This window comes from Aythya fuligula, chromosome 2 (assembly GCF_009819795.1).
Source record: "Aythya fuligula isolate bAytFul2 chromosome 2, bAytFul2.pri, whole genome shotgun sequence".
In the NCBI taxonomy this organism is placed as follows: Eukaryota; Metazoa; Chordata; class Aves; order Anseriformes; family Anatidae; genus Aythya; species Aythya fuligula.
In genome coordinates this window covers 103,938,911-104,010,999 of record NC_045560.1, presented here as the reverse complement: position 1 = coordinate 104,010,999, position 72,089 = coordinate 103,938,911, and the positions used below count along the sequence as shown (strand labels likewise).

Genomic DNA, 72,089 nt, shown 5'->3' with positions numbered 1-72,089 from the left:
GCTGCTGAACATGCTGAACTGGAGCTGATCATGTTGGTGAGTGGAATCACTGGAAATACTCCCAAGAATGGCTAAGGCCTATGAGTTAGATGGCCAACATTCTCCTTATCTATCTGTTTATTTATTTATTTATTTGCTTGTAGGTATCCATATCCAAATCCTTGATCTAGACTGAAAATGTAAAGCCTTTCACACAACTGCTTTCTTTTAGTAATGACAATTATATCTCCGGTCCCAAATAAAGCAAGATAAGCAGCCCTACCATTTCTTGAGTTTGATCACTGCCCCTAAAAGCACTGAAGTCCTCCACTTTGGACAGTGATTCAGGCTTCCAGGTCTCCTAGGCATGTAGATTGGTCAGAAATGGCCACAGCACATATACACATCTCAGTCAGAAATGCAAAGTAAATTCAGCATATCAAATACACATCCGGTAGCCACAGAATGGTCTATTATTTATTGAAAAAAATAATACACGTTTAAATAAATGTTAAATACAAACATTTAAAAACATTTGATATATATATATATAAATTATATACATATATATATATGAAAATAAAATACAATTATCAAAAGCCCTTTGTAAAACTCCCCAAAGTGCTGACATTGAGGTTAGTATAATTCCAGAATGAGTCAAAACTTAGTTGAAAAACATAAAGTGCTAGAAGAAAATTCACCTTATGACAAAGCACAGCCGAAGACAAAATGGTAGGGAAAAAAGAAGCATTATATTCCATATTTCATAAAAGATCAAATACTACAGAATTTCAGGAAAAAAACCAATTATACAAACATGTCTCATCTTAGGCTTCTCACTAAGCAAAATTTGCTGCACTGTATTGTACAGCTTGTAGGAAGCAGTTTATCCAATAGAGACACATGAGAAAATGCTACTGTCAGTCATGAGAAGAACATTTTCTGATTAATATATTTCATTTCACATTGTAATATTTGTACAACTCTAGAGTATATCAACCAGTGCCATAAGATCAAGATTTCTGTGGGAAGCAAAATTTTTTCATAGGTACCAAGTAAAAAACAACTTCCACATACAGAAAAATTATTTCAGTTTTTTGTAACAGTGGTTCTTTTGCTTTCCTCTAAAGGTACTGCACAGTGCCAGAGGATGCACATAAGTCAGATGTAGCATAGTAATTTCTGTATGTAAATATGCGCTGTTTATATCTCTGTCAGGGTTGTTAGAAGTCAGAGTTCACAAGAGGTCTCAGGAAAGTAAGTTTTTAATGTTACTGAAATGCAATGAGTTTGGAGCCCCTTAATTCTCTTACACACCTGAGCTGTCAGCTTTTAGTCTCCTGTGGAAAGAAGCAGATACTACACTCGAACAACTGTATATGTCTTCAATTTTATTTTTATTTTTTTGGCAATTTAATCTCCTTTCACTGTACATGCTGTATTAAAAATTCCTTAACTTTTTCCTCATGGCTTCAATATCTTCTTGCTGCCCAGGCTTTTCACTTCTTGGTCTTTTCCACGCTCTTACCTTCATTTTTCTCTTGTTTCACAGTTAACCTTGGGCTGCTCCCAAGTGACTAAACTCTAAGGCAGTATCTTCCCCCTCACTAATGATAACCTCATGCTTCCTGTTATGCCTGTGAGAATGACACAACTCATCAAGCAGCTTCACACTTCTGAAATCACTGATGATTTGCTGCTTATCTACTTCAAATAGGGACATGCCACTACCACGTGACGTGAATGCCTTGGTTTGAAGTCCTTCATTTCAGTCCTGTCCCTTGAGGCATACGTAAGACACAGAGGCTGTGATTCAGGAGTCTCCAAAAGGGCATCTGATGCAATTTGTGATTCTATGCTTACCAATTTCCACCATAAGATGGCTGTGGTCTCATGTGCTGCTGTGGTGTATCTCCAAGCAGATGTCTTGAGCACAAGAAATTATATTAAATGGTGCTAGCTACTAATGTCAGCACCTGGATCATTCCTGCTGCTAGGGAACTTTTCTAGCCATATAATAAAAATATTCTTTGATTCACACTTTGCTCTGTGGCAGGTGGAGGCAAAATGGTAGTGTGATTACACAAGAACTAGACCAGTGCTTCCTGACTTGAAACAATCTTGATATGAAAAAAGCCCAGCACTGTCTATCTATAACCATTGATAGAATAGATTAGACTATCTGAATCCTTAAGCGGTGCCTTCCTAGGTATCTAAAGGGTCTCTTTGGGTAATAAGTCACAGTTCAAGGAGTCTCATGAAAATGCTAAACCCTGCATTTTTACTCTGTAAAGTTCCTTATTAAACGTGTCAAAATCTGTTCTCATTCTGTTAGATGAGATCCTATATATATCTTGTAGGATCCTATATGTCTTGTATGCAGAATATACCCTACTGTGAGGAGGTGGAAGTAACTGCTGCTTTAAAATTGAAGCACGTTATCCCTGTGTATTTTTTTCAAGACTGGGACCCACAGTCATTTGCCTTCTATCAGTGAGCCAAATTTGCTTTTATTTTTCACAGTTTTTCGGGCTGAGGTTCATAAACCTGCTTGGATTGCTTTGCTCAAGAATAGCTGTTAGACATGAGCAACACAGATTACTGTATTTGTGTTGGATTCAGTAGGTCTATGCCACCAGAAGCATACATACTCTTGTTAACATTTTCAATGCTGTTTTTTTCAGGAAGACTTACTAATGATACAATGACTCCAAATACATTTCAAATTCTGATTTATTTATTTTTATTGTTTATTCATAATTATGTTATTTATTATTTTATTAGATAACAGTCATTTACCCTTCAGTTTTATTTATATGATGCAGCAGGTAGGCCTCCTGTGAAATCTAGGTATCCAGCTCTTCTAAGCTATAGCTCATACACAATATACAGCCAAAATCCAATTCTTATAGGTCAGATTCCTCTACAAGGTACATTTTTTCCTCTGAAAGTCCATATTTCTTCTTCTCTTACTATAGGTATTTTTAAATGACACACCTACTGTATACCATGAATGTCCTCAAGAAGGAACTCCATGTCTCAGGAGTTTTCCTTGTCTCAGAGCCTTTTTTGGTTTGTTCATCATCTTCCTCCTTTCTGTTTCTTCATGGACCTTGGATTAGTTGTTTTTATTTCCCCCAGGTCTTCCTAGGATATTGTCATCCCCGTGCTGGTTGATGTAAGCCTGCCTGTTACAACATTTTTTTTTTTTTTTTTTTTTGTAGGCATTCACAACATTTGGGGTAATGGAGAAAGCTCAAAACCTCTTCTTTGCAAAGGAACTAACCTCTTTGCAAAGGAACTGAACTCAACTCTATTTTTTTTTTATTATTATTATTTTTTTTTTTAATGAAAATCAGTAAGCAGTTCTGCCACAAAAGGTAATGAAGACAATATGGATGCTTCAAAAATTACTGACCATATATTGACCAAATATTGCTCTTGCATGAATTCTGCAATTTATCCTGGTACAAACACACCATTATCAAATAGGAATGTGATAAAACGTATGTTGTTTACCGTTCAAAATATAGCCCTGGAAACCTCTAATTGATAAGATAGGTTGTCTTCAGCAGAATAGTTCATACTGGAAAACCTGTGGATGTGCTTAACCAGATCTGACACACCAGGCTTTAGCTGCTTTTCTTAGAATTACAAAGAAAGACAAGATCATGCCCTCTACTTTTCGAATCTGGTTACCAATGGTATCTGCTTGCTGCTGTATTCACAACCAGCAAGACTAACTGAAAATATAATATAAGCACAGTCATGACATAACCCAGCAATGTGACCTTGCTGCAAAGAAGGTCAGTTGTACTGTTGGCTGCGTTAGCCATAGTGCTGCCAGGAGGTAAAAAGAGGTGATCCTTCCCCTTGATTCAGCACTGCTGAGGCCACACCTAGAGTGCTATATCCAGTTTTTGGCTCACCAGTATGAGAGAGACATAGACTGGAGAGCGCGTAATGAAAGACTTCAGAGATGATGACAGGATCGAGAGGAGGACAGGACAGTAGAAATGCTCATCTCTCCCATGAGAAAAGTCTGAGAGAGATGGGATTGTTTAGCTTGGTAAACAGGAGGCTCATGGAGAATCTCAAATATATCGATAAATACCCCAAGGGAGGTTGCAAAGACTACAGTGCCAGGCTCTTTTCAGTGGTGCCATTTGTGATTTCAGGACAAGAGGCAAAGGACACAAACTTGAAACACGGGTCATTTGCTCTGAACATTAGGAAACACTTGTTTACAGTATGGGTGTTGGAGCACTGGCACAGGTTGCCCAGAGAGGTTGTGGTCTTTCTCCTTGGAGATATTGAAAAGCCTTTTGGACACAGTCTTGGGCAACCTGATTGGGTGACCCTGCTCAAGCAAGGAAGTTAGACCAGATGACCTTCACTATTCCTTCCAAGCTCAACTATTCTGCGATTCTTTGAATCTATTATTTTCACTATGAGCATATTGATCAAATTTAGTTCAGATTTATTTGCTATAATTTCACATAATTGAAATGAACTTGAACGCTGAACATTTATTTATAAAAGGTGAATAGTTTCTTCAGATTTAAATGTGCCACGCTGGTGGCACATTTATATGTTTTGTTTTAGGATTTTCAAAGGAATTTATAACTTGCTTCTTAATCAATATGGAAATATAGCAAAAGAGAAAAAAAATATGTTAAGAAAGATTACACCTCTTCCATACATTTTTAAGTGGCTAATAACTTATTCCACTCCTTCATGTACTCTTTTCAGCATGTTTGGACATTATTCTGCTTCATATTGATTTATTTTTATTTTTTGTATCTTTTGTATCTTTTATTTGGAAGTTGTCTTTACAAAGTTGTAACAATACTACTCTTTTCTATATGTTATAATTTTCTTACCTTATTGATCTTTTAAAATGTATTCTACATGCTTGGCTGACCATTTTTCTGAGCAATCACAGAACATGGGAAGGTTGTTGGACAAAAGGAAACTCAGAGTTTGGACAAGTTTTCATGAAGACCTAAAGCACTGAAATCTAGGACATTTATTTTTCCCCTATGCTAATATGAAATTTGTAATATATATATATATATTAAAAGACTTTCTCAAGAAAAACAGATTTTCTTTAGTTTTTCCTTCTCTTAGAAAAAGTCCTACTCATGAAAGATAGATTATCAGTTGAACATTAATCTAGTATCTAAGCAAACACTGATCTAGAGAACTTTGTTTTAATCCAATTTAATTTTGCATTTTTATTTAGATCCATTGCCAGCCGTTAATTTAGCTCGTATATATTTACATCCTTCAGATCTGAACTCTTTCTAAAATACTTAAAATCAAATTGGTAAGCCAGATTCATGTTCTACTTCCCATCAAATTAAGAAAATAATAGACAACATAAAGGAAAGCTTTTATCCATTGTACTGAATGTGCCTATCTTTCCTTTTTGTTTCTAGATGTTTATCCACTGAATTCAATGAAAACACTGAATTTGGTGTATGTGCTCTTGATTTAAATTAGTGAGAAGGAAGGAGGCAATTTAAAGAAGTACAAAAAAAAACCAAAAACAAACACAACAACAACAACAAAACACAAAGTAATACATGTCATTCAGAAGGAGCTGAAGATTTCATTCCCTGCTTCGAATACTAGATATAGAACTTATGTTTTTCTAAAAAAAAAGAAAGCTTGCTCCATGAAGATCTCAAAGATGCTAAGATTTATCACTTTCTACTTTCCTCAACATTAGTGCTCTCACTTCTGTTTGATATTCTGACTTCTTTGAGAGGACTGCAGTTATTAAAAGAGAAAAGACAATCAAGTTCAGTTCTGGAGTCTAGTTTCTGAAGTCAAATGAATTCCATAGATTTACCCCAGGCAAGTCTCTAGCCTGTGCTAATTTCCTAGGCTAGTATTAAGATAGTTTGGTATTTTCAAGCAGACTTTAAAATGTGATTAGTTCTCCATACTAAAAAAATTAAAGCTGCATTTAAAACAATCAGTCTGACTCATTTGACTCATGTCTTTTTCAAGGACACTACTATATACCTCCAAATGGACACAATATGAAACATTTATTTGATGGGACTTGTAGTATGAATTTCATTCTTCCAAAGCCTTATCTTCAGTTGTTTATGAACTTTTAAAACGTTTTAAGTCAGAACAAGAAAATACTTTTAAAATGAACATTTTGGTTTGGCAGTCATCAGTGTGTACATGCTTTAGAGCTTGAAACTCAGAAGGGATAGTCTTTTTCCCCTCCCATGGTAATCCATAAGCATTTTCCTGAGCTCTCACAAAAGCCAGTAAGTATACTAGTAAATTAGAATGCCCAGAAAAGTTTCTGGATTTCCAGCATGATCATATATACTGTTGAACAGTGACAATGTTCTATGCTGCACTCATGGCCTATACCATCTACTCCCAAATGAATTGTGAACACAGGCAATAAAAACTGGGATTGTAATTAGATCACATTTTAAGCAGTATAATATTTTTACTGTAACCATATTTGTTTATCAGTTTAAAAACAATTAAGGTGAATGATATTAAAAATACGCACTTAATATATGCTGACTTTTATATATTTTAAACCTTCATTGAATCATTTAAAGGCATATGTACCTTAATCAGAGGAAGAGAAATAACATTGTAAAATGGAGAATGCATAGCCTATCGTTATTTTATTAAGTGTATATCAAAACTGGCTGCTGTTTTAATGTAAACATATTGGTAAATAATCCATTCATGACATAGTCTTTATCTAACTAGTCTCACAATCCCTTTCACTTCTAGTTAGTATGATAATTACCACTGCCTATAGATCAGCCTGGTTATCCATGCACTTAAATATTTTACTTGACAGTAGAAGATAGGCTTTTCAAGGACGCTTTGCATATGACAGTGATAATAAGCATACAGAATATTGGATGGAGGTCAGTCATCTGGAGCAGGTAGATCCATTTCTTTGTTATTGAAGGTAACCTTTTATTTTTTGTCACATACATAGCACCGTCTTAAAGCTGGTTAGGTACTTTCATCCTCACTATGTCTTCTGTAAGGCTGTTGCTGACCTCACTCAGCTCAGAACTGTAAGCTCTGTATAAATACAATTATACAATGACTGGTTTATACTATCTTGCTCCTATAATAGAATTATCCTTAGTGTAAACAACTCTTTCCTGATAATTTTTTTCTGCTGGTTGGAAAAAGCCTCTCATAATCTCCAACCATTATGTTTCTTGTTAATACTCTTTATCTGATGATTTATGTTTGTTTCTCACAAATGAAAAAATGCATTTTTTTTTGTTATTCTTTTCCCCTGAAAATTTTATATTCATTAAGATATGTTAGTATAGTACTATCCATTTAGTTTTTTTAATAGGTAATATGCCCATTTTCTATCTTACGGAAAGGCAGATTCCACTGCCTTTCTTCCACCTAACCATAAGGTCTTTCTCCCACCTAACACTCCTTGTTATGAAGCCCTCCAAGAGATAAACTGTTTCTCCAGTTCTGTAACTGTGTGATGTAGTCTTCCTGGAGAACTTATGCAGAGATGTGACAGGTATGACAACAGAATTTGTCATTCAAACATATTTCACAAATATCTGTTAACTCACAACTTTTCAACAGCCAGAAATTGCAGGTAATACATATAACCTTACGGTGTCCTTTATTGTCCCTGCAAACCTTTCGTTTTCATTTTTTTTGTTGCTATTTTGTATTAAAATTCTTAGCCTGTGCCAAAATCTGGTATCAGCCCTATTCTAATTCAGGTGACATTTCTTTTCTAAATTTGATTGCACACACAAAGAGTAAATTTAGGGAAGGACAGGGATGCTGGTAATGTTGAAAATCATTACTTTCCCTGAAGCTAGCCTATCTTCAGTGTCACTGGGGTCAAATGGAAGCTGTATAATTTCAATTGTATGTACCTGTGATCTCTTTCAAGTGTCAGTTTGTAGTCAAAATTTTGGAAGAGAAAAAAAAAAGTGTTTGTATTGGAAAGGAAGAGAAAAATAAAAGAATACATTTGATTAATTTAATGGAAATAATCCAAATAAATAAATAAATCCAAAGAACAAGATATTAACAAGACAAAGAAGAAAAGTTAAGCAACAGAAAATATTACGAATTCTTTAAAAAAAAAAAAGAAAGAATTGTATTATCTGAGTAGAGACTCAATATTAGTGATTTTTATCCACATGAGATATCTGCTGGATCTATATGGTACCATTAATTTATTTTAAAGCAGTTTTAACTTAAATCATGCTATTGATTTAATTTTAAATCCTTATAATATTCATTTTGACCCCCAAAGAGATTAAATCTCTGCTTCTGGTAAATATATGCTGTGTTCTCCTTGTGTATCACAGTTATACAGAACTTAAATTCAACAGCAAATTTAATGTTACTTCAATCATGAAACTCTGAACAGAGTTAAGCATAAAAAGTTATTTTCCCCCACTTTAGTATTGTTTTAAATATATAGTTTTTATGTATGAGTGAATGCTGTCTTACAAAACACATTATTGCTTTTTACGATTTTATTGTCTTTGAAAGACTTTTAACTGATTTTTATTTTATTATTTTATTTTATTTTATTATTTTATTTTATTTTATTTTATTTTATTTTATTTTATTTTATTTTATTTTATTTTATTTTATTTTATTTTATTTTATTTTATTTTATTTTATTTTATTTTATTTTTTAATTAAGGCTGAAATGTGTTGATTCAGGATGATGTTCTAGTGCAGGAACTGTATTATGGGTAGCTTGTTCTTGACTATGCTTTCTAGTACAGGCTTTTACACTAGGCTAAATTCCATTGTGAATTATTTTGGCCAATAACTTGTAATATTTTGCTTTTCCTCATCAGTGGAGAAGCCTGTTGTCTCTACAGAGATATATTCTGACATGCAAAATGGACAAAAAGAGAAGTTGATTCAAAAGTACCTGAAGTATATTTATGGTATCAATGGAACAATATTTCCCAATGACAATATTTTGGCTTTTGGAATAATTTCCATGGAATAATTTAACTATTATTTGAAGGGAGAGCCTACTGCCTGGGCAATTCTGGCTGATAATTTTCTTTGCCCACAGACAAGGTCAGTTTGGGCTACACTGAAGCCCATTCACAGAATTACAGAATAGTTAAGGTTGAAAGGGACCTCTGGAGATCATCATCTTGTCCAACACCCATGCCAAGCAGTAGTGTACTTTGCACAAGATCACATCCAGGTGGGTTTTGAATATCACCAAAGAAGGAGACTCCATAGCTTCTCTGGGCAACCTGTTCCAGTGCTCTGTCACCCTTTCAATAAATAAATGTTTTCTCTTATTCAGCTGGAACTTCCTGTGTTTCAATTTGTGCCTGTTGCCTCCTGTTGCTGGGCACCACTGAAAAAAGTCTGGCCCCATCCTTTTGACACCTTCCCTTCAGGTATTTGTACACACTGATAAAATCCCTTCTCAGTCTTCTCTTCTCCAAGCTAAACAGGCCCATCTCTCTACACCTCTCCTCATATGAGAGATGCTCCAGTCTTCATAGCCCTCCTCTGGACTTGCTCCAGTAGCTCCATGTCCCTCTAGTATGGGTAGCCCAGAACCAAACACAGTACTCCAGGTGCGGCCTCACCAGGGCTGAGTAGAGGGGGAAGATCATCTCCTTTGACCTGCTGGCAACACTCTTCTGAATGCACCCCAGGATACCTTTGGCCTTCTTGGCCACCAGAGCACATTGCTGGCTCATGGTCAGCCTGCCATCCACCAGGACTCCCAGGCTCTTCTCTGCAGGGCTGCTTTCTAGCAGGTAAGCTCCCAACCTGTACATTCCTCTTCCTTAAGCTCTTTCTTTGTATCAGAATTCCTTCTATTAACCATCAATATAAATATATTCCATATATTTACCATCTCCTCTTGATTTTTATTTCTTACCCATTCAGAGATTTTTACAACTTCCATTTAACTTGACTGGGTTTATAAAATGATTTACATAGAGGCTTCTGATTCAGTTCCCCCATCCTTTAAATTTCCATGGATGTCTTCCTTACCTTTCTTAGTCATTTATACTTGCATGCAAAAAATTATTGTGCTCTCCCTTATCAGTCATCCTTGGGCTGTGTTTATATTTCTCATCATATCTAACATCTTTATCTCTGATTTTGATAAAAGAGAGTACCAAACAGCTCAATTAGCTACTGTACACCCAGCAGTAAATGTTAAAAATATCCAAATAAACCCAATCAGTCTAATAATTTGTTCTGATTGCCATACTCATGTTTTTGCTTGTTTCTTTCATTTGTGAAAATGTCTTCCTAAAATGGAGTATGAAATGGAATATGAGGCAGCCTGCTCTAAAACATGACACTATTCTACTTCAAATATTTTCTCTCCATGACTAGATTGAAATGTGTTTCATCTTTGCAGTATGCTTCTCTTGCTTCTATTGATCTTCTGTACTCTGTCCATTCATAAGTAATTTAAAAGTCTCTGTCCTCTTATGTTAAATGTCAGTCACCCTGTGCTCATCTCTCTGCACTCTCATACACCCTGAAGTGAAAGAAAGCCTTATGAGTATGTTCTCATGACAGGTTTCAAGTGAGCAGGGACAACTTGAAGTGTCAGCAAGACATCTGAATGGGAGCTGAAGGACCTACAAGAGGCTCAGGTGCCAAAGTCCCTCTTCCTGGGACTCTGCACTTGAAAGTCTTCCCTTTCTTCTCTGTTGAGCCTTCAGCTTCTCACTTCTGCTGCACCACTGAAATGCTTCAGTCCTTCTAAAGGTCACCAAGATCTCCCATCACAGAACTCCACTCCTCTCAAACTTTTTCTCCTCCACTATCACAAATGTTCCTTTGGTCATACTTCTGAGATACACCTCTCTGCCCCAATTTGCCAGCATCACTATGTGAATTTAGCTTACCAACAAGAACGCGACTGCTTTTGTCTTCCAATGAATGCTTGAAAGAAGGGTTAGGCAAACCAGGACTGGAAAGCTCTATAACTGTAGAGAGGCCATGTTGGGCAAAAGAGTTGTCTTTCTTATTTATAAATGTTGCTGTATGTTTATAGGCATTTTAAGTTCAACTTTTCAATGTAATAGAAAAAATGTTGAGATATTTTATTAAGCTCAGTGACTGCTTTTATATTTCATGGTTTGGTCTAAGGTTAGTTCCTGTAGTAGTGCCCCACCTCATAGTTTGTTGTATTTTTTTTTTGTTTGTTTGTTTTTAAAGCAAGTATTTCAATAGATATCTTAAAATATGATTAAGGTTACATCATCTTCAGGTGATGTTCAGACTAATTCTAAAAGAATCAAGCATACAGAAAACCTGGCTGCACAGCTATTCCACAGAATTCTTTCAAATATTCAAAGATATCTTTCAGGATTGATAAGCATATAAGTGGTGCTCTTACACCAGGGAACCACATTGCTCATCCCATGTAGACAGAATGCCAAGATAACACGTGGTTTTTAAATCCTTATCAAAAGCAAAAAGACATCCTGAAACAGTGGAAAACACAGCCAAAGTTGTTACCCCCTTTTAGACTGAAAAAATTTCTTTCACTGATACAATGAAATAAAGCAACAGAAACTCTGGGTTTCCAGTGCAAATACATTACAATAGATAAATAAATAAATAAAGGTAAAAAGTGGATCAGCTTTGTCAGATATTTCCAATATACAGTTTAAATTGAGCTGCATTCTGCTGAACCATGAAGTAGATATGAATTTTCAGGAACTTTTGAAAACTACAGTATAAGAATAAGATTTTATTTGTAGTAGATGAAATAATACAAAAATACAATATAAAATTAATTTCATGGAAAAAAAAGCTTGCCTCCTTTAGTTCTTAAACTCTCTTTCTTTTATTTTTTTGTAGTAGTACATTCATTTTCTTTTCATTCTCTGAACTTTTTGTTCCCTTTTCTGCCCAAGATATCATTTCTCATAAATTTACTGATGCCCACAGAGAGTTAGCTTTTATAACAGTTAATATATATATTTTTTTAAAGTACAGAATTATCAGAGTTTGAATGAGTTTGGCTAATTGCAAGATCTTACCATTTTAACTTCAAATTCCCAAACTGATTTATTTTCAAAAAATATATATCAAAGGTATGGGTAACCCAGTCATAATAGTATTTCCTATAATAATAAAAATGAAAGCAAGAAAATTAATTATGCAGAATATTACTAGCATTACTCAAGGGCTTAAAATTGAGCTGATACCTGGAAGGAACTTTAAGTAAAGAATTGTTCTCCATTGCAAATTGTTTCTCTAGACTCCAAGAGTGAACTGTTAATTATTAAACATATTATAACAGATCTAATTGGGAAATAGGTTTTCTGTCCCTGATAATGTTAAAAAAAAAATAAAAAGGGAAAAAGGGGGGGGTGGGGCGGGGGAGGAGAAGGGAGGAGGAGAGTGCTGTTCCAGCTCAAATTTCACAATAGCTATCTTGTATTGCTTTTTTCCCTCCATGGGAAGATATACACACCTATTTTCAAGATGGTTGTCTGAGACATGCATAACAACTATAAAAATTACTGGATACCAACACATGAGGCAAGAAAAAAAAAAAAAAAAAGATGATGTAAAAGAAGATGTAAAAGAAGATGTAAAAAAAAAAGAAGATGTAAAGAAGTCTATAGAAATCGAGCTAAAAATACATAGATGGGATAAATTAAATTTTTGCTTAAAATAAATAAAAATCTCAACATGTGACTAAATAATTATAGAAAAAGATACAGGCTAAACACTAAAATCCAACACAGAACAAATAATGACATATCTCAGCAGTTGGTAGAAACATGAGTAAAGCCCTGTAGTTGATGTATCTCTAATTTCTGCCATCTCAGGTTCTTCCTTGTTTGTACTGAAACATGCTGAAAACTTTTCCTATATACCTAGTTGGTTTTTTTTTGTGTGTGTGTGTTTTTTTTTTTTTCCCCCTTCTTGGAAGATTTTATTACAGGCGTAGGCCTTGTTAATTTCAGAGAGTAATTTTGAATTATAATGGTGTGACAACGGATTGTTTCAAAACATAAATAATTTCACTACAACCTCCACTCTGTCGAGTACCGGCATAATACACATTTATAGTTCACTACCGCCCTCTTGTGGAAATAAATATAAGGAGACGGGCAACGTAAAATCTAAATCAAGAACTTGCTATTTAAAACTCAGTTCTGAAACCTCCGTTCATCTTGTTCCTTAGTTAAAAACCAGTATTTCTGCAGCTGGATCCTCTTCATGAACAACATCAACAACAACAAAAAAGGAGTTACTGTTCTATATTAACATTTTTTGCTCATTATTAAAAGTTACTGTCTTTAATCAATCTCCCATGGCACTTTCCACTGTAATATTTAATTCTCAGACTATCAAGGAATACTTCAACTCTGTACCATAAAGCCAATTTTAAGAGGTATTATATATATCACCACCAATAGATTTTTAAAAAATAAGTTGTGCAGCTGCAATGAAGTTTTCAGCATCTCAAGCAAGGGTTTAGAAATAAAGCTAAGAAAATCAGACATAAAGTTGTCAGAAAAGCCAGGTAACAAATCAAAAAAATTGAGCTAACACAATTAAATATAGTCATATATCTAAACGTGTCACCTTCATATTGCATACCTGTGTTAAGGCACGTTTTGAAAAAGTCATAAAATTTTTCAGACTTCCTTTATAACATTACTTGCTTCTTTAGGAGTATGAAGGGATATTTAAAATCTTAGGTTACGAAAATATTAATCTTCCTTACACTTGCTCTTGCTTTCTTGCTCATACACCACCTCCTGGTAAGGAGCTTTGTAATTAGGATAGATACAGCTGCATATCTAGGACTCAGTCTATTGTGTCTTTTCACATCACATTGAATGCAATAGGAAGCCTTGAAAGTTGGCTATTCTATTAGCCATCTAGGGAGATAGCTAAGAAAAGGTGATGTACCTTGCTGAATGTCTCTTATTCTACTCCTTATCTATGTGAATTTGGCCATTGCACATCAAGATGCCGCCATACACCTAAGTTTTCTTGTTATTTCTCTTTTTGGAAGATGTACTCTTCATGTCTGGAACTGCTACTCTGACAAAGATATATGAGATGTGGTATAGAATATCCCCTTGGTTGGTTTAGGTCAGCTGCCCTGATGACGGCCCCTGATGCCCTGCCTCTTGACCTCTTGCCCACCCTCAACCTTGCGAGAAGGTTGGAGAGAGTCTTCTTTGGGAGAAGTTGGAGAGAGTCTTAATGTTCTGCCAGCACTGCTCAGCAATATACAGAACATGCGTGTGATACCAATGCTGTTCTAGCTACCAGTGCAGAGCACAGCACTATATGAGCCTCTGAAGGGAATGTTAACTACATTCCAGCCAGACCCAGCACAAGTTCATGTCCTGGTCTTTCCTAAATTTTTGTATAGTTTTCTTGGTAATTTATTCACATTGTTCAAAGAAACTGGGTAGAGGAGGGTTTGTGTTTACTTAAGTCCCATCCTCAGCCTTCAAGATAGGGCTTGAATGGTACATAAACTTTGGGATGCCCTTTAGCATGGTATGAATTTGTTCTGTCACTTAATTTCTACTTTCCATGTCACTTAGTTTCTACTTTCCATTACTCATCAAAAGAGGTAATGGAGGGTAAGCGGTTTGTTACTGGGATTTCATGTATCTTCCCTAGCTCCCAGAGTCATCTCCTCTGGAAGTAACATTATGAAGAGGATTTTGGTGCTTATACCAGGTCCCATGGAAATACATTAACTTTGCTACGAACACCCTCTACTTCTGTAGCTGCAGAGTACAGAATGCCTATTAGCCTAGATGGCTAATAGAATAGCCAAAGGACTTTGCTTGTTGCCCCAGGGGTCTAAAGTTCTGGCAGTCAGACCTGCACATGTATCACTGCATCAGATTCAGTCTAGAAGAGAAATTAATGGGCAAAAGAAATGGAAATGTATGTCACTATTTTAGATAGACAGACTAGCCATAGACTGAAATTGGTCTAATATTCCACCTTTTGAAAGTCAGAGAGACTGTCCTTTGTTGAGGTTTAGGCTTGCTGCCATTCAAAGTAATAAATGTCTTTCCTTTGCAAATGTACTGGGTCTGGCTGGAATGTTAACTTTCCCGGCAGCAGCCCATACAGTGCCGTACTCTGTACTTGTAGCTGGAACAGCAGTGTTATCACACCAGTGTTGTGTCTACTGCTGAGCAGCAGTGGCACAGCATTGGGCCTTTCTCTAACCCTCCTAGGGGGTGGGCAAAAAGTGAGGAGAGAAACATCACTAGGGCAGCTGACCTAAACCAATCAAAGGGATATTCCATACCATGTGGTGTCACACTCAGCAATAAAAGGTGGAAACAGGAAGAAGAGGGGAGGGGTGGGCTCTCGTTGAGAAGACGTCGGTCCTCGTCTCGAACACCGGCTGCGTGCGTTGAGGCCTTGCTTCAAGGACGTGGTCAATCATCGCTCATTTGTGGGAAGTAGAGAGTAATTTCTTTCCTCTGCACTTCCATATAGCTTTCATTTATTTTGTTTGTTTGTTTTCCTCCCTTTTCCCCCTTTCCCTTTTATTTCCCCTTAGTTAAATTGTTTAGTTCATGGTAGTCTTTATTTAATTATTATAATTATTTCCCTTTAATTAAATTATCCTTATCTCAACCCGTGAGTTGTTCTTTGCTTTACTTCTCCCCCTCCTCATCTAAAGGAGGGGGAGTGAGAGAGCGGTTGTGGGGTTTAGCTGCCCAGCACGGTAAAACCACCACAGCAAATCAGTTCCTCTATACTGCAGCTTTATGTTATGTCTTCTGTTAATAAAATAAATATTTCAGTAACTGATTTTGATTACAAGTACCCCACTGTCACTCATTATTTCTTATTGATAGAAATGTTCAGAATATACATATATATATATATATATATATTTTTTTTTTTTTCAGGGAAAAATTAATGCAACTTCTTTGAGAACAGACAATTTTTTGATGAAAGATTAATTGGGAGTGCTTGAGAAGAATGAACTGAAGTGCAAAAACCTGCCTTGTGAAAACAGCTGATAAAGCTCAGTCTAAATATACTTAAGAGAATGATAAAACCAGCTTGGCCAATGTCCCCAGGTATCTATATGGGAACAGATTTTATTTGTCAGATAGCTACTTAATGTTGTAATGAAGTTCTAGAGAGAGAAGCTGAAAATAGAGATAAATTCAGTTTAGAATAGAGTTAAATTCAGTTTAGAATAAAGAATAGATTTCTAACAGTTAAAGCAACAGAAGTTAACACTTTATCTTGGGGCACTGTGGACTGTAACATCTAATCTTCCCCAGATGAATCTGACCAGGTGTTTCCATAATATTAATTGAGAATTAGTGGAAGTCTAAGACTTCCACAGAGAATTTTCTGCTTTCTCATCACTTTTGTATACCTCCTCAGTTAGTTTCCTTCTGGAATATTAGGAAAAGAAATACTTTGCTTTGCCTGGTAATCCTCTTTATGTAACATTAATTTTTATTTCAGATTGCTATGTTACTAATACTTAAACACAAAGGTATTACTGTGATGGTTGAACTGACTGTGAGGGATGTCATTGGATGCAGAATTTTCACTGACACATCTCCAGGCCAAATTACCATTACCCATTTTTGCAATGACCAGTGAATATCGGGAGTGCTCTCTGTTGCCTGTTCATTCCTATACTATACATAAGGATAAATAATTATGTTTCTTCCCTCTGGTAGCTCTTACTGAGACCCACTGTTCTCATTCTTGAACAAAGAGTAATTTTCTCCTTATAAATGGTAGCACCGAGTTTATAATTTCCTGATAAGGACTAGCAAGACCGATGAAAACAGCATTTGATGTAGTTTCTAGAATGTCAAGGCTCCAAACTGGTATCTTTGGAGATATATGCAGTCAACTTCCAGGCTGGATGAAACAGCATTTTTGGGTGGGTGATGCAGAACTTAAAGAACATTTCTGGTAAAGCAGAAAGTGAAAACCAACCAACCACTACCACCACAACACAAACAAACAAAAACAAACCACAATTTCATCCCTTATCCTTATTTTGTAACCAAATATTGATGGATGAACATGTATGTATGTAATATTTTGAACAATGATTTTATCAACAGATGAAAAGTCTCTGAGGAAATGTCTTATTACAGTGATACTGTGACTATTCTCAAATAGTCAAAATATAAATCACCACTTGGTGTCACCATTGGTCTGTACCTGTGCATCTATGCAAGAAATCTTTCTGAACATCACAAAAAAATTAAAAGTTCATCTGAAATATTTAGAGAGTTGTCTTAAAAGAATTGCTGTTGAAGTTTTCTTTTTGAAGTTTTGAAGTTTTTTTTTGAAGTAATCACCCTCTATTTGTTGATTCTGTTCTAATACTGGAAGAGCAGGTTCATTGAACTTGAAGCACCATCAAAACCCTATAAGTAGTCATTTAAAAAGGTGCTTTGTATGCATAAAATTACTCTTTTTTAACGAGTAAATTTACAATAACTAACAGTAAATCTGGTCATTACAGTCTGACATAAATATTTATAACATAAAATTGCAAAATGAGTATTAAAGGAAAAAACAAGCAACAGAGAGTGCCTCTGGAAACAAGAAATTAAGACTTATAGGGTTAATAAACATACAAGAAAGCTATTTGTAACATCTCCAGAAAATGTTGGGATTCTGTTTCCCAATTCAGACACAAAGAAAAATATCCTCTTTTCAGATATCCAGGGCTTCTAACAAGCATGATGAGACTGATTTAAGGTAAGTTAATTCTGAACATCCCTTCATTTGGTTAGGAGTTTGAAAAGGAATTCAGCACCTCAGGGTGTGGTGTAATTTTTATGGAATTTTACCTTTTATAAAACCTTTCTTGCCATTATAAAGCTAGTTTTTGTCAGTAGCTTCCGAACTGTGAAACTAAAATTATGTCTAAACTATGTGGAACATATGAACTGTGAAATCCTTAATCTGGACAACATTCTAGGGAATGAGGAAACCATTGTGTACAGAGCACCAGGTATCACTCAGAAGGGTTGAGCTTTCCAGCAGCTTGAAAGCCCAGCATGCAATCTTCATATCTCCTTTTGTGTGAGTTTTACCAGTTCTTTACCGGAACTGGTAATTTTCATGAACTTCTACACTGGTTAATTATTTTAACTATAATCTAAGAATAGTGTCAGGTGCCAAGCATTAGTTGAACCATGTGTTCTGTTAATATAATACATTTTTATTACTCTATTGGGATCCTTATCAGGCTTCACTTTCTCCTCTATACAGTACTGAACATGTTTTCTATGGACCTCTTGATATACTACAGACTTCCTTCCAGTCCATCTTCTATCTGCTAATTTGTCGCAGTCTCTTGTCTTCCATTTCATCATTTGTAAAGTTGCAGTCACCACACTGATATTTTTTCTGATGATCTAGATAGCAATGAGTTTGCTAACACATCAGAAAAATATTTTCCAAGCAATTCTAGCACGGTGTGCCTGCTAAATGTGAGAAATTTGCTCAGAAGTAGCAGGAATTTGGAAGCACCCAGGAATTACCAGTCGTTTTGCATTGTTGAACAAATAAGCTAATGCTGCCTATTTTGAAAGTCTTTCAACATAGTAGTTTCAAAATTGTTGGTCAGAGTTTCTTACTTGGCCCTCATTTCAGTAAAGAGAGTTTAAACAATTGAAATGGACAAGGAACAGTGAGAATAAATGTAACGAGAAGACAAAAATAGAAAAATTAAGTGCAGAGTAAAAAGCAAATTCAGAGAAAATTCAAAAATAGAGTTTATAGAAAAATTAGGGATAAGGTATAAATCCAGTATAATACATACAAATATGATACAATACATGGAACATATACAAACTATCTATCTGGGAAAAAAGTTACGTTTTTTTAGCCCTAAATTAAAATACCATTTGTCAGTACATACATGGGCTTGTCTTTATAAAAGAAATACATGATAATTCTGAAACAAAAAAGGTAAAAGGAATCACTATTTTCATTATATAATTGAATATAATTTATGCATTAAAATAATATTATTACTGTGCTCTAAGTAGCTTCATAAACTCAGAAAAAAAATGAAGTGTTTGAAACCCATCAAGCTCTATACCTTTATGTATTTTCTTTTTCCTGCATTTTTACTTAATAATTTGTTATTATGGTGCAGCATAGCAGAACAAGCTCAGTAATTTACATATATATCTAGAGTTTGGAGAGCAGTACCACAGAGATGTTATATGCTTACTTTTTTAAACATTAATATCCTTTCACTATGTGAAAGACATATATGTATGTATTAAAATGTATATTTTTATAATGTAGGATTACTTGCCTTTAGTGTATGTCTTTCTTTCTTTCTTTCTTTCTTTCTTTCTTTCTTTCTTTCTTTCTTTCTTTCTTTCTTTCTTTCTTTCTTTCTTTTTCTTTATTTCCTTTTTATTTTTTTCTTTTATTTGTAATTTTAATAACAGATCTTTCATTTACTGATAATTCTTTTAGAGCGGTGAGCCACAGAGAAATGTATGTCTTTTTGTCTGTGCAACAAAACTGGAGAGTGGAGAATCTGAACATTTATGACTCTTGAGGAAAATAATTCCTCAGTGAATAGGAAGCACGAAGAACAATATGAGCTTTAAACTAGGATTTTCCATCCTTGTCTGCTTCAGTAAATATGTCATTTTGAATTGGAGACTGGGGTGACCATCCTCAGAAATGGGTGCTTTTCACTGGGGATGAATCCTGTGCCTCATGACAGGTTTGAAAGGGCTCATGCCCCAAGTGTTGGGGGTACTTAACTCTAAAACTGTCACCCCAAAAATCACATACAATATGAATGCAATGCCACTCTATTTGCACTCTGAGTTGGCTGAAAGGTGCATAATGCCCCTCAGGTCCCCCAAGGCCGCACAAATATTAACTCATCTAATATAACAATAGGTAGATAGAAGAGGAGGTAGGGAAATAGTTTGCTTCTTTCAGTATCCTATTACAATACAAAGGTATATATATATGGTAGATTCTGTTTAACGTGGATACTTCAAAATGGATTCAATATTTTCCACTTTCACAGATCTCCTTGAATTTAGTTCCTGCTACAGGGCAAGGTACTGAACCATAATGGAACCATTATCATAGAGATGGACAGCCACTCAGATAACATTTTTTTCTAGCTGTTATTGTATCTATTTTCTAAATGAAAATTCTGATGGAATCATTAAAATTAAGAGTGAAACCAAAAGAATTGCACTACTTATTCTGTTAATCTCATGAATCTCACAGAGAACCTGTTTTGACATGGTAAATATTTATCTGCTTTCTGTGAAGAGTCAAACACACAAAATTTTATTCAATAAATGTTTTGGAAAACGCAGTATTAGTTCCTACATAGGAAAGATAAACTGTTTTCTGGATGATTTCAAAATTTTGAAATCTAATTTCATTCTAGCAGAAAACATGGAATGACCCAGCTCTTCTGTGTGAACCTTCCACTCACCTTTATGTGTTCTTGGAAAGAAATCAAACCACAGAAATGTTTGAATTCATCCTTGTCAGTGACTGCCAAGACAGCATTAAGTTACAGAACACTAAGGATATGCACACAGCATGCCAAAGGCAGAAAGTCCACGTGCCTAAATGCTATCTGTGAGTCCTGAGAAGAAGTAAGTGATGGGATAACCCTGGCAAATCTCAGGCCACATGCCAGCATGAGTGGAATGACTATGGTATGTGATATACGTTGTTCTTCATGGTCCTATTGATTAAACACATGCTACAGGGGTAGTGCTGCTTACTGGAAATACAGATCATTTTGTGAAATGCCAAGTCAAGCAGGCAGAGCATAAAAGATGCAGTTTGTTGCTACAGGTTCAGATTATTTCTTGAAATCCCAAGACAAACAAATGATTTGTTGGCTACAGGCTTGACTGACACAGTGCATCTTACTATGTATTTAATAACAGAATTAGATTGACAACTAATCTGACATAAAATGAAAATGCCAGAGGGCAGGAATTTCAAAAGAAATTCTAGATTCTACTCCCTAGTGAGAAAAGTATAAAATTTTATCCTGAACAAAGCCTATGAATGAACACACAAAGAAACAAATCCATTATTGTCAGTCCATCCCTTTGTTCTTACAAAATATTCTTAGTTCTTCTGGACATATTAGAAAGATCCATAAAAGATGGTTATTAAGAGCAACCCCAATTACCTTGTTCAGAACATTTTACCAGCCCTGTGTGAGCACCTTTAATGTGTATAGGTATGAGAAAGGATATTTGACAGAAGTTGGCTGAAAGCAAGAAAAGACATGATTACCATACAGCTGCCAGTAAGAACACTAATCATAAGTGAAAATGAAAAACTCAGCTTCTGTGGAACCTTGCAACTAAGACATTTTCTATATAGTTCAAAACACAAGTGAAAGCTTTAAATGTTCTGGATAGACTTGATCAATAAATTCAGCCTAAAAAGAATCTGACATCTGATAGTCACGTATTCTGTCAGGAATGCCAACAGCAAAATGAAAAAAACATTGATTTGTTTGTCACCAGGCTTTGCCAGCTAGCAAATTTTTCTGAGCCTTAGATGTGCACAGATGACATTATAAAGGCACCAAATAACTGAAAAGTGCATTTCAGCTGGGGACAATTTCTTTGAACAAGAAATGTCAGAGAATACTCCATGTACAACATGGGACACGATGCCATGTGCCTTTTTGTTTCTATTAAAAATCCATTAGAAAACAAGAGGAATAAAATGATGTAATTCACTTGTGGCTGGATACAGGTGATGAAAATATTTTCACTGATTTTAAGGAGGGTTATATTCAGCCTTTAATAGAGATTTTAATTACTGACAAAGACTGTTCTGTCTTATCAGAACCCCTTTAGATGTACCTTTATATGAGCATCCCCAAGTAAAAATAGTGAGTATCAAAGCAATTTTTCTATTAGGTGGAGATAGTTTTTACTGTGTTAATACTTCATTAGAAAGGACTCTGTGGGTTATAGAATCATAGAATCATTAAAGTTGGAAAAGATCATCTGGTCCAAACATACCCCTAACACCAATGTCACCCACTAAACCATGTCCCTAAGTACCAGGTCCCACCTTTGCTTCAACACCCCCAGGGATGGTGACCCCACCACTTCCCTGGGCAATACATTCCAATGCCTGACTACTCTTTCTGAGAAGAAATATCTCCTAATTTCCAAACTGAACCTCCCCTGGTGAAACTTGAGGCCATTCCCTCTAGTTCTATAGATAGTTCTCTGTGAGAAGAAGCTGATCCCCAGCTCCCCACAACTTTCTTTCGGGTAGTTGTAGAGAGCAATAAGGTCACCCCTGAGCCTCCTCTTCTCCAGGTTAAACAACCCCAGTTCCTTCAGCTGCTCCTCATAACACTTGTGTTCCAGACCCTTCACCAGCTTCATAGCCCTTCTCTGGACATGCTCCAGGGCCTCGATGCCCTTATTGTAGTAAGGGGCACAAAACTGAACACTGAAGGTACGACCTCACCAGAGCAGAGCACACTCAACATTTTAAAGAAAACAGTGCATCGTTATTAGAAGTTCTTAATTTAGATCCCAATTTCTATATTTACAATGCTTTAAATAGTTTTACATTAACCTAAGATAAGTTTTATTTCTCTTTCATGGTATTGCCAAATTTACATTCTTCATAAAGGAGCACTTTATGAGCAATAGTTCTGCATCTAGGATAATCTGAAAGCATGGTTTCCTAATATGCGACTTTTTTTTTTTATGAGTTCAGTCATTCATAACCACACGATGTGTTTATCCGTTCAAGTCAAAGCCAATAAACCTTATTTTCAGAAAACTTTCACAGGTGCATCTGGGATGTCACTGCTTCCCTTACTTCTGAAATTCATCCACCCATTTAACTTTATGTGATCTTGGCCTTGAATCTAACCTCTGCAAAGCAACCTATCAGCAGTACTACTAGCGATATAGAAATCACATAACTGTTCTGGGCAAGTGTTGTTCCTGACTACTCATTAACAAGGACAGTCTTTTTGGTAGCAGAAATGAAAGTCAATAGTGTTAGAGGCTACCTCTGGCATGAGTATGACAAATGATGAAGAAAAGTACTCTGATACTGGCTATTATAGAATGGTTTGGGTTGGAAGGGACCTTTAAGGTCATCTAATTCCAACCCCCTTTCCATGGTCAGGGACACCCTCCATCAGACCGGGTTGCTCCAAGACCCATCCAACCTAGTCTTAAACAATTCCAAGGATGGCACATCACAACTGATCACAACTGATACTGTTCCAGTGCCTCACCACTCTCACAGTAAACAATATTTTCCTAATATCTAATCTAAAACTACCCTTTTTGTTTGTTTGTTTGTTTTTAGTTAAATCCGTTGCCCCTTGTTCTATCACTAAACTCCTTTATAAAGTGTCCCTCTCCAGCTTTCCTGTAGGCCCACTGTAGGTACTGGAAGACAGCCATAAGATCTCCCTGGAGCCTTCTCTTCTCCAGGCTGAACAACCCCAACTCCCTCAGCCTGACATAACAGGAGAGGTGCTCCAGCCCTTTTATTGTCCTTGTGGCCCTTCTCTGGACTCATTCTAATAGGTCCATGTCCTTCTTTTGATGGGGCCCCTAGAGCTGAATGCAGTACTCCAAGTAGAGTCTCACAGCTGCAGAGTAGAGGGGGAGAATCATCTCCCTTTACATTCTAGCCACACTTCTTTTGATGCAGCCCAGCATATATAGTTGGCTTCCAGGGCTGCAAGCACACATTGCTGGCTCATATCAAGCTTCCTGTCAACCAACACCCCAGGTCCTTCTCCTCAGAGCTGCTCTGAACCCATTCTTTGCATGGCCTGTATTTGTGCTGTATTTGTGCCTGTGTCCCATATGTAGGACCTTGCACTTGGCCTTGTTGAACTTCATTCGGTTTGCACAGGCCCACCTCTCAAGCCTGTCAAGGTCTCTCTGGATGGTATCTCTTCTCTCCTGCATATTGACCACACAATGCAGCTTGGTGTCATTGGACAAACTTGCTGAGGGTGCACTCAATCCCACTGTCCATGTCACTGACAAAGATGTTAAACAGAGCTGGTCTCAATACTGACCCCTGAGGAACACCTCTCATCTCCACCAGAAAATTGAGCCTTTGACCGCAACACTTTAAGTATGACCATGCAGCCAATTCCTTACCATCCATCCTGGTCCAGCCATCCCATCCATGTCTCTCCAATTTAGAGACAAGTATATCATGTGGGACAGTGTCAAATACTTTGCACAAATACAGGTAGACAATGTCAGGTGCTCTTTCCTTACCTGTAGGGAAAAGTATGTTAATGCTGTAACCCTGTTGTAGTGGGCCACCAGATTTGTCAGGCTTGATCTGCCCTTAGTGAAGCCATGTTGGCTCTTACCAATCACCTCCTTATCTTCTCTGTGCCTTCGCATAATTCCCAGGAGGATCTGCTCTATGATCTTGCCAGGCACAGAGGTGAGACTGACTGGCCTGCAGTTCCCTGGGTCTTCATTTTTTCTCTTTTTAAAAATGGGGGTTATGTTTCCCCTCTTCCAGTCAGTGGGAACTTTACCAGACTGCCACAACTTCTCAGATATGATGGATGTTGGTTTAGCAACTACATCCACCATTTTCCTCAGGACCTGTGGATGTATCTCATCAGTTCCCATGGACTTGTGCACCTTTAGGTTCCTTAGCGGATCTTGACCCTGGTCTCCTGCAGTGGGGGGTTCATTATTCTCACAGTCCCTGTCTTTGTCTTGTGGGGTCTGGGCTATGTTTGCTGGAGCTCTCTTGGTGAAGACTGAGACAAAAAAGTCATTGAGTACCTCAGCCTTCTCCATATCCCAGGTAACCGGGTCTCCCATTTCCTTCTGGAGAGGGCTCACAGTTTCACCAGTCTTCTTTTTATATACCTACAGAAGCCTTTCTTGTTGCCCTTGATGTCCCAGACCAAATTTAATACTAAAAGGGCTTTGGGTTACCTAATCCAAACCCTGGCTGCTCAGACAGTGTCTTTGTATCCCTCCAAGGCTATCTGTCCTTGCTTCCACCCTCTGCAGGCCTTATTTTTCTGCTTCAATTTGGCCAGGAGCTACTTGTTCATCCACGCATGCCTCCTGCTGTTTTTGCCCAACTTCCTCTTTGTTGGGATGCATTGCTCCTGAACTTGGAGAAGGTGATCCTTGAATATTAACCACCTTTCATGGACCCCTCTTCCTTCCAGGGCTTTGTCCCTTGATAATCTACCAAACAAATCCCTGAAGAGGGCAAAGTCTGCGCTCTCGAAGTCCAAGGTAGAGAACTTGCTGTGCTCCCTCCTCGCTGCCCTCTGGATCCTAAACTTCATGATTTCATGATAACTGCAGCCAAGGGTGCCCTCGAGTTTCACATTCTCCACCAGACCCTCCTTGTTGGTGATAACGAGGTCCAGCATAGAACCTCTCCTCATTGGCTCCTCCATCACTTGGAGAAGGAAGTTATCATCAATTCCTTCCTGGAACCTCCTGGATTGCCTATAACATTCTGTGCTGTCCCTCCAACAGATCTTGTGAACATGCTGCTGCTTCTCTCTGTCCTGTTCTGCTTGCTCTTCTTGATTAAGTGGCCTGTAGCAGACCCCCACTATAATGTCCTGCCTTCCCTTTAATCCTGACTCATCATCTCTCTGTCAGCTCTTCATCCATTCCTAGGCTGCTCCATGCAATCCAGCTGCTCGTTGATAAGGACAATGTGAAGGAACCTTTCTTTCATGGGAATGACAATAGTTCTTGGTATTCCTGTTGCTCTTGATGACCTCTAGCTCTTCCTAGTAGGTCTTTCATTTAGATTTTGCTTAGGCATGAACTATGTAGGAATAAAATATATTTTCATTTGGATCAGACTGCTGTAAGTGTTAGTGAAGGAAAATGCACAAGAGAGAGGACATGACTTTTCTCTCCCTTACAAATAGTAAGTCTTCGGGAGGGGAATCATTTAATATTGTGAACATCAAAGGGTAATGATATTGCAACTGATGATAGGAAAAAAATAATGTTGTGAATAAGAGCAGAGTCTGTAGGAGCACTTATGGTTAAGGAGTTCAGTTTATAACTGTCATAAGTTATAAGCTGCTAATGAACAAGAAGATCAGTCTTCCCTATTGTGTAGCATGGTACATGGTAGGAAAGATATCCTGCATCTCTGTCCTTCTACTTTTTTTTTTTTTTTTTTTTTTTTAATTAACTTCAGAAAAAGTATCCCAGAGGATAAATATGCTTAAAAATTAATTACTGTTTTATAAGTAAATATAGAAAACCCTTTTCTAAGTTAAATATTAATTTTAAAGCATCACGAAACAGACAATGTGGATAGTGAATTTCCCTCCTGATTCATTATATCCAGCTACTTTTGAAGTATTGTAGTATAGTGCTCTCTGAATCTTAATATTGTTTGATTATAATTCTTAACAGCTCTTCTTTATGGAAGTGCTTTTGAAGAAGTTGATTTTTATCAACAGCAGGAGAAACTAGTATATATGCTAAACTTAACTGAGTTACCAAGATCTCAAGTTACTTGAGATACCAAATTGGGTGGAGCTGTTGACTCTGTCAAGTGTGGAGAGGCCTTGCAAAGATATCTACACAAATTAGAGAGCTGGGCAATCACCAACAATATGGAGTTTAACAAGATTAGGCATTGGATTCTGCACCAGGGAAAGGGCAACCCTGGCTATGTACAGACTGGGGGATGAGATGCTGGAGATCAGTCCTGCAGAACTGATGCTGTTTTGGGTGCCACAGTATAAGAAAGACATAATGCTGCTAGAGAGTGTCCAAAGGAGGGCTACAAAGATAGTGAAGGTTCTGGAGGGCAAGATGTATGAGGAATGGCTGAGGTCATTTGTTTTTTTCTGCCTGGAGAAGAGAAGACTGAGGGGAAAACCTCATTGCAGTCTAGAGCTTTCTCATGAAGGAAGAGGAAGGGCAGGCACTGATCTCTTCTCTCTGGTGACCAGCGATAGGACCCAAGGAAATGTCTTGAAGGTTCAGGGGAGGTTCAGGTTGTATATCAGTAAAAGGTTCTTCACCTCCTGACCAGAGGGTGGTCAGGAACAGCAACAGGCTACCCAGGACAGTAGTCATAGAATCGAGTCCACCAGAGTTCAAGAAGCATTTGGACAATACTCTCAGACACATGGTCTGATTTTCTGGGTGGTCCTTTGGGGACCCAGAGGCTGAACTTGATGATCCTTGTGGGTCCCTTCCAACTTGGGATATTCTATGATTCTATGATTCTATACACACGCTAGAATCTCTAACCTAAACGTAAGTCCTTCAAGATCTCATACATAGTACAACTTTTTCTTTTTGTCGAGATAGATAGAATGACAACAGTAGGCTGTGACCATATATCCTATTAATGACCTTATTCATGTACTCTGTATTACATCCATGAAGTATACATAACATGTCCATATGTCCTGTGTTTGATCAACCAAGACTTTGAATTTTGTTTGTATGCCATCACTACAAATCATTAATATCGAACATACACTTATGTAATTATGGAAGCCAGATGCCCAATTTTCATGTGATTGTTATTAAATGCCTCTAGAATTAAACATGAATTTAAAATTTGTTTGTTTCTGTGATCATGAAAACCTGAAATTGATACTTGAAATTCCAATGGAGTATTGAAATTATTTTGTTTTGGTTTTAGTTAAGCAGCATTTTAAAAGTATCTGTTGTATGGTTATTTATGTTAAAATTATGCTCCAAATCCTACACTTTAATTCCTTTTTAAAATCGAGTGTGTTACAGTGATGACATAGAAAAGGATGTGGTTGAGCAACTAACTTTATCCTTCTTCATTGGGTGGAAAAATGAGCGGATAAAGTAGGAATTCTAAAATAAATATAAGAACAGCACTTATTGTATAATTCTTGCAAGAAATGGTATGACACCAAGAGAAGCAATTAGAAAGAGATGATGTAGAAGATGTGTCAAGATGAGTGGACCATGCTCATTTGGAAGAATAAAATATGTTATAGAAAAAAGGAACCCAGCAAAGCACTATAGGAACTTATTAAGGGAAAATTGCCAGAGGGACCTAAATAATGAGGAGAGGTAAAATTCAATACTAGTATAGTGCATGGTCTTGTTACACTTTGTCTTTCAGATTCTTTGGAAACCAGTGATTATATTTTCTGGAAGCAGATCAATCACCCCCAAGGCAACCTATTGTACATGAAGACAACTATTCACTGAGCAGCTGCAGCAGGAATATAGACTACCATTTTCTGTGCTAATCATTTTAATTGGACTATATATTTTCCTCAGTATTGTATTCCCTCTCTTACTTTACATTGCATTTACATTTTATTCATTATTTCTCAAACATCATTAGTGGAAAACATTTTTTTTGACAATGTGATAAGGTGTAACTTCATAGATAAAATGTCCATTTTGTTTTCTTGAGAATTATAAGTGGGTGAGCTCTGTGAACCAGCAATCCTGCTAAAGCAATCTTTGCTATGGCTAAGCTATGTTTTTCTTAGTCTCTGAAATATCCAGATCTCATCTGCATGGACAGGAATGCTGAACAGCAGCTGATGAGTTGGGAATGTTTCACGTTGGTTCATATCTTTTGTATTTCAGCAAGCTGCCCATGAGCAAGTGGATATTGAAATTGAAAAATTCCTTATAATTCCACAGTCAAGGTCATCTTAAGGAAAACAATTGCAGCTCTGAGGTAATTACTGCTGAAAAAATTCAATACATTTTATCTGGGAATTGGGGAAACCCTTTGTCCTCTAGTTTGTAGATGATCGGATTTAGGATCTGGACTTCTAGCCCATAACTTACTACAGTCAAACAACTAAATTTTTGGCTATGTTAAATTCCTGTAATCTTTCATCATAATTGGGTTCTCATTAGAAAATAATGTTATATTTGGTTTAACTGAAAATAATATTTAGATATGGCTGTAGTGATAACAGCAATTCTGTAAAATTTGTCATTCTTATTTAACTGCCTTATGGTTCTGTGCTGTATCATGTAATTCTAAAAGAGTTTAATTGAAAGTCACCCTCCTGCTAGAAGAGATAAAGAAAGAAAAATTCTATCTAAATTTTAAGCAGATTATGCATTTCTTCAGATTCGTTGAAATTCAGATGGAGCCTTCTAATTCACATTAATTGCATCGATTAAATCACTTAGAAGGATCACAAATCATTAGCTACATATACCAGACTACTCAAAATATTTCTAAGTAATGCAGATCAGCACATCTTGTCAAAATGTCAAGAAAAATACTGAAACTGATGTACTGAAAACAATTCTTACAAAAAATCTTACATAATAAATCACTTCTAGTCTACAATAAAATCATTAACCACTGCTTCATTCCTCTGCTCTGAAGTGCAAATCAGTCATAATGCTGACTTATTTTAAGTCAGTTTGCATATAAAGTGGAAAAAAATATTAGTGACAGTCTACTGAGAATGAAAATAAACGCCTATCTATATCATTACTCATTTGAGAGAATGCATATATGTTGCAAGACTACATAAAATGTAAAACCAAGAAGACTAGGAATGACTCCTTATGATGTGCTTCTTATTTCATGTACATACTAAAATATAAGCTTTGCAAACCTCTCTGCTTTAAGATAATCTTGAAAGTATGTGATTCCTTCACTAAGATAAAACATAGCTTTCATTTAGCCTGACAGTGTTGGCTTGGGAATATGGAATATAAGTTTCAGTAAGAATGCACTGGTTTCACTATAAAATAGGGTTTCTTTGTATCAGCCCTGGAGAAACATATTGGTTTCAGCTAAAATGTATTGCCATGCTTTCACTAAAACATACAGACATTATAAAACTGTATATTGGTTTCAGTAAAAATGTATTCTTTCCAATGGATTCACGAGGCTTTCAGCAAGAATGTATTGATTTCATTAAAATGTGCTGCTTGAGATAAACAAAAATTCAGTTAAAATGCATTGGCTTCTGTTAAAGCTCATTGACTGAAGTGAAGAACATTGCACACTGGTTTTGGGCAGCCTTAGGGTATTTTTTATACAGTGGGTAGAGAAGTACATATCAATAATTGTGAAGGTAATTGAAAACAAAGTCTATTTTGTAATATCTAAAGAAGTAAATATGCTAAATAAATTAGATTTTTGTATCTCCATCTTATTTGCATCTGTTGCTAAGTACAGAGATAAATATTCAGACAGAAAAAGTATGACGCTTCACTCTAATGAATACCATTCTAATCATGTGTGGGGTATAGGCTGCAATATTTTTTTAAGAGGTTCGGTAATCATTTATTATCATACAACCAGTGTTTGAACAGTTTGCTTTAAATCAAGTTCAACATTTTCCTGCTTCATTGAAAGCAGACTCTTTCTCCCTTTTCAGCATTGCCAGTAGTGCTAAGAGAGAAGCATTCAATGACAATGGCATTTATATATATTAAGAAGCTCTCCTGCTGCCAGTATACTACATTAGTAACAATATATTTGATAGGTGTGACACATTTTTTAAGATTGGTTGTATTTTCCAGTACTTTTGAGATAAGTTTTCATCTTGCTTCTGCTCATTTTGTACAAAAGTGTATAAAGTGTATCCCATTGGCTTAATGAAACTATGAAATATGCCTGAATATAGCTGAATAACCTTTGTTACATGGAGAAGACTGTGTCCAGCTTTGGAGCATTTCCCTACACTGATGAGAATTTATATGCAAAATGTGTATTTGTATACTTGAAATATAAATGAAATGAATAAAGTTTCAGCTACTCAGAATTACTTCTGTAATTCAACAGAAGAGTGTAGGAATAGGCTATATAGCCAGACAACTAGCCTGTCTTGCCTGAGTCCTGCCTGTAATAGTGGACAGTTACAAATGCTTGGATACTGCTAGTAAAACAGACTTGCACAGTTCACAGACAGGAGACATTCTGATGATGAAGTCCTTATTTATTTATTTATTTAAATAATTATTTATTTATTCAATTCTTTGTGGATTTTCCCCATCATTTTGTGCAAATTCTGCAGTAAAAGCTGCATTCACAGCACCCAGTGGCAAGGATTTCTGCAGCTGATCTCAACATGTACAAATAAAATCTATATTTGATTTATTTATTTATTTATGTTGATGTTAGCTTGAACTCTTTGCTTGTTGTTTTCACGTGGTACTCCTGTGCTCTGTACTGGAAAAAATGACTAATCATCTTTTTTCCTGCTACTCACAGTTTTATAGATCCATGCCACATATTGTCTCAGCTGTCTTTCTTCCAGAAAGAACAAGTCTGTTACATTTAGACATTCCTTATATTATGGAAGCTTCTGGTTCTTTTTGATTCTTATATATCCTTTGGTTCTTATATATCCTTTTTAGTCATGTGAGGATGAGAACTGCACACAGCACCCAAAATGCATTGCCTGTGGGGGACCATTTCCATGTTGGAGCAGTTTTCTCTTGACAGATGGACCCTTCGATACAGAGCCATGTTGGAGCAGTTCTTGAAGAGCTGCTGCCTGTGGGAAGTCCACACAGGATCAGTTTAGGAAGGATGGCATCCCATGGGAGGAACCTCACGCTGGAGCAGGGGCAGAGAGGGACTGTGAAGGAGCAGCGGAGATAAAGTGTTAGGGTTTGACTGCAGCCCCCATTCTCTGCTCCCCTACACTGACTGGGGGAAGGGTGTAGAAGAGGGTGGAAGTGGAGGGAAGTGTTTTTAGTCCGCTTTTAGCTCTCAGTGCTCTAGTCTGTTGGTAGTAGGCAACAAATTATATTAATTTCCCCTCACTAAGTCTGTTTTGTGATCTCCCTGTCCTTATCTCAACCTTTGAGCCCTTTTCCATTGTATTTTCACCCTCTCTCCCTTTGAGGAGGTGGAGCGAAAGAGTGGTTGTAGTAGAGTTTAGCTGCCCATAATGGTGAAACAACCACAGACACCACAGACAGAATTGCAAACATCTAGATTTTAGGTATTTCCTTTAATTTCTCCTCACGGAGCCAGATAAATAAAATCTCATGCTGTGGTGAAAATGTTCCAGCTGTCTATCTCAAAGATAATAGATTCTGTCCTGTTCAAATCTGCTGCATCAGTGTATTGCAACTGATTGTTTCACCTGTTAATTCAGTTTATCAACATTTTTACATATTGCTCTGATGTCAAGGGTCAGTAACTTACTCTGTAAGATAGACTGTTTTTCCAGCCATCTTAAAACAATGAGTCAATATTTGCTGCTTTTAATTTCCAGGATGCTGGTTTGGTACAAAGCTTCTGGAGATTGGGAAGTCTTGTGAGAGGAAAACACTACATACCCAGATGATGCCAGAAGAGATTTCCCTATGTTGGATCATGTAGTATCCATGAAGATGGACTGAATTGACTGAACTGACAATATGAACATTTGTAGTAGTAATGGCTGTAATTTCAGTCTCCATTTCTGACTGTCACAGGACAAATGGCTTGTTATGCCATCAACTATGCAGGGATCATCCGCACGTAAGCTGTTCACATTGCAAGTTTAACAAAAGCTTAATTGCTCTCAGTTTTGACCTGCACAATTCTGTGCTTCAGACTCCTTGTGGTTATTTAATTAATTGTTTTGCTTGATCCAAATAATTGTAATCTAATTACTTGTCTCTAAGTGGCAGGCTACATCTTGGCTCAATACCAAGGCATACCTTCCACTTTGTTAAAGAAAGTTAAAGCTTACACTAGAACCTGCATTTTTTTCCCAGTGAATAAAAGAAGAGCCTTTGGTGCTGTATAGCAATGGAGAACTGAAGTAGAATTAAATCACTGATGTACAGAAATGTGCACAAGATGCTTTTCCCATAAATATTACTTTTGCCAGACCAATTAGATCTCATTCAAAAATCTAAAAATAATATTCAGTCTACTTTGCTGATCAACTCAGAATGCATATTTATTAGGCTACCAGATCTACTTTTCATTTATGAAAGTGTTCCGGTATCTTATTTCAAGTGTATTTACAGTTCTGCTTTGCACTAGGGTACCATTTTACTACCACTTTGCTGTTTTCCTAAGGAGAGCTACATGTCTTTATACATTTTGTACTCTCATGCTTGTTGTGAAAATGTATACGACACCAGGTCAGCATGAGGACCTCCAAAATTTTTGTACAGGTGGTGTTCTTATAATTAGCATAGCAGTGCCAGTGCTTGATACTCTCTTTAGACATCTTTGAAGATAATATTTCTATTTTACTGAGGTGAAGTTACTAGCATCTGTAAAATGATACTCTAAAGCTGGTGGGAACAGTGGTTTCCAAAATAAGTTCAGGTAAAACAAGTTGTAACAAAAGCTACTTTAGCCTTTAATATATTAATATATTAATCTATAATTTAATATATTAATGTATTAATATATTTCCCCTTTATTTGAGTGCATTTTATATTCTTAGCAAAAAGCTATACAACATACATGACTGCATACTCTCAGCATGTCTCTTACTTTTCTAAACTATTTTTATTTTTATTTTTATTTTTATTTTTATTTTTATTTTTATTTTTATTTTTATTTTTATTTTTATTTTTATTTTTATTTTTATTTTTATTTTTTCTCCAACTTCTCTTATTCAGTTATTACATTTGTTTAATTATTTCTTTTTGTTGCAGATTCCTATTTCCTCCATGCTTTTAATGATTATTATTGAATATCCCTATTCCTAAAAGGCCCTTTTGTTGGAGTACTGAAAGCTGAAAGTGTTGTTCAAGGAAAATTTTATAGTTATACATGTATGTCACTTCCTATCCTTTCTTTGTATGTCCTAGTGTATAATTTCTAAAACATCCCACTGAGCTGCTTAACAGCTGTTTTTATTTTCTCATTTTTTTTTATTTATTTTTTCCTCTTGGAGATTACACAACTAATTAAAAACTGTCAAACTAATTTGTTTAGCAGGATTGAATGGGCTTTATATTTTGAGTAGATCCCATGCTTCCACCTATGTAGCATCTATGTGTACTTGTTGAAGGACTTTCTTAAAACGCAGGAGAGGTATCATTTTGGTTGCTAAATTTCAATTTCCAGTCACTTCCTCAGAGAAGGAAGTATTCTCTTCAGATCCTCCTTATCAACAAAGCTAGAGCTATAAAGCTTCTAAGTAATGAAACAATGTACAAATAAGGCAAAAACATGTAATTTATTTTATTTTATTTTATTTTATTTTATTTTATTTTATTTTATTTTATTTTATTTTATTTTATTTTATTTTATTTTATTTTATTTTATTTTATTTTATTTTATTTTAACTGACTCTGGAAAATATACTTAATGAATCACCGTTAATCTTGTCAAGTTCTGTGCCCTGAGACATGATGAAGGAAATAATGTGGCCATCAAGAGAGCAAGTATATCAAATTGCCTTTTACTGTATGATAGGCTACATGAAGGAAGGGCTTCTTGTCCCTTGATCTAGGCACGGCTGAATCACTAGCTAAAGAAGAGGGTTTGATCTTGTGGCACACTCTCGCAATGGGTCAACTGCATAATGTGTGTTTTCTTCTCTCTTACTCTTCTTCTGTATGAAGCTTTCATATGAATGCTGCTGTGCACAAAGATGCTGTGGTAGAAGTTTATAGATGGAGTGTAGTACAGAATTTCCTTATCTTGCTAATTCTTACCAAGGAAAAATAGGAGCACATAAACAAAAAAGCACTTTCTTATTAATTGTTAAAATATTCCCCAGAGGGGGAACTTCTAAGGGCAGCACCTCACAGTGGAGAAGAAACACTAGTCAAACCAAAACCTCACTGGGGCATTAGGTGTCTTCAGCCTTGAAGGAAGCAGGATATCCAATTGTAAAGCACTGAGGAAAGAATCAAGCAACAGCCATGTTGCATAGCAGTAGCACAGTAAGTGGGAAAAATTTGTTTGTCAGATAAGACCTTTGAATGCTAATGGAAGATACTGAAAGATAGTATCTGTAGGAGAGAAATTGAACAATAATGATAGTAATAATACATTTAATAATCATAATCATAAAGTCTACAAGGTCTTAAAAACAAACAAAAAAGCTATGAAGTGTGCTGTAGTGAACAATGATTATGTTTATTGAATGATCAGCATTATTCCTTCCTTCTTTCTTTCTTTCTTTCTTTCTTTCTTTCTTTCTTTCTTTCTTTCTTTCTTTCTTTCTTTCTTTCTTTCTTTCTTTCTCTCCCTCCCTCCCTCCCTCCCTCCCTGCCTGCCTTCCTTCCTTCCTTCCTTCCTTCCTTCCTTCCTTCCTTCCTTCCTTCCTTCCTTCCTTTCCTTCCATTTTTTCTTTTATGTAAAGCATTCTACATTTATTTCTCCCTGTCTGCAATTAAACTTTTCCCTGTCTGGAGTCTTTGGACTGCTTTTATCTAAAAAGTAAAAAATGAATTACCCTTTCCCTGCTAAGGGCATTCCTATGCTGAAATCATTAACCATAATATACTGTTACTCATTTCACATCCGGATGTCTTAAATCAAGAATGAATGAAATCATGTTTCCACATCAACTTCTCCTGATATTTACATTTCAGTGCTGCCAGAGTATGAACACTGAGTATATTTACAGTCTCTGTTATACACTAACTGAATGACATATACTTGCCTCAGAAAAAATACTTTGGATTACAATTCTACACTCTTAAATAACTCTCTTACAAGCCTCTGGACAGTGTTTCAAATTCTAGCAATTCATCTCAAAGAGCAATTGCTTACTTGGATGAACTGTGGTAGACGACTGGTCTCTGTAGTATTAATGTGAAAAGGGCATAAACAGGTTAAGAATGCCAGATAGTATTTATTGGAAAGCTTTTCTTTTAACTGAAAGAGAAGTTGTATGATCCTTTTATTTTTTTTTTTTATTTTTATTTTTAATAATTAGTGATATTATTAATTTAGTGATATTAATAATTTAGTGATTGTTGCTTCTTATGAAATAATAAGCTACAATGTATATGGCATGGTGTTTCATCCAAAACACTACTCACAATCTCATATTAAGAACAGCATATTTAATTAATCTGGAAGTAAGGAATCCACTGCTTACGGATCTTCTTCCTTCAAGCATATGACCATTCAGATTTACAAAAGTCTCTGAAGTCATTTGCAGCCTCATTTATCTTTCTCCAGATACCCATTAATTTTTGGATGTGAATAAACAGAGAGATTTTATCTACATTCCTATGTTTTGAGGAGAGACCAGAGTTGTGAGATGTTGCTAAATATCTTAAAAGGATTTCTTTTTTGTAATACAGAAAACCTACTCCTTGAGTGTCTACCCACATAGGAGTGCTGTGATAGATAGCCAAAAATATTCACTTTTCTATTTAACATCAGAGCAATTTTTTTTGTGCTGCATGGAAAATAATGACTATTTGAGAACTAATAGAATAGGAATGAAAAAAAATGCATAGAGATATTTATTTGATTTTTTTTTTTTAAATTGGTAATAAGGACTTTTCATATATATTTAATTTTGTACTTGGGGAAATTTAAAAAAAAAAAACAGAAAAGAAAAAGGTAAAGGATCGTGGTAAAATGATTTATCTACAACAGCTTTTTATCTACTCCAAAATACTTTATTAACATTTTTCTGATCAGTCCTAAACAAGTCATTCATTTTACACCAAATAATATCTGGTAGGTTTAATGAAATGGAATTTAATGAAATTTGTGGATATTAGAAAGGCTCGGCAATGACATTTATTCTTAGGGCTGTTATATGGCTGCATAAAACTGAGTCTCTCCTCAACTGCTGTTTTTATAGTTAGCGTGGCCATAAAAAAAGGGAACAAGGCTTTAAACAAGGCTGTGCTCTGCACTGTATGCTCTGCACTGACCTGTGTTGATTCCTGTTGTATATTATGCAGCCCTAGCTGTATGATTTGGACCCAGTTTCTCTGATGGCCTTGGGAAACAGGAACTCACATATTTAATGCATTTTGCACCTTGCAACGTGTTCTCATCTATGTACCTCTGTAGATCTCAACCATGTAGAAATCTTCACCAGCAGCCATCTCAGAAGAACGTGTTGGGGCCCATCTGAGTAGCAATAAGTAATTCTGAACTCAAGTATTATGGAAGAACATGTCTAGCATTTTTGAGGCTTGTTGTTTGATTACTTATCAAAAACATTTTATTTTATTAGCTATCAAACAACAAATAAAACCACACCAATGAAAGGGCAAAAAAATCCCATAAAACCCTTGATTGGATCTTACTGCTGATTTTACACTAATTTATACTGACCTTACAGTAACACACAAACTGTATTAAAATATTAGCATGGGATTAGGTGGTACAAATAAGAGGTCATGTTGGGAAAAGAGTTAAAGAGATGATAGGAGATGTCTACAAATTATTTTGCTTAACAGCTATGAATATTAAAAGCCTCAGCTATGAGGTACAGGCATACATGAACAGTCTATTTATCCATTTTTCTCTTAGGCAAGACAATAACCATGGGAATGGTTGAGGGAATCCTTATAATCTACATCTGAGTATTTTACAAGATTTCTCAATGCATTTCTTATGATACAAAAGTAAAATATCCATATTCTTTAATTTAAAATGTAGTGTTTTCTAAGTAAGTAAGGAAATGATGCCCAAATTTTTTTTTCTTTCAAAAAGCTTGGCCACATAGGACATTGTGACTCATTCTACTTGAATTGTACGGATAAAAGAAAGACAAAAGCCTTAGAAATCCAAAGGAGTCATGTCTTTGTTCTGGTGAACTAACACTGTCAAGAAGCTGAAGGCTGAATAGGTAAAATAAGATAATCAACAAATAATCTTCCTTTTTCTGCTTTTATAAGTTGCACTAATGTCTTCTCTGTCAGTGAATTTATTGATAATAATTATCCCAAACCTGTTCAATTACCCATACCTTTCAAAAATCATTCCAACATCTGTTTACTTTCTCAAGCCTCCCCTCCTTCTCAGTGCCATCATGAGAAACTGAACACTGCACTAACCATTTCTTCCTGTCACTCAGATGAAGACCACGTGGAGTAGAAAAGCCCAGACACCAAACTGCAGTGACAATCAGTTTTATATTCCTGCCTCGGCACCCTGGCATGCAGTCGTGTTCACTGATCTGCTGCTGCAATTTTGTTTCTCCTTTGCCTGCCCACGGTACCACCAGCTGGAACTAACACAACCAGCTGCTGTGAGCAGCTCTGCTTTTGAATACATGATGTACTAAGAAAATAAATGAAGTGACACTCTCAACTTTTTCATCTATATAACCCAGAACATGAAACCACAGCCATATTGATACATTTACCTGTTATAACATTCAAGCTCTGCTGCTCTTCATCAGTCTCTGAACAGCCTATTTCCATGACTGTTCAAAAGGTTGGGAACTGGGATGGATTCGGTGGTTTAAAATACTTATTAAGATCTAGGAACTCTATTGAAACTGCCATGCTGCCTAACACCATCCCAGTGTGCTCTATACTCATTTGTATTTTGGTGGTATCCTAAGAAGACTGAACTAGTAATGTAGTCGAAATTCAAATTCAATTAACACCTGTGTCTTTTCCTGCGTGAAGGGTTAGTCCTTAAATCCCACAAAAATACCTTTGTATTTAAAATTGCTTTAATAAATAAGGTTGCCAAAGATCAGCTTTATGAAACTTAGCAAATATAGAATTAGAACTACCTGGATGAGTTTATTTTAGACTGCAAATGCTGACATAGCAATTTCACAGGTATACTGATTTTTGTATAGGACCCTATTTCAGTAGGGAATAAGTGGGGGAGGTAATAGGCAGATTGGTTACATAATCATCTTTAGTGAATGGGCTTTCTTTTTTTGGTGCATTCTGAGATTTTTCTGAGATCTCCATAGCACATGCATTTTGGCTGTCTTCATAGGTGGTTACTTCACTTTCTGTCTGAACGGGTTTGACCTAAAAGTACAGCACATCCCAAGCACCATCCAGGAAAATTGACTACAAAATGGTTTGCTCTACATCTTACCTGATGTACAACACTAAATTTAATGCTCTGTTGTGTCCTGATTTCTCCTACCACTTTTTCCCAAATATTTAATATCCTTGTTATCATTGACACTCTTTTTTATCATTCTGTCACCATTCAATTTTGTATCTTTTGTACCTGTTCTTTTTTTCCCCATTACTTCTGCCCTTTTAAAGTTTTTTTTTTCTTTTTTTTTTTCCTTTTTTTTTTTTTCTTTTTTCTTTTTTTCTTTTCTGTCCATTTCCATTGCCTTTATATCAGCCTTATGATTTTATTTGAGTGTTTTTCACTATGATTTATGTTTAGAGAACAAGGAAGAAAGCAACCCAACAATTCCTTCCTGCATTTGTGTTGCTCCTGGAAGCTGTAGAGGTTCATCTCCTGGAGAAGCTCTGAAGTCTTTGACCCCAGGCAGGATACTCTGAAAGGTTCTGAAGAAACGATAAGTTGGGTTAACCTCTGAGAGCTGTAGGAAGAAATTTATTTAAGGTAAGCAAAATCTTCTAAAAATACAACTTCCAAAGTGGTGAGTTTGTGGTAATTTTTCAGGTAATATTTTTCAGGACAATGTGCATGTCTGAACGGATTCCAGTGCTGGGCTGTCTGAATCTGCAGCCTAAATGTGGATGTACTGGCACTTGTCTCTCTTTATTTTCTTTAATGTGAGTAAAACATATTTTGCTTGTGATTCTTTCTGAGAAATAGCCAAGTTGCTTAAGCCAAAAACCTGCTTTAATCTACTTTCAAAATCAATTAAAAATGTGTCCTCAGGCAAACACATGGCATGGAAAATCTCTGCCTCAAGGAATTAAAGTTTAGCAGAGTTATAATCAATGAGAAAATGCATTCAAAAACAGTGTATCTGAGGGAGTCTTGACAGGAGACATAAAATCATTTCTGTCTATGACATTACAGAACTCTGTCAGAGAGACAAAGTTAGTATTGCTATAAAAGGTCTGATTGCGCTTTCTGTTACCTGCAGTGAATACAGTTCTCTCTTGCTTAATATTTATTTTGTATGTTCAGCCATACATGGAAACCAAACCCAGTGCCCTCTGCAAAGTGTGCCCATATAAACCATGTTGAAAAACTTTTGCACAGTAAGAACTTTAAATGTCAACATTTTACCTTACAGGTTAAAGAGGTGATTGGTGATGCCAACGTAGTTTCACTAAGGACAGATCATGCCTGACACATCTGGTGGCTTCTACAATGGGGTTACAGCATTGGTGGTTAGGGGGAGAGCACCTGACATTGTCTACCTGGACATGTGCAAAGCATTGGACACTGTTCCCCACTGTTCCTGATCTCTAAATTGGAAAGACATGGATTTGATGGATGGACCCATTGGTGGTTACACTCAGAGAGTTGTGGTCAATGGCTCAATGTCCAGGTGGAGATGAGCAATGAATGGTGTTCCTCAGGGGTCAGTATTGGGACCAGCACTGTTTAACATCCAGCATGTCATGCAACATGGACAATGAAATTGAGTGAACCCTCAGCAAGTATGTACAACAACATGAAAGTGCATGGTGAGGTCAACAAACAGATGCCATTCAGAGGGACTTGGACAAGCTTGAGAGGTGAATTGGTTGCCCAGAGCAGCTGTGGGTTCACCATCCTTAGAAGTGTTCGAGTCTAGGTTGCTTTGAGCAACCTGGTCTGGTGGAAAGTGTCACTGCCCATGGAAAGGGGGTTGGAATTAGATGATCTTTAAGGTCCCTTCCAGACCAATCCATTCTATGATTCCATAGATTCTTTATTTCATCCATTTTATGCATACAAATTAAGAATAAGACAGAAAACACTTGGCCAAAGTGCACTTCTCCACACAGTGATGTTGAAAACCACTCTTTCCCACTAATCAGTGTATTACCTCTGAGGTGTGGACTGTGATTCTGTGATTCTGTGTTGCCTAAGGCTTTTCTTGGAGGTCACTAATGTGCCAGTGTGATGTGTACATGAGGACATATCCTCCCTCTACTGACCGATATGTCAATCTGCTGCTAATGTTTTTAAAATCTGAGGCAAGTTTTATCTACCTCAACTATTCACAGATGTGTAAAAAAAAAAATAAAAAAAAATTGGAGATGAATAGAAACATTTTAGTGTTTTATTTATTTATTTATTTATTTATTTATTTATTTATTAAGAGGAAAAAAACTTTTGCCTATCTGTTATCACCAGCACCTTTAACTTTGTACTTTTTCCACTTATAATGTTCTTTTCATGCAGCTTGCATGAGGTTCAGTCTTTTCAGGAATTCCAGGTGGATATTCCTGTGGAAGTTGGCAGTAGCTTGAATAGCTATTGTCATTTCTAGTGATGGAAACTAAGCCTTTTACCAAGCCATAAGCAACAGAAGCTACTACTGTAAACTGCTTCTACTGCAGCAGTTTCAGAGTTCAAGAGAAGTAATGGATCCATTCAGGAGCATATTTTTATCTGCATATTATTTACATATTTTATCTTGCTCTTCAGTGAAAACTGTGGAGTAAGCATACAACCTGCATGATTTTATACAGGGGACGTTATCTCCATGGTTATTTCCCTTAGCAAACTAGCCTCTGTTTCACCATATATAACATATATTATTTAGGTGATTTTTTATTCAAGTAATGAAATCTTTGGTCTTCCATTTGTTGGAGCTACTGGCATTTATCTGTATCAGTAACCTAATTGCCAATAGAGCAGAACTTGACTACTGGCAGTACATAATAACCCATCTCCTCACACAATTTTGACACATGCTAGCTAGCAACCTGCCTGGCAGTGCAGGTATGGATCTGGGAACAGCTGAAGTCAGGGATCATTCCCTGCAGACAGTAATATATTTGGTGACAAGAAAGTCTGTCTGCCTAGACAAGTACCATTTTCCATTGAGGCTGAAGAACAGGTCATGCTTTTGTTTGCTGTGGTAGAGATTGCTGTGACAGAATGCCAGTGGGACAGATTGCTTTAACTTGGTTATGAAGAAAAGTATCAAAACTTCTGTTAGAAGCTGACAGATTCAGAAGAAAATAAATATTTTTTAATGCTTGCCATGGTACAGCATTTGGTTCAAATCCCCCAAAATGCAAAAACATAAAGGTGACTATTGCTTTAGGCTAATGGTCCAGCTACCCCCCGCTATGCCTCGGTAACTGACAGTAGAAATGTAAGAAAGAGTAAAGAATCAGGGAAAGCACATGATGATATTTCCTTGTGTATTCCCCTAGCATTCAGAAATGTGTGACTGAGGGACTCTCTAAGCCAGAACTGTGTGTTCAAACATGACTGTCCTTCAATCACACATCCCAAGTCATATACCAAGGTCACTACTTAGTTTAAATAGAATGTCCTAAAAAAGTAAAATCATAAAATCTTCTAAAGTGTCTTCCAAAAGGAAACAAATAAACTAAAAAAAAAGGAGTAGAAGAATTTTTAACCTCTTAATAAGTGAATTGTTCCACTGATATTTAGTACACCTCAATGTGCCTTACATAATTAGAGGAGATCACCATATCTTCTGGACCACTCTATAAGGCTTAGACTACAGGTATTCTCCTAGTAATTTGTATAACTCCCTCTGCTACATTTGGAGATAGGACATCCATTTCTGCACTACCTGCATTTTTATTACACACCAACTAACACAAACAACTTCATTAAAAGTTAAGCAGGTTTGGAGCCATAGCTTTTTCTTTTAGTAATCCTGACACAAACTATAGGTACTCAGGCCTCCTTCTTTTCTGTTGGATTTAGCCCATCTTCTGTTGTTTAGGCTATGTGATCTATGGAGCAAATGAGAGGATACTTATTTACATGAAAAAGCTGTCTGATACATCACAAAGATGAATAATTTATATCACAGAAACAAAGAAAACAGCATTTCATAGTTGTTTGTTTTCTTTTTTTTTTTTTTTTTCCCATACAAAATGTCAAATGAATTCTAAATAGACCAACAATTTATGTCAGTTTGAGACTAAATTCATCACCAGAAGGGGGAAAAGAAGGAAGGAGAAGTCTCAGTATTGTTGCAATTGTAGCTTATTCAAGGAAAAGGATTATGATCCAGATATTTTTTTCTATATTGATTTCAACAGAGAAATAAATGAAAACTACCAAAATCAATGCAAGGAAATAATTATAATACACATTCAAACGGCATCTGTACTGCAAATAGGGCAGTATTTAGTATATATATATTTTTTTCCCACACTCAATTTAAATCCATTTAGAGGAAGGCTATGAGGTTATTGTCGTGTTTCATAATCACACTTTAAAAATCCTACATCTGAAAAAATATGATTGAATGCTATCATTATGATTGTGGCCTCATGTTGCCAATTTATTTGCATATAACCTCACGGAAGATAGCTTTAAGGCTCTTAACAGACCACCAAGTAGGTTTAGTATGCAATGGACAGCTACTAAATCTGAAATTGAAGCAGTAGAAATAACACCTCCAGGAAAGAGGAACCCCATACATTGTTAATGCATCAAGAAAGGTGCGGGCAACAACCAGAGGGAATCTTGTCCTGCTGAACACCATGGCCACCCTGCACCCTGCAGAGCAGTGCAAACAGGTGGTCTCACCTCCATCTCTAGCAGTACAGGTTGTTGTTTGGACCTGGTGTTGCATTAACCTGCTGAGTGCAGGAAGTCCAAGACAGCCTGTCTTGGAGTGCTTTATGAGCAGGCTCTAAGTTGGTGATTTTATATATTTATATTAAATGACCCTCTCTTTCTTTCTGCCTCCTCTGTTTCTTCCTTTTAATCCATTAGAAGGACCTGGATAGGTTGGATCGATGGACAGAGGCCAATGGGATGAGAATCAATATGGCTAAATGTTAGGTCTTGCACTTTGATCACAACAGCCCCATGCAGTACTACAGGCTTGGGGCAAAGTGTCTAGAAAGCTGTGCAGAGGAAAAGGATCTGGTGGTGCTGATTGATGCTCGCCTGAACACGAGCCAGTAATGTGACCAGGTGGCCAGGAAGACCAATGGCATCCTGGCTTGTATCAGGAATTGTGTAGCCAGCAGGACCAGGGAGGTGATCGTCCCCCTGTACTCCGCTCTGGTGAGGCTGCACCTCGAGTACTGTGTTCAGCTTTGGGTGCCTCACTAAATGAAAGACGTCGAGGCCCTGGAGCATAACCAGAGAAGGGCAACAAAGCTGGTGAAGGGCCTGGAACACAAGTCCTATGAAGAGTGGCTGAGGAAACTGTTTTTTTATTTTATTTTTTTATTGTTTATTCTGGAGAAGAGGAGGCTCAGAATGTTATTGCTCTCTATAGGTATCTGAAAAGAAGGTGTGGAGAGCTGGGGGTCAGCCTCTTCGCACAGATAACTAGTTATGGGACTAGAAGGAATGACCTCAAGTTGTGCCAGGGGTGGTTTAAATTAGAAATTAGGAGATATTTCTTCTCAGAAAGAGCAGTCAGGCATTGGAACGTGTTGCCCAGGGAAGTGGTGGAGTCACAGTCCCTGGGGGTGTTCAAGGAAAGGTTGGACCTTGTGCTTAGGGACATGGTTTAGTGGGTGACACTGGTAGTAGGGGTATGTTTGGACCAGATGGTCTTAGAGGTCTTTTCCAACCTTAATGATTCTATGATTCAGTTGTATTTTATTGCAACAGTTCTTCCCACTTACTTCATATCAGATTACTTAAATGTAAGTTATGTGTCTTGAACATGTCACAAAATTGAAATCCAGTAAGGACTTAATAAGAATAATAAGGAATAATGAAGTCAGCCACTCACTTTCTTAGCTTTCAGAAGACACTTGCTGTGTATGGTATGATATATTCCTTTGCAAAGTAAGAATGCTGTTTAATATTTAATTGATGTCAACTTGTAAATAATGGGAAAGTATTGCCAAGAAAAACTTGGGACTTTAGGAAAAACAGCCTGTAAAAATTCTGAAAATACTCAGGTTCTGCTTGGAAATATTTAAACCTTTTAATATACAACAGTAGCTCTGATGCACAAATGTAACATATGGAAAAAAAAAATTCATATGAAATTACATAAAGTACAGAACCAAAAAAATTACACCAATCATTGAATTTCTTTGTTTGTCATGATGTTTAAAATACTTATTTAGTTTAGCAATTTCTGTCAAAAATTTAAAGCATGTAGAAAATCACTAAAATGAATTTATTTTTTTCATACTCTTCATCGGTAGAGAGCGCTATTAGATAGCTACAGCTCACGAAACACTGTAAAAGCAAACAGGCACTGGAACACCGTAGGCAGCCAGCGGTACAGCACCGTAGATAATGTCAAAATCAACTTCAAAATTAGAGAAAAAGTAAGATTAGGCTTTGCATCATATTTTAAAGCAGTATAAATAATTTTTTTTTTTTTTATTTTTTTTTTTTTTCCCCCCACAAGATGCTATAGGCATAACATTAGCAATTATGATTTCAGAGACCCAAGCACCGTCTGTTCATATACTCTTCCATTGAGGGAAGAGATAAAAGCTGTTCAAAAAAAGCTGCTTAGAACAAATCCGTTGCATGCGATGAAGCTGTATGCTCGTCCATATCAAGATGTTATCTGAAGATTAATGACTGACTGAAATTAATTAAATTACAGTGGCAAAGGGAATTAAGTGAAAATATGAAATGCATGGTGCACAGTAGTCATTACTACACAGATCTTGTGCTCCTTGGTGCTTAATTGAAAGAGTTGAGGAGTTGATTTGCCACCATTTTTCCTACAGTTTTCTTATGAAGAATGGTAAGACTAATCGGCTTAGGCAAGTCAATGAGAAATGCAAGTTCTCGTGGACACAAACAACCAAACCCTTGGCAACTGAACTACATCCAGTCACCTTCATGCAAATTATTTGGTCCTGATATTTTACGAACTTTTCCTATTATACGCCCATTTTACTTAAGTCAAATACCAGATAGCAGCTTCTCCTCTCCTTTTCTAATAGTACATCACAAATATGTTTGTGCATTCATATGGGATACATAGGCACATGACTGTTCTCTCTATTTAAATAACCTTCTCGTTTTAAAAAGCAGAACTGACATCACTAATCAGGCTGAGGCTTTTAGATACCTCTCACCACTGTCGTGGATGAACTACCAGAATGATACAATGTGGAATTAATGTTTGAGTAAGTGGAATAAGCGATAGCCAATTCCCAGAGTCTAACTTGATTTAGATCATCCTGAATGGTACTCTGCAAACACCACATACAAAAACTGACCTTATGAGAAATTCTTTCTCAAGAGCTAAATACGATTAAGTAAACAATTAATATTTTCAACCTTTCCTTCTCTCTCTCTTCTGTGTTCTTAAGCATTTTATGCAATATGATTAGACAGATGTGCAAACCAATAATATCCAAAAAAATTGAGGAAAAAAGATTAATCACTTGATTTAACCGTTGTTTAAATCAAAGAAAAATCTTGCAGCATCTGGAGTGCGGTATGATCAAATTCTCCCAAATAAACAGGAGTTTTAGATAACAAAATGTTAAAAGAAGGTTAGGATTTATTTTTTTTCCTCTTGAGTCATTTCCCAGATGCTTACTGCAAAGTTTCTTGTGCCTCCTTTGAGCTATCTTTTATTAGGCACTGTCAGATAAAGTAGGACAGTACAATCTATTAGCATATTGGTCCAACGCAGTATGGCACCAATTGCATTCTGATGTTAATTTTAAACATTTTCAGGCTTTAGCACTTTGAGGCTAGCTCTCAGTCCCAGGTCTGTCTTGCCAGGAGAAGAATGATCCATCTGCTCAGCACACATCTCTGCCTGACATCTGCCTGACAGGGCTTGTGGCTCAGGACAGAACCTGATCACATTCATGATCTTGGCATTTGAACAGCATACTCAGTGCTTCTGTTTTTAGGCTACAAGGGGATAGCACATAATGGATCTGTTTGTATGTGCTGGGCACTCAGATCCGGATTCATGCCTACTCAGGTCATTGGTGGTGAAATTAAGATACCAGCATAGCTTGACCCCAGATGCCATTCAAAAATCTCTGGTGGTAATATGGCAAAATTTGTGAGGGAAGCAGTCAGAGCATGTAGGTTAATCTATGTGAAAATGCACTGCAGACAGTGGAACTATCATTATAAAATCCTCTGCAGACATTTCAAAGGGATTTTTTCCATACTTTGTACACAATGCACCACTTGTTTAATTCACATAAAGGAACTTCCTGTATGTACATTTGAAAAGCCTTTTACAACTGCCTGGGATATAGAAAAAAATAAAAATATAAAAGCTGTCTTTTGTCATCCAGACATAGTATTTTCACAGCATGCAGGAGGAAATGACCCTGCCAGAAGGGTATGGTTCCATGACCTGTGTAACACAATGGTGTTCTTGTGAAAGCACTTTATATGGCAGCGAATTTCAAAGCTGATTCTGTGAAAAGATGATTATTATCTTGAAAAATTTCAGTAAACACCTTCACTTAAATCTAGGGATTTCACCCCATTCTGCCCACAAACACTGAGCAGATCCCTCCTAAAGGACCTGCTCTAACTGCATCCCTCAGACTCGTCTCCCAGTGACCGGTACAAGATGCCTGCTACAGAGGTGAAGGATTGCTACCTTTCAGTCACCAATTTGCTCAGTTCTGCAGAAGCGTAAATCAGCTGTACAAGGGTGGTTGACAGAGTATCAGCAGCCTGGGCTTTATGATTTTCCATGCAGTTGAGCCAGACTGCCTCCCTGACCTTGTATTTCTGTCCTCCTCCTCTCCCTGCAGAGCGCACAGTTCTTCACTGTCCCTGCCTGCAATCTTGCCACTGTTGGTGCCAGAGCCTTCCCAACTGCTGCTTCTGCCATCTGGAACAGCCTTCCTGTATCTCACTGCTTCATTGCTCCTCTGTCTCTGTTCAAATCTCTATCCCTTCTCCCTCATCTATTACTTCATCATTTTTCTTTTTCCCTCTGCTGCTATTTATTTTTTTTAACTCTGCAATGCCCCTTTTGGGCTCCAGCTTGCATCAAAATGTGCTAAAATAAAATAAAAATAATGGTCGATAGTGCTTGATATTCCTTGCGACTATTTTAGAATATGAAATGAAAAAAAGGAATGGGAAATAGAGGTTAGTTTGCAAATAGAGCAAGAGCAGAACCAAATTCCACAACAATAGCACTCCTTTTAAAAGGATTTCTCTTATTTGAGGGACAGCTTCTCATACAAGAGCCAGAAATAGGGAAGGCCAAGTGTTTGGAACTTCTGTGATGTGTTGAATGCCCTTTCTATTTTGCCTGGTTTGGATGACTTGTGCTGTCATATAGTTCTCCCTTATCCCAGGCCAGTGCTCTGAGAAGCAGACTAACTGACATTTATGTGCCCCAGCTACTTTTCCTTGCCAGGATTCAAGATTCCTGAACCTGACCCAGCATGACAGAGAACAAAGGCTTCTGAATTCACAATCCAAATATATTCCAAATGCCACTAAATATATATTTGGAATATATTATTCCAAAATACCACCAAATATATATTTGGAATATATCCCAAATAACACTAAAACTGTGCAGAAAGCATTCTTATGGAATTCTGCTCCTGCGTTATAATGCACTATAATGCATAAAACAGTATTCTGAGGAAGTAGATTTTGGTTATATACAAACCTCTCTGCAACAAATATAAAGATGCATTTTTTCTTCCCTCCCCCTTCCCCAGTCCCCCTAAATCCCATACAAGAGTGTGTTAAAGCCACGTATGGAGTATGTGGTTCATTTTCTGCCCAAGGAAACTCTAAGTTTTCAGGTTCTCAGTCAAGACATTTTTGGAGGAAAGGCTTAGAAACCATTTAAAAAACTGTGCATGACACTGAAAACAAGATGTCTCACCACTTTTATAATATCTAGATATGGGGTGCCATAAAATAGACAGGCAACCCACACGGTTCTCACAATACAGGGGCAGGTATACTTTGCAGTACACGTTGTGGTCCTGCCTTCCTGATAGGTGACCTGCCTCTGGCCCACAGACCTGCGTGTTCATACAGACTTCTGGATAAAAGTCTGGTGCATGCTCTGGTCCCACCTGTCCAGAGAGTTCATTTCCCAGATTTTACATTTTAACTTTTTTTTTTTTTTTTTTTCCTCCAGTTTTCACAATGAGAAAATTCCTAATTTTTCAAAATTTATCTCTGATTTCACATTCATTACAGATATACAATATATTTAATTAGCAAAAATATTTATCAAAGTCATGACAACCCCAGTGATCTAGTCTGTATTCAGTCACAGCAGATGAAAATAATTTGCTTTTTGGCAAGTAAAGTATTTTTTAAAAGTTCTGATACTTAAAAAGCAGTCACACTGGTCACACTGCCTTTTTTTTTTTTTTTTTTTTTTTTTTTCTTCGATCAGATATGCATGCTGCCTGGGTCGCTATCACAATTAGAAACATAAATCCAGAATTTGCTGCTAATATTTGCTCTTAAAATGGCCACACATTGGTATTTTGCACTAATCTTTAGAAAATGCATGCATGTGGATACAAAAACGGTACAAATGAATTAGATTTCTTTTTTTAAACTGTCACCATACACACCCTAAAACAGATGCTAAATTCTAACTTTGGGACAAGTTATGTTTTAAATGCCATGTAGCTAAGCTAGTGACACCAAGCTAATGAAAAAATCCACTAATGTGGAAAATAAAAATTAAAGTTAAACTTCTCACATAATTGAAAAACAACAATATTTTATTGGCCCTGTACAACCTTTAGTTAGTTCATTTGGTAGTATACTGGAGAATGAAGAAAAATTGAATCAGTTTGCACTTAAAGTAGCAGAACATTGCTGACTTCGCTAATGATTATGTAACAGCAAGTAACTATAGGGTAAGAAAGGGATCTCTAATGTAGATGCATTGTTACTCTAAGCAGAAGCCTGTATGAGTCACAGTGAACAGCTCAGGATTGCATATTTAAGCTGGTATGCAGGGCTGAAGCAGTGAAGAAACAAGAAGACCACTTCTGCTATGCTGAGAGATATCTGGGAGGAAGCCAAGAAGAAAACTGCAGGCTGCTAAAATGAGACCTGCAGAGGACATAGAGAATGCAGAAAACAAGGAGGGAAAAGAAAAGATCATTATTCACAGGTAGCTGAGTGAACAGATAAGACATAATAATATGGTGACATAATAATAAGGTGATTTGGTGTTACATGCTAACATAGGTCAGCCCAAATTTGATGGTGACACATCAAATATACGTAACAGTCACTAGGAATGGAGCATGCCTTTCTGTCCTTCACTGTAGTGTCTTAATGATGTGTATATATTTAACTAGTCAGACTTATTTCTTAAATGTACATGCTCATCTATCTCTTACACACATTTGAGATGTGAAACAACTGGCTAGGTATCATTCAGCAGTGTGCCACTGACTCACTGCTGCACTGAAGCATTTACAAATCTATGAAATTAGTGCAAAATTTTAGCAAAGCAATGCAAAGTAATATATAGTGAAGCAAATGAGCTTGTCTAGTACTACCTTACTCAGTTTCAATGCTTAGGAAATAAAGAGTTTCTCAAAGAATCAAGCTCAAATCCCTCTAAGTGTGTGTGTTTGTGTTTGAGGGTAGAGTGTCAAAAGAGCACACAGCAGTCTCTGAAGTTACTTTTTCTTTGAACGTTTGTTGCTGGTCCACCTGCACCACTCTCTGAAGGACTGAACTTGCTCCTGGAGTCAACATTTCTACCAATTGGACTAGTTTTCTGAAAGGGCCCCAGAATGAGTTATGAGGCTCCATCATATCATAGCTTTAAAATTTTCTAGATTTCAAGTTAGCTTAAAAGAGATAACCAGACCTATAGAGATGGAAATAAAAAGACAGGAGCATTCAGGATTTAATATCATTTAAAAGTCTGTAAGGAGAAATGGACCAGTCACTTTAACAAGTTGTATTTTTCTGAAAATTTTACCTTGTTCTGTTTTCAAATTTAATTGACCTGATATTTTTTTCGTGTTTAAAAAAATGTTTCTGATCTGTTAGCTAAATATGGAGTTGTATTCTATTTTTATTGTTATTAGATTGGATGTCTAATAAGTTTCCTGTTCAGATCTTTCACAAATAAGCAAGTAGCATAACCTATTCATTTCTTTGATGGCAACAAAATTCTTCAGTCTAATTAGAGAGATACAGATTCAATATGAAGAATGAAATGGAAGATAACCTCAAATCTCATTTTATTTCATTACAGAGGTGTAATTTGCCAACATGAAATAGAGTTTTAAAAGAACAAAAGGTTTTCACTACAAACATTCAGTATAAATGAGACAGTTATCTACACGGAGTTCAAACTCTACAGACAATTTGGTCTTATACCATAATTGTGACCTTCAACACCATCCATCTGCTACAGTGTAAATTAGAAACCATCAACCAAAGGATTCAACTTTCCACCTATGAGATCATTTAGATGTCTTCAGTTTTAAGTATTTCTTCTGCAGTCCATGGTTCTGTCTAATTAACTGGCATCAAGGAAAAAAAATCACAGGTGTGGTAGATGCTTCTTTACTATGTCTGTTGCTGCACTATGACAGCTCATTACAAAATGGTGGGATTGTAAAACCTTGATGAATGAGAAGAAGTCAATAAAACTAGATAGAATCAGTGGCATGAAGGCAGAAATGTGGGTGCTTAGCATACATAGAAGGTGCTAGGTGGCATTTCGGAAACCAAATACAGAATTTTGAGCTTTGAGGAATCTCAAGCCAAAGTCTTTCATTACTTTGGCAAAAGTTTAGCAGATGTGAACTACCTTGTAAGAGGTACTTGTTCAAAGTCAGTTAGGATATCAATCATCTCCATATTGGCAGTGTTTATGGACAACAATGGGACCGTGCATATTCAATCATGATAAATATTTCTACCTCCCCCATGTTTCATTTCTTCTTAGGAAGACCTTATTTCTTCTCATTTCTTCTCAAGTACCTCACCACAACATAGTAGTGTAATGTGATATGTGGATGCAACCTGATATTTAGATGTAGCCTGAGCTCCGAAAAAGGTATTCACATTGTACTAGGATATTTTGTCCCTGAACAAGCCCTGCTGAGAACAGTTAAACAACAATCACTTTCGCAGATTTGATCCCTAAAAGTTTAAAGATTTAGCAAAAGAAAGCTGTGAGGAAAGTTCCTGAGCTCAAAATTTTGTTGGCATTCTCTTGCACATCATCATATACACAGATTATTAGTACACTGCTTTAAATAACATTTACTTACATTGCTACGGTGTCCTGAGGTACACTGAGGCCTATGGACAGAAAATCTCACAACTGAAATCCAGTTAGCTCATTTAATGGGCCACAAAGACATGTGCAAGACTTTCTTGGAGTATTTTGTCCTTTAAATAAAGAAACCAAACAAAACCCCAATTAAGCCTGTTTTTAAAGGACTCATTCTCTGTAAGTAAAGAAACATTACTACACAAAGCAAGTGACAGTAATCAAAGCATTGCAACAGAAGCATCCAGAGCTACTGTGGAACAAACTGAAAAGGAAAAAAAAAAAAAAACAACAAACCAGCATATTGGGAGAGGCTGTTTTAGCAGAACAGATGCCCACTTGTTCAATAAATTGCCTTGCTTTGTATGTTTGTTTGTTTTAAAAGAGAATCTAAATTTCTAAGAGATACTTATGTTTAAAAAAACACTCATCTTGGCTAATACAGGAAATGTTCCCATTACACAGTTGCAGAGTAATAATATGCTTCCATATATGAAATTCACAGTGTAATAAAGTTAATGTAGGCTTTAAACAGATGATTTTGAGTACTGAGACAGTGCTAAGGAGAAGTTCTGTCTTGTCAAACATTTGTCTGAGTGTAAGTAATTAGCTGCTCCACTAATTCCATAGTTATGTATAGAGAATTTCCTTTTCTTAGATGTATAGATGTATGTGACCAGCTATTCATTTACTGAAGTGCATCTATAGTTACTAGATTCATTTACTGAAGTGCATATAGAGAAACAGGTTATTTGTTTTGGAATCTCAATTAAAAACAAAAAAAAACAAAAAAACAACACACTTTTATTTGTGTGTTTTACTTAAGTGTAAAAAAAGTGTAAAAACAATGTGTGTTTTACTTAAGTAAAACTAGCTGGTATTTGACATTCTGTAGGGAAATGCTGGCAAGTAAAGACAACAGAGCTTGAAGACTCAATTGCAATGTCAGTTGTTCTTGGCACACTTTTGAAACAACAATAAAAGGAAAACAAACCAACCAAAACCAAACCAAAACAAAAACAAACAAACAAACAAACAAACACAAACAAAACAAACAAAAAAAAACAAAACAAAAAACCACCGAAACACCAGTCTATGGAACTTAATCCATTTTTGTGATTTAGTTATTACATCAGATTATAAATCAGAATTAATGTGAGCAACATACTTAATATCACTGCTTATAAATATGAAGTGGCAATTTAGATTTAAAACATTGCTTGGTAGGCTAGATCTGTGAATGCCTCTTTAGCTCACATTCAGTAATTTGGATTACAGGATATAATCAGCACTTTAATCATTTATTGCAATTACTCAATAATGAAAAAAGGCATGAAGAAGGAAAGGGTGCATTATCAACCTATATTAAGTAAAAGTAATATAATTTAATTGACCCACTAACTTTTTATTTTCCACTAAGATAAATACATTTTTTTATTAATTCTTTGTGCTAAAACTCATCAGTATGACTTTCATTCTTATTATTTAATGTAATTGTTTGCTAAGGATGTGAAAAATGACTCTTTTAGTATAGCAACAGTTAACTATCTATTAACACTATTAAGCATACATATAAAGCTATATATATATTCATACATACATGTTCATATATACATATATATATTGCCTCTGCTGCATGGTGTATTTTTTTGGTATGAATGTAAAATTCACAGTAAATTAAATACTGTAGTTAGAATTGTACCTAAATCTTCATAACTAGTTTGAAATGGACATCAAAGCCACCCTTGGTCCACAGTTTATCTTTTCATAGAACCATAGAACAGCATAGAATGGAAGGGACCTTAAAGATCACCTAGTTCCAACCTCCCTGTCATGAGCAGCGAAGACACCCCCTAGATCAGGTTGCCCAGGGTGGCCATGTCCAGCCTGGCTTGAACAATTCCAGAGATGGGGCATCCACAGCTTCTCTGGGCAACCTGTTCCAGTACCTCACCACCCCTGAGTGAAGAATTTGCTCTTAACATTTAATCTAAATCTCCCCTCTTTCAGGCTAAAATCATTCCCTCTTGTCCTATCATAATCTGCCCAAGAAAAAAATTTGCTCTCCATCTTTTTCATAAGCCCCCTTTAAGCATTGAAAAGCTGCAATGAGATCTCCCTGGATCCTTCTCTTCAGGCTGAACAGACACAGCTTTCTCAGCCTTTTCTTTCCATATCCTTCTTGTGCTGGGGGCCCCAGACCTGGGTGCAGGACTCCAAGTGGGACCTCATAACAGCAGAACAGAGGGGGACAATCACCTCCCTTAACATCTTGTTCATGCCTCTGTTGATGCAGTGCTGCTGGCTCATGTCAAACTTTTCAACCACTACAACCCCCAAGTCTTTCTCTGCAGGGCTTCTCTCAATGAGTTCTTCTCCCAGTTCGTACTCCTGTTTGAGATTGCCCTGACAAAGGAGCAGCAACTTCTACTTGACCTCGTTGAACCTCAGTAGGTTTACGTGGGCACACTTTTCTAGCTTGTTCAAGTCCCTTTCTTCTATTGTATTGACTGCATCACTCAGCTTGGTGTCATCTGCAAACTTGCTGAGGGTGCAACTTGATCCCACTGTCTGTGTTGTTGATAAAGGTATCAAACAGCACTGGTCCCTGTCCTGAGGGACACCGCTCATCACCAGCCTCCACCTGGACATAGTCATGGACTACAAGTCTCTGGGTGCAGCCTTCAAGTCAGTTCCTTATCCACTGAATGGCCCACCCTTCAAATCCAAATTTTTCCAGTTTAGAAATCAGGATGTTGTGTTGGACTGTGTCAAAGGCCTTCCAGAAGGTAGATGACATTGATCAGTCTTCTTTTGTCAACTGATGCAGCCACTCCATCACAGAAGGCCACCAGATTGGGACCCCTTGGTGAAGCCATGCTGGCTATCCTGGATTACTTCCTTGTCCTTCATGTGACTTAACACTGCTTCCAAGAGGATCTCTTCCATGATCTTGCCCCATACAGAGGTGAAGCTCACCAGCCTGTAGTTCCCTGGGTCCTCCTTTTACAGCAATACAGAGCCACATTAAGCTTCCACTGATTATTGCTAATGAATAATTTCATTTTGTTGCCATATCTTCTGAATACTAAATTCCAGTTCTTGGAGGTCTGAAAATATTGCCAAAAAAGAAAGAAATCTATGGAATATAATGTTTAAGTAGAAGATATAAGAAGTGGATTTGGATTTCTGAACCTCAAAGAGTTAGAAAATTTAGGATCTTGGTTTTAATTGCCCCACTATAAAACTCTGGCTTATAAAATTTTGAATATTTCCAAATGTCTATGGGGATTAGTGTCTAATTTACAAATATTTCCACTTCAGTAAACAGTACATAAGTTGATGTGCTTAATATGAAAGCCTCATTTTAGAAACTGCCAACTAATGAAAGCCACTGAATAGTACCACTGAATAAGATAGTCTGTGAAAAAGGCTTTACCTAAAATATAGCAACTCCGTCACCATTTTGGATAGCAAACTAATTAGACACTTCCATATGCAGTAGTATAAATTTAACCTGAACCTGAAAACTAGGCACAAGCGACATCTGTGTTAATTATATTCTGACAAATATTCAGTTAGTAAACAGGAGAAAGCAAATTAGTTAAGAAAGTTCTTAAGAAATAAGAATTTCATTTGGTGAAAGTCAAAGCAAATAAAATATTTTAAATCAGATGCAAATTTATAACAAGTATTGTAAATATGTCATTTGAAATAGATAAAGTAATTTTAATGTCATTATTGGATAATCAGATAATCAAATGTCATAAAATGGAAAAAAAATAGAAAGATTCTGTGTTGTTATTACATAGCTGATTTACTTCACCAAATTATTTTTACTTCCTGTTTTCTTGTTATTGTATTTTAATTATAGTATAAAAATAAATTAAATAAATTGTAGAGAATTCATGGTTTTTTTTTCAGTTAATATAAATTTCATACTCACTGATAAACAAGACTGAACCTATGAACTTTTGTCACCTAATTTCACAAGACTGGGCAACACTGTATATTTATTTCCAAACAACCAAACTTCACTACCCAATCAATCAGCTATCCAACCCAGATAATATGATACACATTTTACATTTTGAACTATGTCATAACATAAAAAGGAAATCAACATATTTTTGGAACTTTTACAACATATTGGAAAAGATAGATGTGCTAATAGGGAGGATTTATGTCAACACAATAAAACGTTTCTCTGTTCATGGTTTCAGAGTTTGATAAAACTTCATTTTTGAGAAACTCTAGATAATGTTTTGAGGAAAAGCCTTAGTTAGCACTAATATCAGCAATACACATTAGCAATACACTCATCATAGAGATGGTGTAGTCATTGTAGATCTGGCATGTAGGAGCCGTGAAAGGACAGAGGTTATTCCATGCATATGAAATCTTCAGAGAATGTGGTTGTTATGTACTGTAAATAAACAGTGATCTGAAGGTTGTAACCTGTCCAAACCTGGGTGAATTTTTATGTGGTGAATTACTTGCCAAACATGAAGTCTGTCAAAGCATGGAGGTCTTGGAGTTCTTCAACATAAATGGTTGCAATCATTCTTTTAAAAAATTAATCAAAATGCAATATTTGACTCGTATATTAATCTCAACACTAATTAAACTCTTTCAGCTTAAGAGCAAAACAAACAATAAAAAGAAGCAAAAATCAGTCTCACACTGACATCCACTCCTGAAAAATTCATCCAAAGCAACTAAACCCTTTCAGAAACATCAGACAACCCCATCTTTAAGTGGTCCTCAAAACAGTAACTATAAAACTGGTTTGGTTATGGGGCTCCTTGCTGAATACAGTAGCAGCTGTAGCTACATGTATATAGCTACAGCTGTGCTTCTGTTGAACCTATGACTTTCCCATTCCTTTTTCATGGAGTTTTAAACTACATTAACATTTTCATCAGATAGAAAACTACTTACAATTTCAGTCCCTTGTTGTACTTAGTAAATATCTCCGAATTACTGGAACTGCAATGTCCGTTATTAAGCTCAAAGGAGACATTTGTTTTTGGATGAGTCATTGATAGAACCTGACTCCCACTAACTGGAGACTAGTAAGCCTTACAGACTTAAAAAAATCTGAAAGGAACGAGAATTAGATAAAAAAGGCCTTGCAAACCATTTATTTAACACTTTTCTCTGATGACAACAACACAAGGTAAAAATTCTGTTGTTGGACCTGGTAGAAACTGATGCAAGGCAGGAGCAGGCGTCTGCCAAGGTTTTGCCTTGGTATATATAATGCACTGGGGTGCTCTGAGAGACTCTGATGCCTAGCAGCTTGTTGGCTCTGCTGAGACTGGGAGGAAAATGGCTGAGAACCACAGTAGGACACATTTGGAAATAAATGTTTTGCACAGCCTGAGAACATGATGAGAATTTTGGAGTCGTGTGTATTACCAAGTAAAATCTAATTTTCTTTGAATGAGTGTGCTCTTTGAGAAATGGGCCCTTATTTATGCAAATTGGTTTTAAATGAGAATATTTAACGAAAGGATTTGATCCTTGTATAATGAAAGCTGTTATAAATGTGCACCTAGGCAGCACAGGCAGCCTTACTGCCTATTCAAGCACTTATTTTAGGGTTTCTTTTTTACTCTTTGACAAAGTTTATACATGCTCCTAATTAGAATGAAAAATAGTTAGATGAAGGATATTTTCAACTAAACTATTCTTCTGCTACCTTTATAAATCTAAGAAGGAGTTACTGGACTGACAGGTGGCAGCATGGCCCAGTGGATGTTAAATTGCTTAGAAACATTTTGGGCTTTTCATGTTTTAAAAGAAAGGAAAGGTTCCAACCTTTCTTTGTTTATATGTCACTCAGAAATGGTTGGTTGTAAAAGTTCTGACCTTGTTCTGCACCTAATACTCCAAGGGACCAATTGCATAGGGCATATTTGAATAGATTTGGTTAAGAAAATACAAAAATTAAATTTTGAATCTCTTAATATTCAATTATGCTCAAACTATGCTGAAGGAAATTTCAAGGAGGTTGTAAGTTCTTTTGGCATGCTAATGTAACAGCTGCAAAAGCATGAATTAACAGCTACAATGGAGAGCTGCTGGCAGGTACTGATTTGTAAGCTGATCCGAACTCTTGAAGGTAATTGAGGAGTGACTTAGAAATGACTTCACACTGAAAGTAGAAGGACCTTTTTCTATGTATAATTCTGTCCTTTCTTAGAACAGTACTTTGGGTTAGAAACTGCTGTGGCCAAAAGAATCATTTTTCTAAAAATATTTTCAAGCCATTCCTGACTGTGCAGCTGCAAGAATGCTTTCTGGTGGCCAAAGGGAGGGGAGGTACAGATATTGGAACAAGTGCCTGAAGATGGAGATGAATCTTTCATTGACAGTTTGGGTTGGCTTCTGCTACTTTAAAGTTATTGTGAAAGTAAATATAGTTTAGGGATTTTGTCAACTTCTCTCTAAACACCACTGAACATCTTGTCATAAGAACTTAGGCTATGCTTGAGAGCTAGACCAAAATAACTTTTTATTTTGCCACAGAATCACTAAGTGGATGATGTTTTAAGGGACCTCAGGCAGTTATCTGGTCCATACCCTCTTCTCAAACTGGGCCACCCAAAGCCACTTGCTCCATCACCCTCACAGGAACAAAGTATTTTGTGATGTTCAGAGGGAACCTCCTGTATTTCAGTTTGTGTCTGTTGGTTCTTGTCTTGTCACTGAGCACTGCTGAAAAGAGCATCTCTTTGCATAAAGTCTCTGTCCTCTTCGCATAATCCCTTCATGTATTTATTTATTTGTATTTGTTTTGTTGAACCATATTCTTGGATGTTTTTCTTGCTACACCATCTTTGGTGTAGCAGACTTCTAAGACCCTTGCTGTTTTTACCACAAAGTTGTTTTAGCATGAGTGCAGACTGTTCTCTTTTACTACTTGCTGTTCTGCAATTGAAAACACCTGAGTGACAGTGCTGGAACTGAGATGAATATGTGGTTAAAGAGGGCAGAGATCTCTAGAAGATGCTCTTGATTGATCATTATCAATCTTGAATTAGTGTAGCTCTGTAAAGGTATTTTTAAGTCCCCAAAATCCAAAGCAGAATAAAGCAAGAGACAGTGTACCTCAAATTTGGTTTGACATGCTGCTTTTTTTGAACCAAAGAGCTATACAGAGGCAAAAAAAAATAATCTTGGAATAAGTTTGTTCCATATCATGGATATGAAGAAAGTCCAGGTCCTGGGCTGCAGAGTGTGCCCCAGCCTTCTGTCGGTCTCCGACAGCAGTGGCGGGTATGCCTGTGGGAGGTGTGCCCAGGTTGAAGAACTGCTCAGCCAGGTAGCGGAGCTCCGGGAGGAGGTGAACAGGCTCAGGAGCATCAGGGAATCAGAGAGGGAAATTGACTGGTGGAGGTGCGCTCTACCCTCTCTGAGGCAGGCTCACGAGACTGCCACGGCACAGGCGTCTCCTGTTACGCAGAAGACGGAGGTTCCCTCCTCCGGCCAGGCAGCGGGAGGACACCTAGATCAAGGGGGGGAATGGAGGCAGGTGCCTATTCGGGGTGGTAGGCGAGCCCTCTCTCTGCCCACCTCACCTTCTCATCTACCCTTAAATAATCGATATGAAGGACTAGAGCAAGACAATCTAAATGACAAAGTAGACAAACACCCGTCCCAGTTGGAGGGGGCGCCTAAGACAAGGCGACCTACACGTCGCATTGCCACATCATCCTTCAAAAAAGAAAGAAGGGCTATAGTTATGGGGGGCTCCCTCCTGAAAGGGACGGAGGGACCGATATGCCGACCGGACCCAACCCGCAGAGAAGTCTGTTGCCTCCCTGGGGCTCGGGTGAGAGACTTTGCCAATAAAGTCAAGCGCCTGGTACGGCCCACTGACTACTACCCGCTACTGGTCTTTCAGGCTGGTAGCGATGAAGTAGCAACGAGAAGTCCGAAGGCGATCAAAAGAGACTTTAGGGATTTAGGGCGACTACTTAGAGGATCAGGGGCGCAGGTGGTGTTTGCCTCTGTCCTTCCGATAGGGGGGATCGAAGCTGAAAGATGTACTGTTCGCATAAACTCGTGGCTTCGAGACTGGTGTGACCGGCAGAATTTCGGTTTCTTTGATCATGGGAAGGTCTACGCTACACCGGGCCTGATGGCACCGGATGGGATGCGCCTCTCTCGGAGAGGGGTAAGGATCTTAGGTCAGGAGTTGGCAGGGCTGATAGATAGGGCTTTAAACTAGAGTCGAAGGGGGAAGGGGCTAAAACCAGGCGCGCCGGTGAAGACCTAAGGGATGGTACGCTAGAATCAGAGGGGCTGTGTGCCAGTGGGGTCCTTTGGTCAGATCCACAAGGTGCTGAGTGTAAGGAGACGCACCTGAAATGCTTTTACACAAACGCACGCAGTATGAGGAATAAAATAGATGAGCTAGAAGTCCTGGCCCAGTCCCGCAACTACGACATCATCGGCATAAGCGAAACCTGGTGGGATGAGTCCTGTGACTGGGGTGTTGCGATAGATGGTTACAGGCTCTTCAGGAGGGACAGGCAGGGTAGGCGAGGTGGTGGGGTGGCGATGTATGTGAAGCAGGGGCTGGACTGTGTGGAACTTCAGGTCGGCGATGGCAAAGTTGAGAGCCTCTGGGTAAGGATCAAGGGACAAACGAATAAAGGGGATGTCATTGTGGGAGTATATTACAGACCGCCTGGCCAGGATGATAGCGCCGATAAATTATTCTTTACAGAACTAAGAGAGGCCTCGAGATTAACTCCCCTTGTCCTTATGGGGGACTTCAACTTGCCGGACGTTAACTGGGAGTGCCACACGGCTGACACGAGCAAGTCCAGGAGGTTCATGAAGCACCTAGATGATAACTTCTTGGTGCAGGTGCTAACGGAGCCAACTAGGAAAGGTGCCCTCCTAGACCTGTTGCTAGAAAACAGAGAGGGTCTGGTGGGAGATGTGGTGATTGGTGGCCGCCTCGGTCATAGCGACCATGAAGTGGTTGAGTTCAAAATTTATGGTGACAGAAGGAAAAGTGCCACCAAAACCTCATCCCTAGATATGGGGAAAGCGGACTTCAGGCTGCTCAGGGAACTAGTCAGTAAGGTCCCCTGGGAAACTGCTCTTGAAGGCCTCGATGTCCACCAGTGTTGGTCACTCTTTAAGCGATGCCTCCTAGAAGCACAAGATAAGGCAATTCCAAAATATCGCAAGTCAGGCAGGCGGGGCAGGAGGCCGGCGTGGCTAACCAGGAATGTTCTAATGGAGATTAGGCGGAAACAGAGAGTGTTTCGCTACTGGAAGGAGGGCCAGGCGTCATGGAAAGAATACAGGGATGCTGTTCGTGTTTGTAGGGAGAAAGTTCGAGTGGCCAAAGCACAGCTAGAGTTGAAGCTGGCTGTGTCTGTGAGAGAAAATAAAAAGGGTTTTTTTAGATATGTAAATGGAAAAAGGAGAACTAAAGAATACATGGGGCCGCTCCTTGATAGGGAAGGTCTCCTCACAGACGATGACGTAGGCAAAGCAGAGACGCTTAACGCCTTCTTTGCCTCTGTCTTCAATGCCGATGATGGGCTTCAGGACCCAGGGTGCCCTGAGCTGGAGGACCGGGACGGTGGGGATGACAAACTCCCAACTGACCCTGAACGTGTGCGGGATTTGCTACTCCACCTGGATCCCTACAAGTCCATGGGTCCGGATGGGATTCATCCCTGGGTGCTGAAAGAGCTGGCGGATGTCATCGCGGAACCTCTATCAATTATTTTTCAACGATCCTGGGAATTTGGAGAGGTCCCGGTAGACTGGAAGCTGGCAAATGTTGTGCCAATTTTCAAGAAGGGTCAGAAAGAAGACCCTAGCAATTACAGGCCTGTCAGTCTCACGTCAGTGCCTGGTAAAATCATGGAGAAGTTGGTTCTTGGACTTATTGAGGCGCACCTGGGGGACAAAGCAGTCATTGGTCCCAGCCAGCATGGGTTTGTGAAGGGTGGGTCCTGCCTAACTAACCTGATTTCCTTTTATGATAAGATCACCCGTATGGTGGACCAAGGGAAACCAGCTGATGTGATTTTTTTGGACTTCAGCAAGGCTTTTGACACGGTTTCCCATAGGATCCTACTGGACAAAATGTCCACCATACAGCTAAATAAAAACATCATACGATGGGTGAGCAATTGGCTAACGGGCAGGGCCCAAAGGGTTATGGTAAATGGAGCTGCGTCAGGCTGGCGGGCGGTCACCAGTGGGGTCCCTCAAGGCTCCATTTTAGGGCCGGTACTTTTCAATATTTTTATAAACGATCTGGATGTAGGAATAGAGGGTATTTTGAGCAAGTTTGCTGATGACACCAAACTTGGAGGAGTTGTGGACTCAAATGAGGGCGTAAAGGCCTTGCAGAGGGATCTGGACAGGTTGGAGAGCTGGGCGATCACCAACCGCATGAAGTTCAATAAGAGCAAGTGCCGGGTCCTGCACCTGGGACGGGGAAACCCTGGCTGCACGTACAGACTGGGCGATGAGACGCTGGAGAGCAGCCTAGAAGAGAGGGATCTGGGGGTCGTGGTAGACAGCAAGTTGAATATGAGCCAGCAGTGTGCCCTGGCAGCCAGGAGGGCCAATCGTATCCTAGGGTGCATCAAGCACGGCATCGCTAGTAGGTCAAGGGAGGTGATTGTCCCGCTCTACTCTGCGCTGGTGAGGCCTCACCTCGAGTACTGTGTGCAGTTCTGGGCACCACAGTATAAAAAGGACATGAAACTGTTGGAAAGTGTCCAGAGGAGGGCTACGAAGATGGTGAAAGGCCTTGAGGGGAAGACGTACGAGGAACGGCTGAGGTCACTGGGCCTGTTCAGCCTGGAGAAGAGGAGGCTGAGGGGAGACCTCATCACAGTCTACAACTTCCTCGTAAGGGGGTGTCGAGAGGCAGGAGACCTTTTCTCCATTAACACCAGTGACAGGACCCGCGGGAACGGGGTTAAGCTGAGGCAGGGGAAATTTAGGCTGGACGTCAGGAGGGGGTTCTTCACAGAGAGGGTGGTTGCACACTGGAACACGCTCCCCAGGGAAGTGGTCACTGCACCGAGCCTGTCTGAATTTAAGAAGACAGTGAACTTAGGCACATGGTCTGAACTTTTGGGTAGACCTGTGCGGTGTCAAGAGTTGGACTTGATGATCCTTAAGGGTCCCTTCCAACTCAGGATATTCTATGATTCTATGATTCTATGATTCTATGATATTAAGGCCTAGAAGATACTGGAGAAACCATTTCATACAGTCTCGGCCATCTAATCCTTCAGCTCACTAGACCTATACAATTTTCAAAGGTACATATCTTTTTCCTACTCCTTCTTACTCTGTTCAAGCCAACAGTGGAAATCTCTCTGATTTACCTGGGAAAACAGTCCAGTCTTCACTGTGTCCTCTCTAAAATTCTCAAAATCAACTTTCTAGAAATTGCAATGTAAAGAAAATAATAGGAAAAAACTTTTTTTCTTTAGTGACAGCAAAGCTACTTCACTAATCCTGACTTCCCTTCATTGAATCCAGAAAGTCATTCCTTGCCTTTGACTTGTCTTCTTGATGATCTACAGAAAACTTCAGGTTATCACAGTCAAAAGTGAATCCTGTTAACATATTCTATGATTCTCTTTAAGCCCCTGTTATCTGCCAAAGCAGAAAACATCCATTCTTCCTAGTTTCTGGTAACCATCCTGTTTCAGCTCTTTGCCTTGCTATCTTTGTACTCAACACGTGATATCTTCTTCTTCATTCCATTCTCACTTTTCACTTAGTCCATTGCTTGTTAACTTGATTACCTATCTTGCTCTGCTTTCTGCATCTTAGAAGTGCACTTTCTATCTGATGCTACAACACTGGATAAAAGCAGGAATGAGGTAAGCAGCTGAGCTGTTGTACACCTTCACTAAATCACCCATGTACTTGGTTTTCCTTTCTTGAGATCTCAGGAGGGTAGGAACTGGAGATGAAGTGCCACCCAGACTTCCATGGCAACCTTTACCAACCTTAATTGCTTTGACTTTGTTTTGCACTGGATGTTGGAGGCCTGCACTAGTTTTTTTAAGCAGCAGAAGAGAGAAAGAGACTTTTTTTTTTTTTTTTTTTTTTTTTCCTAACTAATACAATCCATTGCAAGAAATTGAAGTAGAAACAATGATTTATGCCAAGGCTTAAACTCTCAAAAACATGGGTTTACAATGAAAGCACTAACAGATGCTTAGTGGTAAAAAGCAGAGGAGTGGTTGCCATGGCATCAGATGACAGGGAAGGTAGCTCACTTTTTAAACTCTCTGGCAGTGTGCATTTAGAAACAACAAGTGGACAGCAATGTTGACAGCCATTTGTCTATGCACAGCACTTTGAAGGGCTGCATAGAGACTACTGATGGGTCTCAGCACATCTTCACTGGAAATTGGGATTGCCAGGTGGTCAGTAACAAGGGGAGCCAGGCTGTGGTACAGAGGTAAATGGAGAACAAATGTCTGGATTTCTCACATTTTAGATATTTATAGACTTTGTCCCTTTAAGGAGAGATATTGATAAGGTATGTGGGAAACGCAGGTGCTGGCTCTTCTCTGGAGGCAGAGCAGGAACTCAAAATCTGTGTGCTCTTTTTCAGCTTTGTGCCCCTTCCCCAGGGCTTGAGAGTCAGTCTCTCCCAACACTGCTGTAGTTCAAAATGGATTTCCAAAATTTTATCTGCTTTATATTTTCTCCTCCTGTTTTGGAATGTATCCCCATTGGACAACCAAAATAATTCATGTGGGAGATTTAGTGTGAGGTGCTGAAGTTATTAAAAGCAAGTGTGGGTTTTATGCAGCAAGAAGTTTTGGTATATTAAGATACGGAAGTTTCATTAGATCCAGACAGAAGAAAAGGTCAGCTGTTACTCACTCTGTTATTGAGGCTGGAAATTAAAAACTTTTAAGCACAGCCTTTTTTGTAACTTTTTCTTATTTCTTCTTTTGGGAGGTGTAGATAAATGGAAATATTAAGAAAACAAAAGAACTTTAAAAGATATTTGATTCAAGAGAAGCTTCTCAAATCTGCTTCCTCATTGTTGGTGCATCTCCCAAAAGACTCAGACTTTGCAGGCCACCATTCCCACAGTGTTTCAGCCAGGAATTATTCTCAGTGCTCAGTAAAAAGCCTGAAATTTCATACCAGAAAAATAGGTCTCCTAGTGAGGTGAATACGACTAGAATACAAACTTCAAAATGCATGAGTATTGGATGATATTGTGTTGGAAATCTGTATCTCAGAACCCATAAAAACTCTATTTTTATAAAGCTGAAATAAGTTGATTTATGCAGAAAATACTTATTTGTACAACTATACAGTTTTTTTTTTTTTTTTTTTTTTTTTTTTTTTTTTTTAGTGGGGGGAAGGGGGAGAAGGAGGGCAGCTCAGAAGAATTCTGTCATTTCCTCCAAGCTCGTGGAATGTTCTAAAAATTATAAAGACATTCTAAACAATTAAATCTTTTTATCTGCCTAAAGATGCCAATTCATATTTGCTTATCAATTAATATATATATATATATATAATTTAATATAATTTTTATAAAACCCAACTGGTTTCACTTAATTGCATTCTATATAGGAGTTTTATTAAACACCAGTAACAGAGTTACAAAGTGGAAAATAGATCCCTCTTTTGTTAGAACCATTATTCAACCCAGGTCTTGGCCTCTGATATAGAATATTCAAAAATAGTCTTATTTTCCCATATTAATGTTTTCTACATAGTGATTCCACTGTTGGCCTGAAATTTCTGTTTTAATTAGTTTCTTGGCATGTATGAAGGTCAAACTTCCTTAATTTTATGCAGGATTTTTCTGCACACTTTTCTCCAAGTCTTTTTTTCCTGTGCCTAGTTTTAAATTCTAATGCTTAACCATGGCTTTTTCTTCTAGTCAGTAGCTGGCAAAAACTGTGTTTATGATCATAATATTTCAAATTGTCTTTATGTTTACTTCTTTTTTATCCACACAGGCAGTGCAAAGATTTTGGACCTGCTCACATTCTGCAGGGGTCTCGATGGAAGTTCCTTAGACTTATGTATAAACTTAGGGACAAATATAAGAGCATATAATAAAAAATCATGAAGATGAGAAGCCAACAGGTTGTAAACAAACCTCTATAGCATTGTTCCAGCTCACCAGAAAGACTGCTACTATTGGCAAATCCATTTGAGTGACAGTAAAACATCATCTTCCAACAGTCAGCAGTCAAAACATTTGTTCAAAAAAACAATAAAATATTTGTGTCTACAAGCTACCATTTTTAAAGATCCTTCATATATGTCTTCCACAAGCAAACAAAACAAAATAAAAAACATTTACCATATTTTATATTTCCAATTTTCATTATTTTTATCTCACCTTTTCTCCCATAAAAATCCAACAATGTCCATGGAAGAATGAAACTCCCTAAGCAGAGGGAGTGTATCAGCACTTACAGGAAAGAATACAAAATAAAATGATGAACTAATGTGATGTATACAAAAAGGAAGCTCATAATTTTATTTTTATTATATTCTTTCTCTTTCCCACTAGAATTTCTCTTTCACTACTAGAATTACGACAGAACATGCTCAGTCCAATTCTTCATGTACCAGATTGCGTATTTGTGCATAAGATTTTGTGACTGGAATGTCTGTACTGGGTCTGGCTGGAATGTTAACTTTCCCGGCAGCAGCCCATACAGTGCCGTACTCTGTACTTGTAGCTGGAACAGCAGTGTTATCACACCAGTGTTGTGTCTACTGCTGAGCAGCAGTGGCACAGCATTGGGCCTTTCTCTAACCCTCCTAGGGGGTGGGCAAAAAAGTGAGGAGAGAAACATCACTAGGGCAGCTGACCTAAACCAATCAAAGGGATATTCCATACCATGTGGTGTCACACTCAGCAATAAAAGGTGGAAACAGGAAGAAGAGGGGAGGGGTGGGCTCTCGTTGAGAAGACGTCGGTCCTCGTCTCGAACACCGGCTGTGTGCGTTGAGGCCTTGCTTCAAGGACGTGGTCAATCATCGCTCATTTGTGGGAAGTAGAGAGTAATTTCTTTCCTCTGCACTTCCATATAGCTTTCATTTATTTTGTTTTTTTGTTTTCCTCCCTTTTTCCCCTTTCCCTTTTACTTCCCCTTAGTTAAATTGTTTAGTTCATGGTAGTCTTTATTTAATTATTATAATTATTTAATTAAATTATCCTTATCTCAACCCGTGAGTTGTTCTTTGCTTTACTTCTCCCCCTCCTCATCTAAAGGAGGGGGAGTGAGAGAGCGGTTGTGGGGTTTAGCTGCCCAGCACGGTAAAACCACCCTGGGACAAGATACCTTTCACTACGAGAAAGATATGGACTTCCTGGAGCAAGTTCATCATAGGGCCATAAAGATGAAGGGACTAGCACATTATTTATATGAGGAGAGGCTGAGAGAGCTGAGAGTGTTCAGTCTAGAGAAGGTTCAGGGGGCCCTTATAAAAATAAATATATCTTGTCTATAAATACTTGATAGAAGGGAATGAAGAAGAGGGAGCCAGACTCTCCTCAGCAGTGCAAAGTGACTGTGCCCAAAGGGCTGAGGCTCTTCCAGCACTGCGTGTCCCTGACCATTCCTGGGGCTTCCCCACCCACCCAGGCCCAAGACCCCATGTCAGCCCCTCAGGCTGTCATCCCCTGCTGCAGTGAGGCCACAGCAGGGCTAAGCTCCAGCTTGCCACAGCCCTGCCCTGTTCTGCCATGACCCTTTCCCAGCCAGACCTACCCTCAGAACCACCTCCTGGCCTGGCAACAGCCCATCACAGGGAGATGTTGGGGCTGGGACGGCCCGTGTCCCCAGCTGCCCTGTTCCTGGTGGGATGGCTGCCAGGACTTGTGGATGTGGTCTACCTTGACTTCAGCAAGGCTTTTGACACCGTCTCCCACAGCATTCTCCTCAAGAAACTGGCTGCTCTTGACTTGGACTGGCGCACACTTCGTTGGGTTAGAAACTGGCTGGATAGCCGGGCCCAAAGAGTCGTGGTGAATGGAGTCAAGTCCAGTTGGAGGCCAGTCACTAGTGGCGTCCCCCAGGGCTCGGTACTGGGGCCAGTCCTCTTTAATATCTTCATCGATGATCTGGACGAGGGCATTGAGTGCACCCTCAGTAAGTTTACAGATGACACCAAGCTATGCGCGTGTGTCAATCTGCTTGAGGGCAGGAAGGCTCTGCAGGAGGATCTGGATAGGCTGCACCGATGGGCTGAGGTCAACTGCATGAAGTTCAACAAGGCCAAGTGCCGGGTCCTGCACCTGGGGCGCAATAACCCCAAGCAGAGCTACAGGCTGGGAGATGAGTGGTTGGAAAGCTGCCAGGCAGAGAAGGACCTGGGAGTGATGGTGGATAGTCGGCTGAATATGAGCCAGCAGTGTGCTCAGGTGGCCAAGAAGGCCAATGGCATCCTGGCTTGTATCAGAAACAGTGTGACCAGCAGGGCTAGGGAGGTGATCGTCCCCCTGTACTCGGTTCTGGTGAGGCCGCACCTCGAGTACTGTGTTCAGTTTTGGGCCCCTCGCTACAAGAAGGACATCGAGGTGCTTGAGCGGGTCCAGAGAAGGGTGATGAAGCTGGTGAGGGGCCTGGAGAACAAGTCCTACGAGGAGTGGCTGAGGGAGCTGGGCTTGTTCAGCCTGGAGAAGAGGAAGCTCAGGGGCGACCTTATTGCTCTCTATAGGTACCTCAAGGGAGGCTGTAGCGAGGTGGGGCTTGGCCTGTTCTCCCACGTGCCTGGTGACAGGACGAGGGGGAATGGGCTAAAGTTGCGCCAGGGAAGTTTTAGGTTAGATGTTAGGAAGAACTTCTTTACCGAAAGGGTTGTGAGGCATTGGAACAGGCTGCCCAGGGAAGTGGTGGAGTCACCATCCCTGGAAGTCTTTAAAAGACATTTAGATGTAGAGCTTAGGGATACGGTTTAGTGGGGACTGTTAGCATTAGGTCAGAGGTTGGACTCGATGATCTTGAGGTGTCTTCCAACCTAGAAATTCTGTGATTCTGTGATTCTGTGATTCTGTGACTTGCCCTGATGGACCTAGAGGAGCCCCCACCATACCCAGCCCTGGGGAGTCACTTGCAATTGTGAGGTCTTGAGTCTGTATATTTTAGCTTGTTGCAAAATTAAATTATATTTTTGAAATAATTTCTTCTTTATGTTAGCTCTTATTCATATCTTTCATATTTCAAGTGTGTATAATAAGTTAGATTGATTATTTGATTTGTAATTTTCTTTGTAATTGAAATGAACTGGTGTATAATGTTCTCTTTTTCTCTCTCTGTTCTCTTTTTCTCCCTTTCTGAACAATGACATTGCATTTGACACTGCTAAGTTTCCCAGTGCCAGTTCTTAAAGACAGTGGTGATGGCTCTGAGATGACCTCATTATTTATTTATTTATTTTTTAAGTATTTAGGAGTGAACTTTTTTGGACATAGTTAGCTAGAAAACATTTAACTTTGTATTTCCTAACCTGTTTTTTTTTTTTTTTTTTTTTTTTTTTTTTTTTTTTTTTTTTTACTGTATTTTATTATATTATGTACATGTATATATTTTGCTGTTAATTACATTCAAGTGATTTTTTTTTTTTTTTTAATGAAGACTGTCACTAAAAGGCATTAAGCATTTTACCTCTGTCATCATTTTTGATCTTTGTGTCATCTGTCAAAGGTTTTACATCTTTTCTGTGTCACAGTGGATCATTACCGCTCAGAAAGAAAAGGAGAAAAGTCTCTTAAAAACAAATATGGGATCTCACAACCAGGCATTATAGACCAAGGGGCTCCATGTGCATTGGTGTTTCATAAAGACATATGCTATCACTTACTTTCAGTGTCTTCTCTACTATTGGTATTTTGTCTTCCCTTTTCTGTGTCCACCTCTTGAAGATGATGGATACCAATGCTGTTTTTCTTTTGTTCAGCATCTTCTGATTCACAAAGAAAATCACTAGCAACCCATAATATACATAAAGCCCTTTACAAACCAGTTTAGCATTCAGCTATGTTGAATATTTTGACAGAACAACAATCTAAAATTGAGTCAAAGTTTGATGCAAAATTACTTTTTTTATGATTAATTATATGAAGAGCTACATAAAGCTCTAACCACCACAAAGAGAAGGATGGTACCATGAAAACAAGGAACTATGTTAGTGCAATGAACGATAAGGATTCCCTAAGAAAATGAACAATCTCAGATAATTTATTATATAAAAGAATAGTATGAAGATGAAATAACATCCCCATTTTAAAGTGAAATTAAGATCTCTGTCAATAATTTGAGATTCAAGTATAATCCTAGGATTGTAAATGAGTCTTTTTTACTTGAAGAAGCTGCCTAGAATTTCGCATAAATAAAACAAGTAAAAAAGATTTTCAATTATTTTAAAACTTTGGAGATTATTTTTTACCAAGTAAAGCTAAATCACATATATTTCATAAGATGCTGTGGCTGAATAGTAAAAACTCTCATTAACATTCTCTATTTCAAAGTCTTATGTGTTTGTAAAGTAAGCAATTAAAACATGTTTAAATAACTTTAATGTTAGGATGGAAACCAGTGAAATCAAAGGATTTCAAAGTCAAAGCAAACCCTTTCTTTCATTTTTTCCCTTTCTTCTTTTAAATACAACCTTAGCTCATTAAAGTAATTAATACAAACCAGGCATATGGCATAAATTGTGACTCATAACCTTCTCATGTCAATGGAAAGATGTACACTGGCTTCAGTAAATTTAAGGTCAGTGTATGTATACCATATAAACTTCCTGAAAACAAATTTCATTGTATACACCACGCTTATTCTCAGAGATTTTCTGTCACTTGGCGGGTGTGGATTTATAAGGATAATTATAAGGTAATATATAGGCATTTCTATTACCTCTGGCTAGTCCTGAGTGCACTTGCATATCACATTGGGTAGTGTAGCATTCTATATTTAGTTTGGGGCCATATCTACTACAGGTTCCCTAAGAGTATTAGCACACATAACACTTACCCAACATTGTATAAGAATAGCATATAGATGGTGGATCATGATATGGTTCATGAACTTTTCATTAAACCATATCTTTTTCTTCAGGAAGAAATTGGTGTTTCTGTCAGAGAAGTTGTTGGAATTCTAAGAAATGTGTTTGATTCTGTCTGTCAAAGGAACAGATATGTCAATCAATGAGCCAAAGTGAAGAAATTAAATTTAAAAAAAAAAAAAAAAGAATTAAAGGAGCAAATAGGAAACAAGACAAAAAAGTGTTAGACAAGAAATGTAGAAATGTGACGTGAATAAGAAATGATTTATAGCTAGTTCATGGTAAGTCATTCTCCTCTCTTTCTTTCTTTCTTTCTTTCTTTCTTTCTTTCTTTCTTTCTTTCTTTCTTTCTTTCTTTCTTTCTTTCTTTCTTTCTTTCTTTCTTTTTATTATTATTTTTTTTTCTTCCCTGTCATTTTAAACACCTTACTGTCAAAAGCTGAAGTGATGTCATTTATTTTTGAGGACTTGAAAAGTTTGCCTTGTTAAAAATTCATCTGTCTAACATGTTTCCTGCCTGCATTCTGTCCAAATTACTATACAGTTTCCCTCTGGTTTGATAGCTATTTGTTGATTATCTTTTATTTGTTAAAATCTCATGTGAAGAAGATTGACTCTTTTCATTTAAGTGTTTTTTGTTTGTTTGTTTGTTTGTTTTTTCATTAAAATATTGGTCTTGTTTTGAGATGCAGTCTTATTGTGGACATCTGGTGTGTACTGTATATCATGATTCTCTAAATTAAAACTCACTTGCCTAACTGTTCTTTCAAAAAAACATTTCCCTTTCCCTTTCCCTTTC

At 37.7% G+C, this 72,089-nt stretch overlaps 1 long non-coding RNA gene across 2 annotated transcripts; it reads left to right on the top strand.

Moving 5' to 3' along the window:
• The first annotated feature begins 17,711 nt into the window (after positions 1-17,711).
• Positions 17,712-39,481, top strand: LOC116485352. 2 transcript variants are annotated; one of them, XR_004252857.1, is made up of 5 exons: positions 17,712-17,754; positions 28,650-28,743; positions 32,270-32,517; positions 37,645-37,780; positions 39,304-39,481. It is a non-coding gene; the product is annotated as an uncharacterized LOC116485352 (long non-coding RNA). The 2 variants fall into 2 exon arrangements; XR_004252856.1 differs by lacking the exon at positions 17,712-17,754 and adding an exon at positions 20,613-20,717.
• The last annotated feature ends 32,608 nt before the right edge of the window (positions 39,482-72,089 follow it).